The following is a 71,810-nucleotide window of genomic DNA, read 5'->3' on the forward strand; positions in this document are numbered from 1 at the left end:
AAATATTGATGATGGTAGGGGGCATTGGTTGATATGATGTTCCGTCATGATGATGGCGTCATGCTGATGCCAATGTTGAAAGGGTATCCATTCTGAGGTTTCTCGTGCACGCAAGGAATAAAATGGATTGGAAATAGTGTCAGCCGCAGTGTCTGGTCGGCCGCAGAGGGTTTGTTCTGTGAAACCTACCATCCCCACCAATGCCCAGTACCGAAGATGGCGACAGGCGATCTTCGTGAGCATGTGCTCGTAGAGCCGGTCATCCCTGGTTCTCTAGTAAAAAGAGCAAGGAACAACATCTCCTTATCAAAAGCCTTTTCAGTTCTGTTCTGATGAGCAGCAGTTGCGTAGTGGCAATTTTTTATACCGAGTGGTTACTGTTGAAAGTTGGTGGGACGTATCTCCATATACAAAGGAAGCCTTTTACATAGTGACCTCAGCATTGACATTTCGTGTCATTACTCCAGTTTCACGCGCAACACAAATCACCCGGGCAACATCTGACCATACAGACACGCAATATTTTGGATGTGTTAGTTCCGGAGGCTTTGAGGGTGCGTGAGAAAAGCAGTCCATGGCTTTGTGGATATCTTACTCTGTCTACTACTTTGTCTTATTGACAGCCACAATATGGTGAGTATATAACACATACGCAAACCCTAGCGAGCAATACAAGAAGTGAGAGTACGAGACTGACCTAAAGGCATCAGTGTTCAGCGAGTCCAGGATATAAATCAGACAAGAGAGAAAGAGAGAGAGAGAATAAACCTTATTTCGAGGAATATCAGTAATTTTGCATCATGAAAGCGATGCTGGTGGTTAGAACGCGTTGATGGCTGTCAGCGTGAACTGATAAGCGACCTAGACAGCCCTGGCGACCAAGCGGGCCTGTACGTCCAGGTCCGAGCTGCGCAGCGCGGCCTCCCACCATTCCTCGGAGGGTATTTCTGGAAAGGGATTTTTCGGGCAAGCCCAGATGATGTGGGATAGTTTGGCATGACCGCCACATAAGCAGCAGGCCGAAGTAGGGTAGAGAGTTGGGTGGATGTGCGTCAGGACGGCGGGATTTGGAAAGGTGCCTGTCTGAAGAAGTCGCCACGTGTGAGTCTTGGAACTGTCTAAAGTTTTGTTCGCCGGAGGATACGTCAAGCGGAAGAGGCGCTAGTCCATTGTGATGTCGTGAAAAGAGACCAGGTGATCCCGCGCAGATCGCGCCCCGTGGTAGGGATAGAGGCTGGGTCCAGCCCGGATCGTGAGTCCTCGGGCGTGTTCGTGGGCCGCTTCATTCCCTTCGAGGCCCGAGTGCGCGGGCGTCCATGTCAGATAAACTGGTTGTGTTAGTGGTCGGGCAGAGTTGGCTGCCAAAATTTTGACTGCCGGCTCTGAGATGCGTCCGGTGGAAAAATTTTGAATTGCAGTTTTAGAATCAGAAATGTTCGTGCTGGGAGTGGGGTCGAGTATTAGAGCGAGGGCTATGGCCGCCTCTTCCGCCGTCTCTGAGCGGGTGGACCGAACGGTGGCCGAATTGAGAAGTTCCTTGCTGTTGTTCATGGCTATAATCGTGTATGCGTCGTGGAATCTGTATTCTGCCGCGTCAACATACACAACTCGGGGATTGTTGCCGTATATCTTGTGGAGTGCTTCCGCTCGATTTAGTCTCCTCATGACGTGGTGCTCATGGTGCATATTAGGGGGAATGTTTTGACTATTAGTTGGGAGTGTATTGACGCGGGGATGGGATGTAGTTGCGCAAAGTTTGTATGGTGACCTATACCCAGTTCTTGAATGATGTTCCTCCCCGTGCTGGTTCGGGCCAGTTGCTCATACTGACTCGTTAAGTGGGCTTCTATTAGCTCTTGAGCTGTATTGTGTAGACCCACTCCGTCCAATCGGGTAGTGGAAGTGCCGAGAATGAGTCGAAGCGCTAATTTATAGGTTCGCCTAATTACCACGTCTATTTTATCGAGGTCGGCTTTAGTTAGGAGGAGATAACGGAGGGAGTAAACTAGACGGCTTATAACAAAGGTTTGGACAACGCGAACTTTCTCGCTTTCGGCCCTTATGGCTCATGGTGACCTTGCGGACAAGTCGGGCCGTCTGGTCCGCGGCTCGTTTCGTTAGGCTTATTAATCTGTCACTTTTGCGGTTGCTTTGTATTCTTAGTCCTAAGATCCGGATTATCGGGACCTCTGGGATCGGTTTGCCGTTTATGTGAAGACCGATGTTCGGTTTCTGAGGTGGTCTCTGAGCCGGCGACGGAAGTAAAAGCAGCTCGGATTTAGATGGAGAGCAAGAGAGTCCCGCTCCGCTAGCTTGCTCTGTGGCGATGTCGATGCCAATCTGCAGGATTTCCTCAATTTGGGCATCGCTACCTCTGTTGGCCCACATAGTGATGTCATCCGCGTAGAGGTTAGGATGGAGACCCGGAATTGTTTCTAGTCTCTTCGTGATTTGTAGGACGGCCAGATTAAACAGAAGTGGGGAAAGAACAGCTCCTTGACGAGTACCCCTTCCTCTAACCGAGAAAATGGGGGTTACGAGGTCACCCACATGTATGACAGCCGTCCTGTCTAAGTCTTTGATGTAGTTATAGGTGCGTACTCCAGGATTGATCGATTGCAGGCCTTTGAGAATTGCCTCGTGGTCAACGTTGTCGAAGGCATTGGTACGATCTAGTGATAGCACTGCCGATGAGTCTAACCTGTCAGGCGTACGTCGTATGACGTGATGAGGGAGTCTGATCATCACATCTTGTGTAGATAAACCGGCTCGGAAACCTATCATCGTATGGGGGAATTACTCCGTGTCTATGACGTGATTTGACAGTCGGGTGTCTATGATGTGCTCCACGAGGTACAGAGGCAGGATATAAGTGAAATAGGGCGTGATGTTTCAGTGCGAGAGGTTTGTTCGGCTTGGGAATCAGAAATACCTTGGCATGTTTCCACGACGGAGGTAGGGTGCCTGATTTCCATCACTCGTTCATGTAATGCGTTAGGGATGCAATCAATCTGTTTTCCAGATTGTGGAGTGCTTTATTAGTTACGCCATCGGGGCAAGAGCTGAGTTGGTGCGAAGTTTTGCGATGGCCGCCATGAGCTCCGCTTCCGAGATGTCTCGGTTTATTTTAGAATTAGGGAGGCCTGTGTAATTAGGGATCTTGGGACTAGGACTCGGGGGCAAATATGTGTCACGAATTTTGTCAAGGAGTTCGGTATCGCATCCTGGGTAATTATGCATGACCTGTTTTAGACGGTTTCTTTGCTCAGCTTTGCTGCGGTTAAGATCGATGAGGTGTCTGAGAAGCTGCCATGTTTTCTTCATCCCTAGATTTCCTTGAAGCTGGTCGCAAATTTGGTCCCACTGGTATCGCGCGAGTTCGGTGGCGTGTGCTGCTATTTCCCTTTCCAGTGAAGCCATGCGCAACGTAAGCTTGCGGTAGTGTTTTTGTCTGCGCGAGCGCTTCTTGGGTGCATTTGTAGGCCTCCCAGAGGTGTGCAAGCCTGGCATCAATGGTTAGGGATGGGATGTCCGTTCGTGGTGGTTTTGATGTCCATCAGGAGTTGTTCCGGCCACGTGTCTATGTTTGATATTGGAGCGTCATCTGCATTGCTGTTTCGAAGAAATCGAAATTCTTCCCACTCGACTAGTGTTGCCTGACTGGGAGTGTATTTGATTTTCGTCGTGTGCTTAATTACTGTCTCGATATAAAGCGATCACTGCCGAGGGTGTAACCAGTAACGTTCCACCCTTCGCATCTCGTATGTAGTGGGAAGGTAAGATATGGGGCAGTCTCAACTTACGCTGTTACCTATCCTGGTGGCTATTCCGGACTCAGTAAGAATGCTAAAGTGGTGTAGCTGTATTTGCTCCCAGAGGTCCGGTCCTTTTTTGTTACTGCATCTGTAGCCCCAGGTGGTAAAATCTCCTACCACCACTAGCGCGTGCGGTCCTACTTCCCTGTGTGTGTGAGAGAAAAGAAGGTTAAATCTATGGTCGCGGTTCCACGGTGTACATTAAGAATGAAGATTTTACTTGCTTTGGGAAAGATTGATACTGTCAAATTGTTGCCTGGTCGGCGGTAGGTTGCGCTTGACCAGGATGGCTGTGCGGGTATTTTCGGTGTTCCGAGAAGCTTTATAGCGTAGCAGTTTGACGTTAGTTACACTTTCTTGCAGTGCAATTACATCGGGAGGAAATTGAAGTGACTGGACAAGTAGCTGTAGTTCTGGCCGCTTCCGTTTAAATCTGCGTCAATTCCACTGCCAGATTTTAACTCTACGGTTTGCCTCTGTTTCTCTCAGTAGTATTAACTCTATGGTTTCTCTCGACATGGGGAGAGGAGGATTTCTGTGATGGGACTGTTAGCAGTTGGCTATGTGTTAGTATTACGATAGACTTCTGGTTGCTATTTTGCACTTCTAGAATACCTTGAAGGGTGCCTGCCATGTCGGTAAGTTTATCTTCGACTTCTTAAGGGAGGGAAGTTTCGACAGTGCGCTTTTTTTTTTTGGGGGGGGGGGGGCGAAATAACATCTGTCCCAGGGGGGTCTGCCGGGCGGGGGGGGGGTCAGTTCACGGAGGGCTTTGTTTTCGGCCCCGTAAGACTTCAATATCTTCTAACAGTTTCGCGATGCTCTGCGTAAGAGATCTAACTTCTGCTTCAAGACTAGCTAGTTCCAGCGGAAACTCTGCAGAGATTTGGTTAGTTGAGGAGGAGGGGTGTTGTTTGAGGAATAGTGGGATTCCCCGCTGCCCCAGCTCACCTGACAGCGGCATCTTGTCCCTCCCCTTGGAAGTTTGTCGCCTGCGGTTGTTGCCGGACCGCGATCGAGATTGGCTCCGCGGTGAGGACTTAAATGTGGCCCTATTGCCGGATGGAGATTGAGATTTTGAGCGACCTCTCTCTCGCTCCGGCAGGCGGGGCATTCTTGTGGGTTTTTCAGGATTGACTTTAACTTCTGCGTTGACCTCGATTGGTGTTCTTGTCGCTGTTGCTGTCTTCCGTCTTGCTACGATGGTGGGAGTCTCCGTCGGGGCAGGAATCTACGCGGGCAGTCTACTGCCCCGGTCAGGTGCTGTCCATTGCAGATCACACACTTGGGGGTGCACGCGTGTCCGTCGGGTTGACTATGCCGCAAGTATGGTAGTGAGGCTCAGCCTCTGGACACACGTCTGGTCGGTGGCCTACTGTCCAGCAGTGCAGGCAGGCCTCCGTTTTCCTGCGGAAGGGGTAGCATTTGTCGGTACCGGACACAGATATGGTACTACGGTGCCTTGAAAAAGAATTTGGATGGATTTGGAGGATCCCGTCCTCCTGGAACTTAGAATGTCGAAGTCAGGGTTGTGATCTTTAAATCCTGTCGTGATGTCGTCCGGAGACTCGTCCTCGGGAATGTTGAACACGACGCCGGTCACTGTGCGCGGCGGGGCGGCGACGTGACTCGACAGTTCGAAGGTCTGGTCCTTAATGCGGATAAACTTGACTGAGGAGAACAGAATCACTCTATCTTTGGAGGGGGTACTAATGACGAAGTAGTTCGAGATGGGCTGTGTGCGTACCTGCTCACCGCTTATGTAAGGAACTCCTGCGGCTGCGTAGATCGCATTTGAGATGGTAACGCTGCTGGTGGCTTTCAGAGCTAATCCACCCCTTAGGCGGAAGACGATTTTCTAGTCTCCTTCCGGTAGATTGGCTCTCGGTGGAGTCCGCTTCTTCGCTCGGCGCATCTTCGGCTGGTGCGCCGGCTGCTGCTTGCGGGGGGGCTTGGATGGCCCTGCTTTTTTCGATGTTTTCCTGGTAGGCGCGATGTATATGCTGCCAGTAGTCCTCGTGGAAGTCCTCATGCCATCCTCATATATGCCATCCACGAGGTCACAAGCTCAATCCATATATAGCCACATATAATATTAGGCCGCCATATATGGCTTACCCATGTATGGCCCACCCATTTATGGCCACGTCAGGAATTGGGCAAATAAGGCCATATATGGCCATATATGGAACACCCATATATGGCCACATATGCCCAATTCCTGACGTGGCCATATATGGCAATTTTTATATATGGACATATATGACATCTTCGTAAGGGGAAGTCCTCCCCTTCGACCACAACCTCTATGACTTGACCAAGGCGGGCGATCATCAAAGGGCGCGCTACCGTTACCAAGGCAACGCGGGTTCTCCGAAGCGCTGGTTAGGCCTAGCAGGCCGTGCAGGCGTGGTCGATTATTGGCACTTCACTCATAAACAAGCGGGGGCTCACCGGTTAAGGAAACTTGGTCAGGACGTCCCGGTGTGTTTCGGCGTCGGTGGCCGTGGCTGTATTGCTGCGGCAAGATGCGGTGGCGGTTGTAGGAGGGAAAACGCGGGAGCGTAGCTGAGCTGCGACCGCCGGCGTTCGAGCCACCACGTGATCTCTAAATCAGACAAGAGCAAGACCGAAGACAGAGCTAGCTGCAATTTAGGGTATTTAGCTTCTTTGCTAAATACCCTATCTTATCTTATGCATGTGCTACTTCGAATTCTTTCGTGTTGACTTTCTCAGAACTAATATTTTTAGCGATTGTTTCAAACGCAAACACTCATAACTTTTGCGTGATACTGATTTCTAGTAAAACTTCGCGCAATTTTTTCTTATTATTGGGTGTGCGACAAACCTGAACAAGTAAAATTACGCCTCAGCTTTTGATATGGTTCCCTTTCTCTCCAAGGTGCAGTCATGGTATCTTAGTAATGTGTGTCATTAATTCTGGTTCATTGTCAGGATTAAGGCCTACCCTTTTTCACTATCAAACGCTTTTTGTTGAGTCAACTTAAAATCGAGTGTTCTCGTGAGAATAACTTTAAAAACAATATTTAAACAAAACACACAAAAACCACATGTAGGGGTATTAGTAGAAGAAAACTTTATCATAAAGGGAGAATAATTAGCTATCAGAGGGTGGTGGCCTTAGTCCAGGGCCCATTTGCTGCTGCGATCCGTCTGGCTTGGTCGATCATTCGGCGCTGGTCGTCCAAGTTCGAGTTGGAAAGAGGGGCTTCCCATCCGGAGGAGGAGGGGTTGGGTATTGGCGGTGAGCGCGACCACGGGCGGCGCTGCGTAGCGCGCCTCTTCGGCGTCGGCTTAGGGATTCCCGCATTTGTCGTCTGCTTCACTCGGGCTCGCTCTCCCAGTTATCTCTTTTCGATCGGTTGAATTTTGATGCTTTTCTGCACGATATTTTGCGTATGTGCAACATTTTATCATAATAAAAGACTTACAGTCGCATACACTAGCTTAAGGCGTGATTTTAGTATCGTTTTTGAAACCGCTCCGGAAGAAACATTGCTGGCATCACCGCATTCCTGTGACGCCGGTCCTGTTCTGAGCGTGAAGAGTCGGTGCTAGACGTGAATTTTTGTGTTGACCAATCTTTCGAACAAATGCAACAGCCAGAGATCAATAACCCACAACAGCCAAAATGCAAGAGCAAAACAAATTCCAGGTTTTTGGCGCTATCGGTTTTGGCAGAAGGCGCCACTATTCCCGCTATCCGTATATTCAAGGTCTTTATATACGACTGTATAAACAGTCTTTGCAACTTTACGTTATCATGGCTTGAAAATATGTCGACATTCACTATGGGACACAAAAAATGTAGGTTGAGTTCCCAATAACCTTCTGTGTGTATAGGCGTGTGTTACCTGTATGCCGGGCTTCTAACCAGTATTGAGAGTTATTGACATAGAGATAATATACTGACTCGAGGGAAAGCGCGCCGCTGAGCCAATGCATTGGAACCGTATGACACACAGTGGCAGACATGATACAACGATTTGGAGGTTGCCAGCTGAGCTTTTGCTTACTAAAAACGGTGTTTCCGCGTCCGGCTAGCGAAACATGCCGGGAATAATTGTAACATGGCGGACCGCTGGCCAGGAGGATTTTATACGTCGACAGCATTGCGTAGTTTATCTCCTGTGGGTAGATAACCGACGTGTTCTCTGTGTAGCGTGTGAGTTAGATGTGCTGAGACTATTTGAGAAAGATGTGGCAACGCTCACTCAACACTTACGCGCAAGCTCGAATGCGACTGATCGCATGCGCGAGGACGTCAAAGAATCAGCTGATCCGTACTGGGGCGCACAGAAAAATGAATCTCCGTCATGATCTCCATGCATTTTTGCGCTGTGCCGCTTTATTTGCCATTCTGTTACCATTTGCGAGTCGCTCAACGCTTTTCAAACGAAGTGAAGTGAACTGTGGCTTTAGCTGAAAGTAAAACCTTTATTGACACACAAAAAAAAAAAGAAAACGTTATCGCATGGGCCAACGCTGATATTGCCGGTGAGTCGCGGCCCTTTGAAGCACAGGAACGAGAGAGCGCGGTCGATCGCAGGCCAACGGAGTGGCAGAATGCACGCCAAGGGAGTATGCGGGAGTATGCGAAATACAGTCAGCGGCGTGTCCCGTTTTTGTTTTTTTCTGTCTGTATTCGTCTAATTCTAGCTGCTTTCCACCACTTCAAAGAGAGAGCTTGCGGGACTTAATGGGCAGTAATTTGCCGCACAGAGCGCGCGAGGAGAGAACATTGACTTATTGACGTATTGTGAATGATTAAAAAAGAAACCGCACCGTTACCTATTTTTTCGTTCTACCGTCACGAACGCTTGCGCGAAAGTTCGAAGCACGGAGAGCTGTAAGAAGTTCCATGAATAAAACAACTGGAACCGAACGATTATAAAAGCTCCTTTCATTTCTATTCCAACGGGAACGATAGCTGGCTGCCGCTCCGTAGACTGTAGTGAACTTGCGGTAGTCAACGTCAGATCGGAATCGCTGTTCCGGCGTCAGTTCAGGGGCAATAGATAGGGTGCTTAACGTGAAGAAACGAATGACAGCCTCGCAAGCGCCCGGGGAGGCACTTGCTCAGCGCGTGCATCCGAGTTGTACCAGTTGTACACGTTTTGCACGCACGAATATCTGAGCTGGATTCTGTACAAACACACTGCGCAAGTCAGGCGAAAGGGCCTGGCCACTTCCTAACACACTTAAAGAAAATCGAAACCAAAACTGAACTACGCGCTTACTCTTTCTTCGCTAATTAGAGCCTGTATAATTACACTAAAATTTTTTATATAGCTAGTTTTAAAGGGGCCCTGAAAGGCATTTTGAGCACACTAAATGAACTAGCGCAACCGTTAGATTGGGTCGTCAACGTCCTCTGTGCCAAGTATTCCTCTTTTACGCGCAGCGAAAAGCTCACACTTTTGTTGCAAAGTTTGTCGCTTTTTCCTCACCCTTCCCTTCGTGTTTTTGGACGCCGCCATCTTCATATGTCTACGTCATCGATTCCCAGATGTTCGTCATGAGCTAGACATCGTGCTATTGGGCGGCTTTTTCACGCACTTCCGGCAAAGAGATGAGTCGTCTGCTCAGCGTCGCCTCGCCGGCTGATCTGCCAGCGGAGTGCCGGAGTGTTTGGGCATTTTACGACAAACGAAACAAGTGTAAACAAACGCTTAACCGTTTGTATTGAATGCATCACGGCCATAACACGACATGGATATTCTCTTACCTGAGTACATTCTATAAATGCATTGAAGACTCGTGGCACTTCTTTCGTGCAATCGCAGCGAACTCCCTGAGCCGAATGCCCCGGTCTGACGCACACATTTTATTCAACTTCAAAACAATCCAGAGATGCGTTTCGAACGAACACAACGTCACAACATGCGTTGCAAGTCTGAACCGCGATTGAGAGACGAGGGGTTGCCTCCTCCTGCCCGTCGTAAATTCGGCACTCACCTCGCGCGCGGTTTGCGGGGACGAACAGCAAGTCACTTAACTCTGGCGCACAAGCCGAGATGGCTTTTAGCCATGCACACTGCACATACTCCATGCGAGGTCGAGTCGTACGTCGCTCGAGAAAGATAATCCAGAAAATGGGAAGCACTATCCACCCGCAGAAGCACAACGTCGCATTTCACACACACACACACATCGCCTCCTGTAATGACAAACGCATCTCGCACTTCCCAATGGGAGTGAGTGGTACGCCTGCAGTGCCCACATGTCGCGAGGTGGGGCACCGAGCTAAACCGGGATCACGTAACCGTAACGGACTTCTAGAGTGGTTTGTGCCTTGTTGCCAAGGCAACCGATGTTTGAGATTGTCAAAGAAATGGCGCTCGCTCCAGCGCTATGAAGCTCAGAGCCGCGGCGGAGCATGTTTTGCCAACGTTGCCGCTCTCCACCACGCGTCGCCCCAAGCTGAACTGGTCACATGATTGAAGCGTTTTGTGCACGCGTTCTGTTACTTCTGTATCGGTTTAAAACGTCTTTTTCACATGCCGCCGGCAGGAATTACCACCGCCGCAAAATAAGACCCGGGACCAGCGGGGCCACATCTGATACGGCGCTTTTTGGATAAACAGTGCGCGGTGCATCAAAGAGAACGAGCGCACGATCCTCCCCGTGCGGCTGCGAGTTCACCACCGATAAAAAGTCACGTGCCGCCGATAGCAACTGCCCCAACGTACACCGCGAAAGGGCAAGGCCAGGCCGCCGCACACATGCGGCCAGATTTTTCGTTCGCTTTTCCAGCCTTGAGCGGCGTGCGGGATTCATGGTGACAACAAAGCTTGCCCGTAGCAGACGGCAGTGTGAGCAGCACAATAGCGGAAGTACGTCACCGCTGAGGAGCGCAGCATCATGGGAGGCAAGGCTCGCGCGCCGTCAACAGCGGAGAGTAAGTCGAAAGGAGGAGGAAACGCGGAGCGACGATAATGCGCGGTTTTTGATTTACGATTTCTCACCTAATACTCATCGCTTTAACAAAATTCTTGCGGAAGGACGTTGTTAATACATTGCTTTATTTGGTTACATGTACATCTATGCATCGGCGGAAGGTATTTCAGGACCCCTTTAATTACTGAAGCAATTATTTGTAACTATTTTGCTTTAGTTCTTTGTTTTAGTTAAATAATTACAGAACAACTTTTTAGAGGGATGAATACAATTGATCTTGCAACCATGGGAATTGTATAATGTCAGCGCCCACGATTCGTATGGTCTCGGAGCTCGCTTTACCCCCCTGGTTATTGAGGAAGACGAGTAACCTGGGCGGTTAACATGCAGTGATACTGTGTTTGTTTTGACCTAGAGGGATATTTCAGTACATTTCCCACAACCATATCTTCCCGATGTTCAGATATGCGGTATAGTAAAACTGCACTCAAGAGGAGGAGGGAGGTGAGGTAGAAGTAGAAAACTTTATCAGTAAAATCGAGATGGCCAGTGGGAGGGATCCTCACTCCAGGACATGAGTAAGAGTAATTTTCTTCAATTCATGGAACGTCATCCCGGGTAGGCCAGGATTTGTTCGTTACTCCTGATGGGGTGGAAAACAATAAAGAGCTGCTTGGAAATATTCGTCGGTTTTGATTCTCTTCATACTGAAAACCGGTTGTGCTGCTGAGCACGATGAAGAGGGTTCGATTCCCGGCCGCGGTGGCCGTTTTTCTGATGAAGGCGAAAAGCAAAAATGCCCGTGTGTACGAGATTTCGGTGCACACTAAAGGTCCCCAGGTGTCAAAATAAATCCGGAGCCCTCCATTGCCGAGCGCCTCATCGCCTGCGTTGCATCGGTGCGCTAAACCCTACAATCAATCATACTTAAAACCGGCACGTATACTATTTGTTGCGTTCGTTAGCGCGTATTTCAAGCCTTCAACACGAAATTCGGTGCAGAAAAGCTGCCTTTGACTACTGTGGACAATGTTGTCTGCGCCGTCTTGCAGTGGCGTAGCACAAACCTTGTCATTGCATTTGCACGCGAATAAACAACGCATGCTGCGCATATGAACCTTCTTGCACCCAGCCATAACGAAAGCCCATTTCTGAACAAGGTACTGTATACAGCCTTACAGCTTTAAGAGTATATCCACACGAACTTTGTGAGCCTCCCAAACATCCCCAGACCACCTAATAAGGCACTTGTGATGGTGCAGAAAAATTAATGCCTTGGACACAGAAAGAAACAATTATATGATGAAAGTGAACAACTTCGGAAGTAATAGAAGACAGCCGTTTTATTTCCTGCTGTGCGATGCGCGTGTAGGGACGTGCTGCTTAGTGCGTAGCATTGAAGACTGTTGAGTCTTACTAAAAGCATCTCAAAAATGCTTTAGGGAAGCCTACGCATGTTGAATACCTACGGAGAAGCTCTGAGTACTGAGCCTCGCAAATAAGCTAGAAAGGACGAGTTACACACGATCTTTTGGCCGATGAAAAGGTGTTCTCTCTCACCTTGTGTGTTGAAACTTGTGCGGAATACAGTTTTAAATTATAAAGACGGTTGAGAAGCTGACAAAACAACTGAATGACTGGAAATACGCTGTTGGTACTATAGCATCAAAGCGGGCGATTTCTAGCAGAGGCACTGCTGCCCCTCACAAATGGAGTGAGTGTTGCAGGCGACATCGGCGCGAGTCCCTAAGCTGACGTCAGAGCCAGGGGGCGCCACTGAAACATCTCACCGCCAATAGGTTCGGGGGTTTGGGGCATTTCCATGTGGAGTGATACAGGTTTGGGTTTCCTCCGCAGGATGGGCATCTGTTTCGCGACCCGGTTGGGTAGAACGTGCGCGGAGCGAGAGGCTAGGGAACGGGTTTGTCTGTGTCTGACACCATGCAGCGGCTTCTTCACGGGTGAGTTGAGCATGTAGCGGAGGAAGTGTCTTACGGGAGAGTCGGCAGTGTTGTAGGATGTGTGTGTGAGTGGAATGCTTTCTTTCTTGTCTGGTTTGGGTTGGTCTGGTGGAAATACATCTTGGGAGTCTGATATATTTATTGTGTTCCCTGAAGGGAGATTGGTGACAGTGACTGCTATTGCGCACTCTTCCGCTACCGTGCTGTTTCTGGTGTGTATGGTACTTTCTAAGGCTCCGACGGGTCTAAAGATGCGTTATAGTGTGCACCAACCATCTGCGATTATTTTTGCAAACGTTTTGCACTCTAGCTTAACCTCATACATTTAACTGAAAGCATACGATGACCAGCCTCAGCCGTGAAATACACGCTAGAAAAAGGAAAGAAAATGGACTACAACAGATACAACAGATATTGTGCATTTAGTCTCCAATTTGTTCCCACTTTAAACTTCTTATAACGTAGGAAGCCCAAAAGGCAAATATCTTGACCATATAGGCTCAGAGCTTCTTCAAGCCTTCGGTACCAAGTTTATCTGGTGCTCTTGATTGTGTATAATGCACATGTTTTACTAAAGGCGGATTTTTTTTTTGCAATTTACACTTCTGCGTAATCTAGAGGTATGAGCTTTAGGACATAAAAAAATCGTCCTACAGAGCTTACACGCGAAATTAAGCATTTACGCATCGGAAACGGAATTTTCAAAATGCAGATACGTTCAGCTTGTGTTCAGTCGACCAACGGAACCAAGAAACCAGTAGAAAGTTGTGCGCAAAGTGGAACCACTAAAAGGAAAGGGCAGCCTTTGCGCATATATACTCGGAATTTCCGCCTAACGCCACGTTTTCCTCGAATGGATCCCTGGCCACCAAGGCATAGAGGGTAATGAACGAGCTCACGCTCTGGCCCGCGACGCTCATTTCCCGGGCAGCCCTCAGCCGTGGCCTGAGGAATACAATCCAAAAGAGGATAGAGCAATGCACCATAAAAGGCGCCGCGAACATCTCGGCAACCTCCGCAAAGCAAGGATGGTACTTCCCTCCCCATCTAAATTCATGTCACGGAGACACGCTACATATATTACACAGGTGCAGACATTGTCCCTCCCCTGTGATCTGTTCTTCCACTACATACAAAAGTCACCAGGCCGTCCGCACTGTCAGGTATGCGGTGGCTATCCGGACAATGAACATACATATTGGCGCTGTGTACGGGCGACCTCGTCTTCCACATTTCTTTCCACCAACCCTTCCCCCCTGATATTCCCTATTCGTGGTCTAGCTGGGCCGCTCCCCCTGAAACCCTACGGGCAGCCCTGTGGACCCTCTTGGCTGCCCACATTAAAACTCTTTGTGCACCTCCGCCAAGCCCACCACCGCCGGAGGACCGTGAAACACCCCCTTCCTCCGTGGACGGATAACTCCGCGGCTGGGACTTGAGCTGCCTAATAAAGTTTCATCTCTCTCTCTCTATCTGCTGCCACGTCGTAATATTTTTCATTTTTGTTTCTTCGGGTCTTTATATGCCCATTTTTTTTAGAGGGGTGAAGAAGGCCAAATGCAATTTTGTATAATTTGAAGGAGCCAGACTTCGGTCACTCCCTCCACTCCATACCAGCCCTGGAAGACGATTTTTAACCGAAGAACAATACGAACTATTGAAAAACATTAAAATTTAAGCTACACGACGCCAGCGGTGATGTAATAGAGAAATACTCGGACACTCCGGTTCAAGAGAACCACAGTGATTATCTGCGCACATCTCCACAATGTTTAATTTACTAAGCACATCTCCACATTATGGTTAATTTACTGCAACTTATCGGCAGCTCAGTGACCAAGGTACTGACTGCGCTACTGAGCACGAAGTTGCGGTTGGTGACTGCGTAGGGTAACGTAGGAGACGCAAAAGCTTCAGTGTGTCTACATTTGAGTGCACGTTATAGATCATTAGGAGCCACCAATTATTCCGTAGCCCTCCACTATGCATGGTTGTCCGCGTTTTAACTCATGTTTCATATTTTCGTAATGTTTATCATTCTCCATCTTCTATATTCTCTGCCATCATACCAACAATTCCCTCTTGTGGATGACACACACCACCAGGGGTTGTCATGGCAAAGCCATTTCGAGTGATTCTGAGATTAGTTCCAACGTTACGCTTTCACGTATAATGAGGCTACAGGTACCTACAGCTTGATTTATGACGAGTTGTAATATCCCACATCCGAGAGTTTTCTGACATTAGGCCCAGACTTACGTTTTGGTATTAATAGGTACCGAAAACTTGACTGGTAAACGACGTTGCTTATCACGTCGTTTTACTAGATGTTAGGGCTACCAAATCGTGGAAAACACGCCTACCGGTACATATTTGCAGTGGTGTAGTGACAAAAACTAACAGCTAAATTTTCCGTTTCGTGCGAGTTTCAATACTCTGTAATGCATGCCAACACAACACACCATACCTACCTTTCCAGGAAGAGATTGATTTATTGTAGGGTTTAACGCACCGACGCAACGCAGGCGATGAGGCGCGCCGTAGTGGAAGGCTCCGGATTAATTTGGACCACCTGGGGATCTTTAATGTGCGCCGATATCTCGTACACACGGGCATTTTCGCTTTCCGCCTCCATCAGAAAATCCACCGCCGCGGCCGGGAATCGAGCCCGCGACCTCATGCTCAGCAGCGCAACGCCTTAGCCACTGAGCCACCGCGGCGGGTAAAGCGCAACAGCCACCAGCGACCCAGGCTGCTCTCTTCGTGGCAGTCCATCCATCCATCCATCCATCCATCCATCCATCCATCCATCCATCCATCCATCCATCCATCCATCCATCCATCCATCCATCCATCCATCCATCCATCCTCCCGTCCGTCCGTCCATCCATCCATCCATCCATCCATGATTGCAGACATGCATCCATGTCCATTTTCTGTTTAGTACTACTCGCTCCGCCCTCCGGAGCGTTAGCGATATTTTTCTCGTTACAATGCTTTAAAAAGGCCATAACCAGCTACGCCTCGGTTCGAAGGGTTCGTTGAAGCATGTTTGATTTTTTCTAGCCCCATAAAATCGCAAGAAGGAATGCGTTCAAAAGGAACAGTTGATGCATGTTTATCTGTTATATTTTAACCCTTGGTAAGCCTCCCGGGGATCTCATCGGGTCAGGTTATTCAAACCTCCAACCTCGTTTGCTCAGCCGATAGCGACCTGATGACCCCGACCTCAGCTCCAGGTGAAATCGTGCGGTCAATGTCAACTGAAGTAGAAGTCAACCTGCAAACGCAATACTGTCCAGGGGCTCTGGCATAGGCAGGCTTAAGGTAACAAGTCAGAAACCTCAGCTGACTCGTCTCAAACATCCTGTAGCAAAACCAGTGGGTCCTTAAAAATGTTCAATTAACTGTTTATTATTTACTTACACATAATTATTACCAGTCACAAAAGTTCACAGATTTGGACTACTATCAATTCAGGCTTAATTATTCAATAAACTCCATAACTGTCACAAATATGTACGACGTTAGCGCACTTTGCTGTGCAAGTGCAACCAGAGCCTATGCAAGTAACAGTCATTTCTCCAGTCTTCTGCTGCTCAAGTCATACGGATAAAAATAAGCGAAGCAGGGATAAGTCAATAAGTAGAGTAAGTAAAATGAAGTATAACTTTGCTAGTACTGTATCAAAAGAAACAGATAATAAAGTGGCTTTTGCAAGCAGGAAAACCGTCGGGGCGCAGTCGGCAGCCAGAAATCCAAGTTTCCAATCCAAGATTAAACTTGAGCACCTGAAAAAAAAAAGGACCGCTCAAAATACGTGCGGGAAATGAACATAGCACAACGCGGCGACCCGCATACAATATAGGACATTGAGGTGCAAGTTAATTGCAAAAAAGATTAGCACAGGTGAAGATAACAAACCTGAGGTGTATTTGTAAGCCCTGGTCAGGACTTCGGGACACCTCACTCCTGTTTCAGGTCACTTTACTACGACGTCAAAAAATGTAGTCGCCCATACACGGATGTATCGCTGAACTACGACAAAATTTGGCGCTTTGCAGGAGCTTGGATACACAAAGAATTACTGTCACCTTCGCAGGTGAGTCTGGGCACCAAAGAAAAGTTCCAGTTGAAGAGTGGGTTAACAGGACCATGAACGTACGGCTTGAGCATAAGATGCAACGGACAAAACCATGTCAAAATATCATGTCCGGCTTAGTGAGCTCCATATTTAGAAGAACTGCGAGCTGGGCTTGTTGGTGGGAAAAGCGCTACAATGACGAGGACAAAACCAAGCACAGGGGACAAAGCGCTACTAGCAACTGAAAATTTATTACGAAAAAAAAACATTATCTCTGAAAAAAAAAAAAAGCAGACCGGCCGCTGCCTGAACGTACGCCTTCGCGAACATCAGAGCTCGCTAAAAGGGTCACCGTATTCACATTTAGCCGTTCATTGCAGAGACTGTATGTAAGTGCAGCCCAAAAATGCGTGACACGTTAATTTTTGATAAACACAAAAAACGGTTAACAAGAGATATAATAGAAGCCTTCCGTATAAAGAAAGAAGGGAATGAATGTGTGAGCCAACCAGCGGTCTTGCTGTCTGACACTGAGTATGCCTTTTTGAATCAGGGTTGATAAAACGTGTTGCGTTTTGTTCTTGTCAGCACACGTGCGGTTTGAATATGCATAAAATGTTTGGTTGTTGGTGAGCCTTGATCTTTTCGGATAATAGATTGTAAATTTGAATGGTATGACGGTAGCATTTATTTCATGTATATACAGTAAAGCCCACTTATATCGAACACGGATATATCGAATTATTTCCTATATCGAACCCTTGTATAATTCTGGTGAAAATTACATGGGTTTGAAACTTTTTATATCGAACGTGATTTTGCTCACAATGGATATGTCGAAATCTCCATCGCGGGATTTTCCGCTGTCATTATGCATGCGGCAGGCTTTTCCGCAATACATCGGCGCGCAGCGGTGGCGCGGGTGTCGCTTTGGCGCGGGCGCGTACCGGCCGTGGCAGAGTGGACCAGCTCCACGCATGCATGCCGTTGGAGCCGAAAGCGCCACTTGCTGGCCGCACTTGCTCGGTTCGCTGGGTTCGCCGTTATTCGCTTGCATCCATGCTTGTTTCCGATCTGTTGAAGACGGTGAGGACTCCGTACCGCTTCCGAGCTCGAGCGAAGCCGTCGCTGCCGTGGCCCTGCTACGGCGATACTGCAGTGCCATTGAGGGCAGCGGTCTTGCGCTTGCCGACCAGCAACGCGTTGGGCTCCAAGAAGCAGGCTACACTCACGCAGTTCTTCCGCCCCAATAAACTAATGTTTTCTTCCCGATAAAGTGTCGTATCAATAGTGAACTGCGGGGTGGTAAGAGCTCAGCCTTAGCTCGTGACCCCTTCGGCAAGATTGCTCTCATATAGGTTTTTTTTTTCTTCACTTCCCAATCGAACTTTTGCTATATCGAACTATTTTACAATGGTGGCGCTGTTCGATATAAGCGGTCTTTACTTATGTATGTTTCTTCCCGTAATAAATTTTCAGTTGCTAGTAGCGCTTTAACCCTGTACTTGCTTGTCCCCGTCGTGGTGTTAGTAATTTGGGAGTGAATATACTTCCTAGCCAATTAGCTTGTTTGTAATTTGGGAGTGAATATACTTCCTCCGATTAGCTGAATAAAACTTGGAAGGTGTCGAGCTTTATCTAGCGGACAGCATGGAGCTGTCTGTTTCTCTCTCGCGTCAAAGGCATCTTATTGTGTGTAACAACCCAACCCACTTAGCCGGACCCCTGAGGGCATCGGACAGGCTTCATTGGGCCTTTTCACGTCCACGTTTAAACCTCCCTCCAGGACACTCCCATCGCGTGCACCCGTGAGCCGGATACGGTCATGTGCACGCGCATAGAAGTGAAAGACAACGTAGAAATAAACGCCGTGAAAGCCATTCAAGCTGAACAGGAAGTGTTGTCTCAGTTTGGTGCTCCAAGCTGGCTCGATGTTGTTCACACGAGAGCGATTCGCAGCTACTCGATGAGCAAGAACTTGTAACGGGGACGGTGGCGGCAGCGCCTTTCCGTTATTTCCGCATCCATTGCGCTTCTCTTTCGGCCGACACACCGTCCATTCCCGGTCTTCGTCCTCCGAGCGAACGACATACATCCGCCCTGCAGGGACTCGAGCTTTATTCTAGCCGACAAACATCTGGCCACCCGTTTCACTCCCGCATCGTAGGCATCTCACTGTCTGTGTAACACGCCGACCCAAACACGTGCTGCTCGACCCCGGAGGACATCTGACGGGTCACACTAAGCCGTGAGACTTCCGTGAGACTTCAATGTTCAAATTTCCCACCAGTACAACAGGCATGTGAATGGTCGCGTCATCAAGCCTAGCTGTACGTGCACGCCCCCATCCTTCTTCCCCGCAGCCCGTGCACGCATAAACTGGCAACCGGTAATGGGCGCGTGCTTGGGCGTGAACTACAAGGGCTAAAATGTCGCGCGAAAAGCCTTCCCAGCAGAAGAATTGGGCGTTCACATCGGCGTTCCGAGCGGACAGGTTTCTTTTCATCCGGGAGTGATTCGTAGCTACTCGACGAGGTAAAATTTCAGGTGGATATGGTGGCGGCTACATGTTCATTGGCAGCGGCTTTCCTTTGTTTTTCTTTCCTTCATTCGCTTTCTTTCCTTCATTTGTTTTTCTTTCCTTCATTCGCTTGGCAGCGGCTTTCCTTCATTCGCTTTTCTCTTGATTTCTTACCGTCAACAGATAACGGTACACTCCACGTTATCAGCTGATTGCGCAAATTGTGAAACAGGCTACTGCAGAATTCGCGCAGGGAATATCAGTCGTGAAAGTGAACTCGGTGGTGGGAAGGGGTAGCGCCAGGGCTGCGCCGAGTAAAGCGGCTTCAGCGAAATGAAAACTGTGTTGGGGGTGTAGGAAATACACTGCTTCGCGTTGGAAAGAGAACGCGCTCTTCGTTTCGAAAACGGACCAGAGAACGGGAGCAGCCAGTCGTTGGCAACAAAACAAATAGGTAAACAAGACATAAGGTATCGTTCGCTGATATGCGGACCATCACCTTATATTTTAACAGCGGAGCGATTTATCCCGGCCGCGAGATTCTTAACGCGGAAAGAAAACCTCTAATCGGAAAGAAAAAAATCTTCCCTTGGTGGGAGTCGAACCTGGGTCCCCCGCGTTTTGAAACCGGTGTGTATCCAATTGAGCTATCTTTTTTTGCTTTATTGGGTTCAGCTATCTCCACAAGCAGGGCGTAGAGCATTATATAAGGTGGGTTATTCGTAGCGTCGGCTTTGGACTTCACATGAACGTTCTCTTTTCTTTCTTTCTTTCGTTCGTTCTTTCTTTCACTCTTCCTATTTTTTTTTTCATTCGTTCGTTCGCTCGTTTGTTCCTTAGTTCGGTAAAAACTACGGAGTTGAAAATTCCTCCGGCGCGAGGAGCCAGGCACGACCTTCGCACAGCTGCAAAGGCGGAGCCAAGCCTCGCCTAGCTATGACGTCACTGCGCCGGCACACGACTTCGCAAAAGCGGAAGAAGAATATCCGCTGTTTCTCCCGCCTTGCACTAGCAGTGCAAGCTGCGCAAAATTTTTAGATTGCAGATGTTTCCCGTATATAATTGTCTCGCTCAAGACGTCTTTAAGCTTTGGCTGGGTGGCTGGATAAAGGAAGAGAAAGACGAACCAAACGTTTCGGACCCGAATAGCCCCAAAAAGACCGTCGTCTTTCAAATGCACGGTACCTTAGCCAAAAAGAGCCGCAGTTCGAAAGACGTCCAGTTAGCGCCATTCTGCAAGAACCTAATCCTAGTACCAAGAACGACGGTGAAAACAAACCTGGCAGGCGGAAATCAGCCCATCGATTGGTCTTCTTGGTCGGTGGCCTCGAACATCTTCAGTATGTCGTTTTGTTCGTTTTCAGCGCGCTGCGCCAGGATGTAGAGGCAGCAGCCGAACGAGATGAACACCACGATCACAGCGAGCATGATCGCGGAAAGCCACAGGATCAATCCCAGTACCGACCTCTCCTTGGGCAGCACGATTCCTGCGAGCCATTGAACAGTTGAGGAGCTCGGTACCCACCACAACAGCTATTTTTGCGGGTGCCGCTAGGTACAACGTTCTCTGGGAATTCAGTCAAGGCTACGGAGCCGAACCACGCTTGTTCACTGCGCACCTGCAAGTAGTTCAACAAAAACTGGCTGGCGGTAACCTCAGTAATCCAAGAATATATAGTTATGATTCAGAATTGGATGAATAATGCCACTAAATTACTAGCTAGTATAAAACAGAAAGCATAGTTTTTAATTATTCGATTTTTTCGGGTTGAAGCTGTCCCCGCTGTCGTGGCAATGGTTCCCTCCCGAATAAAAAAACAAACATGGCGTCTTGGTCGACCGCTTTCGGCAGCTGGCCACTTCATTCTCCGCATAGGATTTTCAAGAAGCTTCGCTATGCAAACAAACGAAGCGAGTGGTTTGCAGAGTGTACGGCCAAGTGTGAGCTGCTGATGCAACCGGGTCACTCCGCCGTTACCGCAATCCGTTCGGTTAGCCAGTTTGCCGGCTTATCGGTATACCGCGCCTGCGCAATGTATGTGCGCTATACATGTCGGTGATGCTGCCCAATTTTGAGCTCCAGAAGAGTTCACAAATCAGCGTATGCCGCCAGAACTGCCGCGCAGACAAAATTCACTTCCCTTCTGAACGATACAGTGATTGGCGGTAGTGTTTACAGTCGGTCTGAGTTCTCCAGTCAAAGCGTTGGCTTGTGTTTACGAACGAATGAAGCGCGGGGATGCAGACGCCAATATGCCTGCATGCTCGGTGACCGTGCTTCAGCGCACTCACCATGGATCTCATGCGAAGAAATGAACTGTATCAATTGCCTATCTCTCACGCCGAAACTGAAACCGAAACCAGTTTATTGGGAACTACTTTCGCGCAGTAACACAGAGCAGCTAGCTCCCTTTCCCCTTCCCCCATAGCTCTCGCTCCATTCCCACAGAAAGCTGTCCCCGAGTATATGTCACTAGTGGTGCTGTGCCGCGAAGTACATCTCTACAGCGTGGCGTCAGAGATGCCGAGGTAAAAGTTTCGGCGCAGGCAGCTTAAAAAATGCTAGGCACAGCGTATGTGAAGGCATTTCAACTCTTTCAGGGTGCACGCTAGATTATATTGGAACTAGAGCCCAGGAAAAAGATTTCTGCCTGGGCCCCTCCCCCCCCTCATCTATTCTGCAGTTTCTGGTGTCATCCGTTGCAGCTAACTTTCCAAAATCATTGCCTCATTTAAATACATAATAAAGAAGACGCCGACAACGTGAGAAAATAAAACGGGAGAGTGAACAAAGGTCCCGTTCGGGGTGCCGAAACGTCATTGTTTTATTTTCTCGTGTGGTCGGCGTCTTCCTTTTTTGTATTTCAATGTCATTGCCGACCAGACGGGCGTCCGTCGGAGCCTCGATTTCACCATCACCTCAGTTACTGCTGACATTTCGAGAATTCCTTTTACATTCTCCGGCAGCAGCGCGGCTTTTGTCATCAGTCGGTGGCTTATTCACCATATTACGAGCTCTGCTGAGGCATATATTGTACCTGTCTACGACGAAAGTTTGGAAAGGAGACTTACTGACGCACTTGAGACCCTTGAGCTCCGTGCCCTTGGGACACGTGCAGACATTATCATCACAAATCTCCCCAGGGAAGCAGTCGTCGGCGGTCTGGCAGGTACGCTCAACTTGTGTCAGATCTGCATACAGGAACGAGACCAAGATGTGAGAGTAGAAGGGCGATGTGCCGGGGCAATTGAGTCCAAATTAACTGTCATTTTGCGCTCTAAGGTTCCATTTCTTCACAGCTCGGATATCACCTGCTTCAGGTTTGACCCCGAGGAAACAAAATCTGGACATCTCGAGAAGGCCTTAACCACCTGAAAAATGCGAGCGCCGAAGGTGGTTTTCTGAATAATCCATTTCTTCTGCGACGTTCAGTACACAAGAATGCAATATTTATGAAGAAAGACGGATTGAAAATCGACTATTTTACCTACGTTCCGAGCTGTATACTTATGAAGTGTTTTTTTTATCATTATGTTATTTTAGTTTTATTCTTTTAACGGTTTCACACGGCGCTCGTGATTTCCCCCTACAAAATTTCTGTGTTTTTATGCTCTGTATCTCACCAAATAAGACGAGTTGGCAGGTTACTGTCCCCAACACAATCTGAGTTCTTTTGTTAAAGTCACATAATTTTCCGCTTAGGGTAACACAGGTCAGGAGCTTGAATTAGCGCTGACTATTCCTGCGTATTTATATAGCAGTGATAGGCATTGTTTCTATATTTGTTAGGGCCGCAATTCTTTTGAGAAAGAAATGACAAAGCGTTTAAAAAGCTAACCCTCTGATGCCGTCGCGTGCGTCGCCATTTTGTTTGTTTACGGTTGTATTTATCTTACGGGTCACCAAACGGCACTAAAATCTTTACGATTAGATGAAAAATACAAAATTACGCTAAACAAGCGAAAATTTCAGATTTGGTATTTCTTTTTGTAAGAAGCCGCAGGATTGAAATGTACACAGCTGCGTACATGGCGTCTGAAAGGGTTATGTATTTATGTTTCTGCCTGACCATACTAGAAAGCCTGAACTAAGCGCTGTCTCCATTTATACCGTCTCCTTATCTGTCGCCTTATCGTCACCTTAACGACAATACGTAATCGGTTCATCTGTAGCCGGCGTGCTAACTTTATAAAATATCGTACACAGTTACAAGGCGCGGCCCTTTGAGAGCATACTTTATTGGAGTGACTGCAAATAGCAGTAACTGAACTAATAAAAGCGATTGAAGAGAATCTACACGGCTCACGGGTTCTGTGCATACCTTCTGTGAGCAATAAAAAACACTTTGCGGAAAAGCCAACTTTCTGTGAGTGCTCAGAAAAACTCCCACCTCCCCTAGCGGGAACCCCTGTGTAGATGTGACGCATAGGCGGAGCGGCGAAGGGACCGCGTTTTATAGCGCGCATAACGTTTAGGGGACTGCGTAAGCCGGTCCCAGTCGATGACTGGCGTGGACTCTAGGAGTTTGAGCCAAGCGCGGATGTTGCTTCGCCGGAGAACGGCACACCGGTTATATGCGCAGCGCGCCCGAAGGAGAGGAAACCGCGGAAGAGAGAGTACTGCACATGCGCCGGCCCCAGCGCGTCTGCCGCGGCTATGACGCAACACAATCCAACACAATCCACTTTAATCCAATCCAATCCAAATCCAATCCAAGCCAAGCCAAGCCAAGCCAAGCCAATCGAATCCAATCCAATGCCCCTCGCGAGAGAGTGTTCGCTATCGGAGAGGAGAGGGGGTGAGCGGCGGAGAGCGCAGCTGGCGCGGCGAGGATAATGGGGGAGGGGTGGACAACGCCGACGACAACGACGACGACGCCGGAGGGACAGGGCGAGTGAATCAGATGCTCTGCATCTAAAAAGCGGCTGTCCCTCTTGTTAAGTGCAATGCACTTCTTAAGCGACCCTGAACCTGCGTCCACCGGCGATGTCCGCGCACGTGGAGATGGGCGCGCGCAGCCTGGCCGCTGACATAGCACATATCCACGTGGGGGATTGGCCAGGAATCTCCTCGTCTTCCTTGGCAACGGGGGGAGATGGGCGCGCGCTGCCTGGCCGCTGACATGGCACATACCCACGTGGGGGATTGGCCAAGAATCGGGCGTGAGAAGGGCTAATGCACCGGCTTAAAGGAGTACTGACACGAAATTTCAAAGCTGAGATCCCCTCTAGCAATCAAGTACAACGACAACACAAATAGGTGTCTGTGAATAAATGCATCTTTCTTTCTTTGTAGTTGTGTGTGTGTGTGTGTGTGATCTCTCTTTCGCGAACATTACCGAACCGCGCAAATTCAACTCGTGCATTCGCACTTTCACATTCTTCCCCTCGGGGAAATGCGGGGAATTTTTTTTGCCAAAACTTTGCGAAAAATGATTTTGTGACAGTTCACCGCTCAGTTCACCGTTTGGTTGTGCCTTGAAACCAAACTTCGATCGGCACAAGGGGTCATGGAACGCCGAATGCTAGGGGTCACTTTGAGGGACAGGACAAAAGTCGCATGGATTAGGGAACAGACCGAGGTGAAGGACATTCTAGTTCAAGCTAAGCGAAGGACATGGGCATGGACTGGTCACGTAATGCGAATGAAGGACAGCAGGTGGACCATCCGTTTGACAGACTGGCTGCCAGTAGACTGCAAACGCAGCAGGGGTCGGCCGAAAACTCGTTGTCGAAATGAGCCACGAAAATTTGGGGCGAAGACATGGACTCAACTGGCACTCGATATGCGTGGCTGGAAATCTTTGGGAGAGGCTTTCGTCCTGCAGTGGACACAAACAAGCTCACGATGATGATGATGATGATGATCACCGCTCACAAGAGTCTATCATTAGTGCGAGTTACATTTTCTTGTCAAATTTAACGGTGAAGTTGTAAACGTTACATACGTTCAGACTACCGCCGCAAAAGCCATATCGTGATCTATGGACGTAAAAGAACGGCGTGTCACGAAGTTGGGTTGGCTAAGCGTGAAATGACGTGATTGTTTAAAGTTATTACGGCAGTTGCGGCAACAGTCTGAACCAGGCCTAACTTTTCTCTGCTTTCTATACATGCACTTGAGGGAGGAGCATGGTTACAGAAAACGACAGCGACTAATTCAAATTCAAATTCAAATTCATTTTTATTTTGTACTCAAACATACAAACAAATAATACAGGCGAGGGTCTCAGGTTCTGACGAGCGTAACGGGAGCCACGATGAGAAATGTTCAACGCAAAATGTATAAGGCCGCAAAACAAAACAAATATACCTGACCATACCTAGTCAAGAAAAAGAAGTCCAAATATCAAGAGACAATTTTGAGAATCAGCAAACAATGAAGTAAACGAAAACAAAAACAGGAAGCGAAAATGAACTACAACATTACAAAATAAAGGCATACAAGAACAAACACTATTGCAGACAACCATGAAATATAGGTGTGGTTTTCCATGTTAACGACAACAAAAAATATTTGAGGAGTTTTTTTAAAGATCGTTATGAATGATGAAGACTTTATGTTGATAGGGAGGCCATTGCAAATTGAAATTGCCGCAAAGCAAGAAGTTTTTTTTTACCGTTATTAGTATGCACAGTAGGTAATAAAAAGTTGTTATTGGCGGCAAACCTGGTGAAATTTGTCTGTAAGCGAACAAGATCGATGGCATCGTATGAAACGTAACAGTGAAGTAACTTGTAAAAAAATATGCCTAAGTTATAGGTAAATAATTGATTCACTAGTGACATCTTGTTCTCACGCAAAAGAGGTGGAGCTGAGGAACGATATGAATTACGTGTAATAATGCGAATAGATTGATTCTGTATGTGTTGGACTGAAGAGAAGGGAAGAATATGCATTACCCCAAGAGGCGATGTCATAATTGATATGACTATGAATAAAAGAGAAATACAATGATAGCAGTGCATGATGAAAAAAAAACGGCCGTGCCTTCAATAATGCCCGGATGCCAAATGCAGTTTTATGCTTTAGTCGTGAAAAATGAAAACAAAACGTAAGGCTAGGGTCGAGTTTGATGCCGAGAAATGATGAATGTTCGTTCGGAAAAATGGTGGGTGATCCGAGGATTATGGCGGGGAGGATGCTGCTCTCCCTATTGGAAGTCCTGAAAATCATGAAGTTAGTTTTTTGTGGGTTAACAACTAAGTAATGGTCGCTAAATCAGCTAACGACGTTATTGAGCACAGTATTAAAATTCGAGGTAAGATAAGTTATCGATGTATCGCATAAAGATATTATGGTACCATCGGCTAATAGGAAGCAATAAAAGGAATGAAGTAAATTTGAAAGTTTATTAATATACAAAATAAAGAGCAGCGGACCCAAAAAGGAACCCTGGGGTACACCTTGGTTAAATGTTATAGTTTGAGAGAAGGCGTCAGCCACGTATACTGTGTACTGTCTGTTGAGGAAATAACTTTTTTATAACGTTAGAGGAGGCCCTGTTACGCCATATTATTGTGATTTCTGGAACAAAACAGCGTGGTCAATCGTATCAAATACTTTACTGAAACCTAAAAAAACTGAACCCACAAAATTTCCGGTGTTGATTGATTTTTTTATATAGTCTGTTAAGGAAAGTACGGCTTGGTTAGTAGAACGCCCCGATCGGAACGATACTGGCAATCACTCAGAAGATTTCATTCACATAAATAGCTTTTAAGGCACTTAGAAAATATGTGCTCTATTAATTTACTAATGGTGGGAGGAATAGAGATGGTGTGATAATTATAAAATAACATCCGGTCGCCTTTTTTAAAGATGGGTATGACCTTTGCTTTTTTTAGGGAGGAAGGAAAAACACTGCTTTTGAAGATAATGTTGATTACGTTACTAAGCGTGTCGAAAATGAGATGAGAAACCAATTTTAAATGACGCATGAAAATCTTATCAAGGCCAGCACTTGTATTTTTTAGAGACGAAAGAGTGGCACAATCTTCGTTTGCTGTAACAGGTGAAAGAAAAAAAATGTATGGCTAGCACGCTGGATGTTATGACGCATTTGTGTAACAAGGGGAAAAGTATTCACTGAAAGCAGAAGTAATGTGAATGGGTTGATGGAAGGTTATGCCATTATAGATAATTTTAGATATAGCAGTGCTAGTTGTGGATGTCAAGAAAGTTGTTCAGTAGATACCGCTGTTTTTTAGGATTGTTTTTATTTTCAGCGAATTCGGACTCAGAGTAACGCTTTTTTGCCTGTTTCCAAAAGCTTTCACAACCGTTACATGACAACTGGCCGCTAAGACGGTATATCATTGCGGGCAGTCATTAACTTTTCCTAATTCCTTCGTTTACAACAAATTTTTGCGCATCTTTTTTTTTCTAAATTCTGCTGTTTGACGCGCCGACGCTACTCCTGGGCTATGAAGCGGGGCGTAATGGAGGGCCCACAAAAATCTGCTCGTTTCGTTGCAAATGTCGACGAAAGACGATCGTAGGTCGGCACCGCTGCAAGTAAATGCCCCCTTCTCTTTCCCACTCACCTCCCATGCTGTTCCTCTCCCGTCTCATTGCTCATAATCGAACAGGCTAGAGGTTTGCTCAAATCAATTTAAATTTACACCGTCCCACTGCTCCAAGTCGACTGCCTCGATGCCAGCGCTGACGGCGGAGACGCGCGTGAATCGAGGCACCCTACTACAACATTTATAGAACCACGTTGCCCTACTTCCCGAGCGTTCCAAGCGGAACGCGGAATCTATCTAGTCTAGTGGAATCTTTCGTTGCTGTTTCCGTTTGATTTCTTAGATGCCGCCAGGAGCTAGAGTAACGCGGGCAACAGCAGGCAACGGTTTTCTGTAGTTGATGTAGTATTTCATTTGATGTCGCAAAAAACTGGCATCCATAATTTTTTAATAAAGGAACACCAATAGAAGTTATAGATAAGCCAACTCTCGAGGAACTCTCGAGGTATGACTACGCTGTTTGAAAAAAATGGCCGCGTATCTGCTCCTTTCGGTGCAAATGCCATCAAAAGACGATAGACTTTATCGGCTTTTGCGAAGTAAATGCCTCCCTTCACTTTCCCGCTCACCTCTCATGTTGTTCCTCTTGCGTCGCGCTCCTCCCAAGGTAAAGACGCCAAAGGTTACCTTAAATCATTTTAAATTTCCCGCTTTCCACTGCTCCAATCCGGGTGTCTCGATGCGAGCGCTGCCGTACGGCGAAGACGCGCGTGAATCGAGGCGGCCTAGTTCAGCATTTATACAACCGCGTTTCCCTACTGGTTGCAAGCAGAACGTGGAACCTATCTAGTGGAACCTTGCGTAACTATTGCCGGTTGATTTCTTAAAATGGCGCCAGAAGCTACAGTGGCGCGGGCGACAGCAGGCGACGGCGGAGTGAATTCTGTTTCTGCAGTTGACGAAGTATTTAATTTCGGAAAAGTCAAGCATGTTTGATTTTTTTACAAAGGAACACCGCAAATATCACTTTTGTATTGATCTGTTGTCTTATATTTGCGCAATGTCTTGTTCTTCTTCAACAATGTTGACGAGTATGAACATTACACCGGACATAGACGGGTAGATTTAGCTGTGACTATATAAGATTATTGCGCAGGCATTGTTTTGCTTTGGCTGGGTGGCTGAATCGAGTCACAGACAGACAGACGAACAGACAGACAGACCTACAGACAGACCAAAATTTCTGGGTTTAAGTAGCCCAAGAAAGACTATAGTCTTTAAAAACTGACCTTCCTTTTCGCACTTCCAGACCTTGCCGTATACATAAAGCTTGTATCCTTCCCTGCACACGCACAGCTCGCTGACGGGGTCGCACTCGGAGTACTCGGCTGCGCACCTGCCGTATGGACAAGGACCCAGGTTGTCTGCCAGAGGAAGAGAAAACAATACAGCACAGGATTTTCTGGAACCGTATGTCAGCTTGCGTGCTTATAACAAAGCAAAAACGTGGCTTGCAATTCTGAAGAGTACCTTCTATGTAAATGTCAAGCAGACATCGCAAGCCAACTAATTTTACGGCCCTTAACCCGCTTCAATTATTCTAAGCCCACCTTATTCCGAGTTATCTCTCTTAATCCCACATATTTTCCTCCTAAAATACTTTAACCTATCCTTGTCAACCTTATTCCCTCCTAAACCTAACCTCATGTAGTATCTCTAGTTCGTCTTTATATAATTTACTCTCAAAATCCATTGACCTGCTTTATTCCCACGTTAACTCACCTTGCAGTAACTCATCTTAACGACTTTTAGCCTGGCGTATGGTGCATTTGCGAACTCGCTGCGCTAAATTATTGCAACCCGCTGCGTAGGCACCGCGGGAGGTTTTGTAGAGCGTTTCGTCATCGTTTAGTCGCGACACGCTAACGCTTGCTGCTCCTCCTGTTGAGTATATTGCGAAGCGACTCGGGTATCGGCCAATCTGCCAGACGTGAGCCTAGAGATTATACGACTAACCAAACCAGTGCTGACAAACGTCTTCGCTTTAGTATGGGATGTAAAAGATGCATAACATGGTACAAATGTAATTTTATCTAACCACATACCCTAGTGGAAGCATCGAAGCCCAGTGGCAGCTGTTTTGCACCATTGCACACAGCGTTTTGAACCAAAAAAGCCGGTTTGACAACTATACATATTATTCGACTTCCAAAAAATGAATAAATGGGTTTCGAACAAACACGCCATGGGATTCGAAGCCAAAGCGCGAAATGAACAGGCGATTGATTGCGTCCCGCTCGTCGTAAGGATAAAAAATTGATAACGGGGCAAACAGTCCACCCTGAGATGCGCAACGTCCCGCGAGCACTCTACGCGCACAAACACACACACAGGCACACGTTAAAGATCCCCAAGTGGACAGAATTATTCCGGAGCCCTCCAATACGGTGCGCCTCGTCGCCTCTGTAGCATCGGCGCGTTGAACCTCACTCACTCACTCACTCACTCACTCACTCACTCACTCACTCACTCACTCACTCACTCACTCACTCACTCACTCACTCACTCGCTCACTCATTCACTCACTCACCACTCACTCACTCACTCACTCACTCACTCACTCACTCACTCATCACTCACTAAACACACTGACACACAACACCCAGGCACGCACGTATGCACGCTCATGCGCAGCTTCAGGTGCTAGCCTAGACTGATAGACAGGGGGACGAGGCCGAGCCCTGCGTGGCCGGACCGAGTCTCTTGCATGCCGGATGTGGTCAATAAAGTCTTTTCTCTCTCTCTCTCTCTCTCAGTTGCCGGCCTGCCTGCAAAGCTTTGTTGTGGAAGTTAGCTACGTCACGCCGATTGAGCGCACCGCGAGGGCGACGTTTTCACCACGCGACGTATTTAAAAACACAGAAGCAAAAAAACTGGTTCCGGCTTTGGTCAGCTAACCTTGGATATGCAAAGCAAAAGCTTGGCTTAGTCTGGTTGAGTCCTGGTTTCGCTTGGTTAACCTTCGATATAGCGGCATTGCCGACCACGGGTGAAGGTCGTTTCGTCCCGTGCAACGCTCACCGAAGTAGGCCCGGCCTCGCTTTCATTATCGGCGAACTCGGCGTTCCTCTTTCACGGCGAACGCAGCGCAAAACGAGTCACATAGCCCGAGACGACCCGGCGGCACATGCGTGGGAGGCTGCGGGTTTGGTCGGCTACCGATGAGCTGAGCGGGCGCTCCCGTCGCGGCCGCCGCCGATACGCGAGTAGGTCGACCCGAAAACGGGGACTTGTGCGTAGCACCGAGAGCGGGCCCGGCGCGAATCACGCGATGCGCTTCGAAGGGTGTGTCGACGGGGGAGTGTCTCCGGACAAAGGTTACCTTGGGCATCGTCCGCAAAACCGCTGGACGAATGTATTTAAGCTTTCTTTTAAAAGCTTGTTCCAGTAGTGACACATTACTGGCCACAGAAGAGCGGAAGTGCGGAGGACCGTTGTGCTACTGGACGCCATGTCGCAAACAAAAATATGCGCAAGCCGACTAGCGTACGTACGCTATTTTGATGAAAGAGCGCCAGTTCGTCTTACGACAGCTAAACGCGATACATGGGTAGCGTGCGGACCATCCTCAGTGCGAATGGCGCAAAGATATAGGGTGCGCTAACTATGCGTACGGCGTGCGCCGTTTTAAAACTCTCTAAGACAACCTTACAGATTGTTACTATCAATCCCCAAGCAATTATTGCGTCTCAACACACGCTAATCCCGCATTATTGAACTGAATTTTAGCGAATTACTGATAAATCAATTAACCTCGGTAATTAATATTCATCTGCTTTGGCTTACATCTAGCTTCCTTGGCATTTCTTTACCGTTCGTGTGGACGCCCGGGTCATTCGAGGTCTACCTTCAATGAGACATACAAAGTTTTCTCCTGAATAACTGCTTGCCCATGACATGCTCGGACCACCATTCCAGACAATGGTATGGATCAGTCAATAAACGCGCACACAATGTCACAATGACGTGGCAAAATTTTAATTTTTTGGCGTCGTATGGAAACAGGGGGCTGTGTATACCTGCGACAATTTTTGTGCCTGTAAGCAAAACACGCCGCTAGTTGCAAGCACGCAATACTCAGGTTCAGCTTACGCTTCCCAGACGAGGCAACTCGAGCGATGCCGAGTGAACCGTTATGATCGACCTGCATGTAGCTGTGGAATTTCTTTTTTCTCAGTTTGTTTTTCTCTGAACTGCTAGTCACTTTATTTTTAAATTGTTGCGGAACTGAATGCCCGGTGCGCATTCGGAAGCATTTTTGAGGGAGGATCTGGTTGAGTCGTTCATGAGTACACAGCCGAACCCACTTATAACGATGGCAGACATAACGATATACCGGTTGTAACGATCATATTTCGGTGCAGTTACGAGTTTTCAATGCTACCCATTGAAAATGCGTTCAGATATACCGAAAGGTTTTCAAAGCGTCCTACGTTTACAACAAACACTTCCGACACGGTCACAGTAAAATATCGCGCATACAAAGCCAGAAAAAAGTGGCCCCGTATCTGCTCCTTTCGTTGCAAATGTCGACGAAAGACGATAGTCGGCTGGCACTCCTGGCAAGTCTTCCTTCTCAAATTTCCCGCTCACCTCTCATACTGTTCCTCTCCCGTTTCGTTCCTGCAAGATAACACGCTAGAGGTTTGCTCAAGTCTGTTTAAATTTACCGCGTTCCACTGCTCCAAGTGGGGTGCCCCGATTCCAGCGCTGCCGTACGGCAAAGACGCTCGTGAATCGAGGCACCCTACTACAACGTTTTTAGAACCACGTTGCCCTACTCCACGAGCGTTCCGCGCGGAACGTGGAACCTATCAAGTGGAACATTTATTCGCAATGCTGTGGTGGTTTGATTTGTTAAAATGTCCCCAGGTAGCGCGGGCAACGGCAGGCAGCGGTTTTTTGCAGTTGATGCAGTTGATGTAGTATAGTATGTTATTTGCTATCGCAAAAACCAGGCATCCAGAATTTTTGATAAAGTAACACTGCAAATATTACTCATGTACAGATTTTCTGCCTTAAATTTGGTAAAGTTTTGTTCTTGTTGAACAATGTAGGCAAGTACGAATATTAACACCGGACTTAGACATTTAGATTTGGCTGAGGATATATAAGACTATTGCGCAGTTTCCGTTATCATTTGGCTGGGTGGCTGAATCGAGTCACTGACAGACAGACCAAAACTTTTTCGTTTAAGTAGCCCAAGAGAGACTATCGTCTTTAAAATTACAACAGTCCTGAAACACAGAGAGAGACAGCGTGCTGGTGCGTTGACCACATGTGACACGTTCACTACGCTCACCGCTGGTTCACGGATGTGACGCGTGAAACAATGCAAAACTGTTTCAAAAAGGCTGGGTTTGTCACTCATCGGCTTCACCAGCACCTGTCGAGGGCGTTGTCATTCCCAATGCCTGAAAGGATGTCCGGCAAGCATGTAAGGTAGCCGTTGAGCCTAGACTCGTGAGGGACGCAGACAGCCCCGATGACATTGTTGCTGCGGATGATGCTGTGTGGGTGACTGAAGAACTTGACGACAGCGCGATTGCCCGTGAAGTGCGAGCAGAATCCTGTCCTGATGCGCCATTATGAGCTCATTTTGTCTTTAGATGTCATTATATTTTAAATTGGTGTAATAGCAGGCCTAAATCGCACTCCGCGCTAAAGGTAATTAAGTGTGCCCAGTTTCGAATGTTAAGCATATGCAAGATTCTAATAATTAACATTATACACCACTCCCTATCAACTGCCGCTCGAGTGTTGCTATCGCCAGTGTCGACCTTCACACTGCCCGAGTTGACTCGAACGCGGCACCGTGCGCTGCAAAAAGCGCCGGTGCTAACTTCGCTTGCACAAAGAGATAGCGATTCGCCGAATCTTCGTTTGCACAATCCCTGCTAACCAATCGTGATGACATTCCAGCTTTAGAACTTTTCTCCTCTCAGGCCGAAGCGACGTAGCTCCCGCAACTCCCAGCCTGCAGTGCTGCTGATAGCTATCGAAGCCATTACAGCGAGTGGAGATCTTGAATACGTCCGAAAAAATTTCTTTGCGGGGCTTTGCCAGAAGCGGCAGACACGACGCAAACACAATTTCGTTCGTTCGTAAGCAAGGAGAGCGCGCCCTTTCATTAAGCCAAAAGTCTTAACTAGTAACCGTAGGGGGTGCTCACGAATTTGCGCGCATTTTAGAGGGCGAGTCCATATGCAACAAACTACTGATATAACGACAACTTTTCGCGGCACTTATGCGGGTTTGACTACTTCCACGGCTTCAACTCTTCCCGCATTAAGAATTCCTGTTTACGATGATCCGTTCCTCGCCCCTTTTTGAGAGCACAATCCGCTCGCATGCAACAATAAATGTTTTTAGCCTGTGGGCTGGGCTTCACCTCACTTTTAAGCGCAAGCTGATTGATTGATTGATTGATTTATTGTGGGGTTTAACGCGCCGACGCAACGCAGGCGATGAGGCGTGCCGTAGAGGAGGGCTCCGGATTAATTTTGACCACCTGGGGATCTTTAACGTGCGCCGAAATCTCGTACACACGGGCGTTTTTGCTTTTCGCCTCCATCAGAAAAGCGGCCGCCGCGGCCGGGAATCGAACCCGCGACCTTTAAGCGCAAGCTACGCTACGCACACTCCGGCAAGTTTTCGCGGGGTGACCAGTTTTTCCCTTGAGCGCAAGAAGTCAAACCGCAGCCCCTTCTGCAAGCGCCTGGCAGGGAGCAGCATTCTTGGAACAAAACCAGCACGAACTTAAACAAAGACAAAGGAAATGGAACACTAGGACAACCGCTGAGACACAAGGAACACAAGGACAAGGCAGCAGCCCGATGACGGGGGGAGATCGCCGGCAGGGGAGAGATTGGCGAGGAGGGAAAGGAGACGTGCGCGGGACCCGTGCGCGGACTTGGCGGAAGAAGGCACGGAGGCCGCCGCCGCAGCGATGAGCGTGCGCCACGAAGGAAGGCCACGAGGCCACGTGCAGCGCAGCAACGCGTGCGATAGAGGAAGAACATCCAGCCGGGGTCCCTCGTACAGCGGGGAGGCTTATACAACGCCGTGAGCCGAAAAAGAGGAAGACGCTACTGTTGCGTACAGCTTCGCTACCTACAAGTCTTACCGCATCAGTGTGAGCTTCCAGTTTCTGTCCCTCGCCCATCGCATTTAGTCGACCAGTGATTACGAGGTGCAAAGAAACGTTTGAGAGGCGCCGCATTTCAAGTCACGTTGTGCAACAGAGCGCGGCTTACCGGTCGGGTTGCAGCTCCCGTATAGCCTGGCGCTGCGATTGTTGCAGACACAGACTCTCTCCTGCGTTCCTGGGTGATACCTCGCGCAGTCCGTGTTCAGCCAGAAGCTGCAGTCGTCATCCCTAATGCAACCTGTAACAATAAAAAAATGTGGTTGCGTCCTCTGTCGTAGGAATTTGTAAAACACGAAAGTGAAATGTGCAGCGAAATCTGCAGCTGAGCATGATTTGCGGGTCGGCGGCTGTCTTGTGGGCGTGCTTGGCGAGCCATTCCCTGCTGGCGGGTCGCTTCGGCAAAGGTGTGCTGGCGTGATTTACGTGACGGATATGACGTCAGTAAAATGTTTTTTGTATCCCGGCATAAAACACTTTGTGTTAGAATTTAGAACCCGAAAACGAACAACTCTAATGATAACGTACGCTTTAGTACCAAAGGTTGCTTCCCCTGGAGAAGAAGACCTGGCCGCTTGCTTCGTTGTACTGGCGTCACTTCCGCGATGGATATGGCGTAAGTGAAATCTTCCATCCAAACGACAGCAATGGGGGTACGCGGAACTTTCCAAAATTAAGTCCGTCACGAAACGAGCCTGTTTCTTATCGGGACGGTTCACTGCGTAGCGATTCGTACTTTGCAGTAATTTACTGACACGGGCACTCCGTGTCTTTACCTGGTGCTCAACCATCACCGTCCTCAGACGGAGAGGTGCATTTTCTGCTTAATGTTGCACGCCCATGCACCCGTATCCAAATCCAAACTGCTTCAACCACGCGGAAATAGCGCAGTCGAATAGACGTCGGCATCACAGCGCGAGGGACGTAAGCTTTATTCTGACCGCGGGAAGCGTTTGATTAAAGCGAAGCTTATTTGCCCCGCTGATGTCGTCTGTGGTCCACACCGAAAACCCGGCCGAAAGCCAACTTCGCTGATACTCATGGTGCCGTGGGTGAAGGAAAAGACGGTTGAAGGCCGACGAATTCTCTTAGTGTTTTCAAAATCCAAAGCCAAAGTGCACAACCAAAATCGTCGCGCCCAAAAAGCAATACAGAAAAGCCAACTCACAGAATGGGCTTCCACAAAAGCACATCAATCGCCTCAAGCATAAAACGCTTTCCGTAATCGGAATGAAACCTGGGTGCCTCGTGTTAGGAAGCGGACGTTTATGCGGTTGCGCCATTCGACACGGTCGAACCAGTTCGGATTTGATTTGATTTGATTTGACTTCGGACTGTTCTCAAGAGAGAAAGCTTCGCGTTTTGACCATCGTTCTCTTGAAGGGGTGCTTGACTTTAACACGATAGTGTTTTATTCCGGGATACACAAATATTCCACCGACGTCATATCCGTCACGGAAATGACGTCACTACAACGAAGCAAGCGGCCTGTAAAGGGTGCACCCCTGCACACAGGGTCTTCGTGCGGGGAAGCAACCTTTAGAACTAAAGAGTACTTTATACTTGAATTGTTCGTTTTCGGGTTTTACATTTTAACACGACAGTGTTTTATGTAAGGGCACACCAAGATTTCACTGACGTCATATCCGTCACGGAAACGACGCCAGTACACCTTTGCCGAAGCGACCCGCCAGGAGTACGTCGCTCACTAAGCACACCCCCAAGACAGCCGCCGACCCGCAAATCATGCTCAGCTGCAGATTTCGCTCCACATTTCACTTTCGTGTTTTACCGATTCCTATGAAAGAGGAATCAATCACAGTTTTTATTTGCAAAAATCTTCAATCCAGTTTCAACCCCGTCAGTTATTTTCCTCCTGCACCCTACGAAAACACCACAGGTGTGCTTCACCCCAACGCTTCAAGAAGTACCAATCAGCGTGACCAAATTGGCGAGTACGGCGAATAACAAGGCCTAGCAGCAAGCGATCAGAGAGAAAGAAATTAAAGCCATTCCACTCAGTGTGGAAGCCATTGGAAGTTCACCATAATGGGCTGCAGCGCAGCTATCCGCTCACTGCTACCGCCCAATGCAATTCAAATTTACCGCCTTCGCAGTGCTCCCGCCCCCTGCCTGAAACAGCGTCTGCGGGAGTTCTGTTCTTTCAGATGCGAAGCATCTCTTGCTCTCGGCTCCATCGTCCATCGTCCGTCGCCCATCCATCCGCCGGCCCAGGAAGACACCGACAACACTGCCGCTCAAGGAGCCCTTTAAAGGGAAGCGTGCTCGTCTCCTGCCGGCCCAGGAAGACACCAGTAACACTGTCGCTCCAGCATCTCATGGTCGGGGCTCCCTCCCTTGTTGTGGCGCCGTCCACACCCCCACTGCGCATGCTCGGCTCATCTCGGGCCGACCCAGAAAGACACCGGCAACACTGTCGCTCCAGGACCCATTAAAGGGTAAGACACCAGCGGGCGTTCAGCAAGCCGAGCATGCGCAGTGGGGGTGTGGATGGCGCAACAACGACAAGGGAGGGACATAGCCCCGTCGCATCTAATAAAATTACCCAATCTTCCCGTAGGGGAACCCTGAGTAGTATGCGAAACAGCTATGGGCTCAACGCAATTTGCCATTTCGTAGTTCCGGTAAGTGAAAAGTGTGGTAGTTACCATGGAAACCAAACTGTAAATGTAACGGTAGCTACGTACCTCAACATAACGGAAACGACGAACTGAAAACTAATGGGCACTTGAATCGACCCCATGGCTGCTTTGCATACTACTCAGGGTTCCCCTACGGGAAGATGGTGTAATTTTTTTTGTGCTTGCTTTTCCTCCCGCACATGCCGGCGTTGCACTGCCGCTTTTTTTCGCTATCGTAAAAACCGACCCAACGTGCGTTCCGAACTAGATGAATGCGGGTGCTGCTGGTTAATTACATATATTTTGCCTCAAATGTACCGGAAGTTTTCTTTGCGCTAAACAGCGTGGAGATGTATGGCAAGCGCCAGCGTTTCACGAGTGATGACTATTTAAACCGCTCGGTTTTCTAAGCCTCTGCGGGACGCCCTACGACGTAACGCCGGGCTCTACTTGGGTCCGTTATATCGATGTGCCGCGTGATTCCGGCAGTCGCTGGACATCAAGCGTTACGGCGAGCTACGATGACAAGGCGAGCCCCTAAAGTGGTCCGCACTTCATAGAATCCGCGTTGGAACAACAGCTCAAGGCATGAATCTGTTGTCCCTGCGCCGATGCCATTTTTCGCGAAGAGTCTTCCTTAGGCTCCCTAAACGCGAAATGTTTTGTCTGTCCGCCCCTTGCTTGATTTAGCTTTCCGTCCAAGTTGAAAGGATACTTGAACGGCAGGGCTATAAAGACTAATCTTTTGTACGCAGCAATCTGAAAATACACTCGGTACTTGTTAACATTGTCGAGTAAAAACAAAACATTAGTAATGTTGAAGCCGTACGTCCATATACAAGTGGTAATCGCATTGTACATTTTTTTAGATATACATGGCTGCTAGTTTTGTGGGGTAAGAATTAATTCCGAAAATACACTCGTGCGAGCCCGGACCTCGTTGCAGTGTTCAAAGGACAACCGTAAAGAGATGTTACAGTAAATGGCACCAGCAGTGGAACGCGGGTAAATTAAATTTATCTTAGCAAATCTCCTGCGTGCTTATTGTGGGAGGAGAAAATGGGGGAGGGTGGGGGGGAAGATCAGATATGGGAGGGGGAGAGAAGAGGGGCACTTCCGCGGCAGGGGCGGCAAAAGACTAGGCCCGCTTCCGCGACAGGGGCGGCAAAAGACTAGGGGCACTTCCGCGGCAGGGGCGGCAAAAGACTAGGGGCACTTCCGTGGCAGGGGCGGCAAACTTCCGCTGTAGGGGTGGCAAACGGCTAGTTAATTTCCGTGACAGGGGCGACAAAAGACTAGGGGAATTTTTGTGGCAGGGGCGGCAATAGAATGGCGGCATTTCCGCGTGCAGGGGCGGCAAAAGACTAGGGGCATTTCCGCGTGCAGGGGAGGCAAAAGACTAGGGGTATTTCCGCGTGCAGGGGCGGCAAAAGACTAGGGCATTTCCGCGTGCAGGGGCGGCAAACGATTACGGGTATTTCCGCGGCAGGGGCGGCAAAAGACTATTGTCTCTCGACATTTGCAGCGGAGTGAGCAGATACACGGGTGATTTTGTAGTGCCAGCTACACTGGCCGAGGTTGAGCCGTTTCGCCTGGCTCCTGGAGGGCCGTGCTGCGCTTGCGCGAGGAGCAGTGACGTCACACGGTGCACAGCCCTTTGCTCGCTGCCCGGCGTTTTACGCACCCCACGCACCCAGGGTCTTCGCCATCTCGGTTCCACACGTGGCGGCCCGGTCCACTTGATGATCATGCAAGGGGTGGCCAGGTGTGCATCGTGTATCACAGCGACACGGTGTGCGCGTGTGGAACCAGCTTAGCTCTGGGTCGGTTGGTGACGCTGCGCCGGAGCCGCTCGATGAATATACATGTGTCACATGATGCGTATACCGTGTGTGTTTCATTGAAGCAGCAGTAAGCATGATAATCAGGCTAATCCTAGACAACCAGGAAAGCTAAGAATAACCAGCTTAACCTTAGCGTACGGTACGTATATCCTGGCTTAGCCGAGCTAAGCCAGTGCTAATTTTTTCACTCTGATCGCAAGCTGGGTGTAGTTATCGGCCAAATTCGCTCGTTTCGCAACGCTGATTGGTCCTCATACGGCGATTCCTTAGTGTGTGTAAACCATCGTCCCTTTGAAGTTGGCGTCACTGCGGGGGCACATTTTTTGAGAGGTGTCGAGGCTCTTGGACTGCTGCCTGCTCTCTTCGGTGAGGTGGAGTTGTGCCCATGCTTACTGTGCCGTACGCAGGCTGGTGTGGTCATGGCACTTGTGTCCCAGTAGCCGGATGGGCACATGCAGACGCCGTTGTGGCACACGCCCCCTACGCAGTGGTCGTCCGTGAAGCAATCTGCACGAAAGTGGGTCGCCAGCCATCGTGTTTACTTTTAAAGATGGTATTCTTTCTTGGGCTTCTTAAACCGAAAAATTTTGGTTTGTCTGTCTGTCTGTATGTATGTATGTATGTATGTATGTATGTATGTATGTATGTATGTATGTATGTATGTATGTATGTATGTATGTATGTATGTATGTATGTATGTATGTGTTTGTCGGTCGGTCTGTCTGTCTCCCTCAGTTCAGTGATATTATTCTGAAATGGAGGTTTGTGCGGGCAAAACCTTCTTGAACCACTATATCTTATGCCACACGTCACACTTATCGAAATTGTTGAGCAAAAACAAAACTTTGAGCAAATTTGTGTCAATGCAGAAACACTCTGCTGGTTTTTCAATTAAAAATATGAGTGATTCTTGCGGTAGCAAATAAAATAAAAACACTCGTAAACAATTTTTTGACCAAGAGTACACAGTATTTGCGCATCTTGCACTAGTGGTGCAAAGGTGGAGAAACAGATCAGTAGACTTTAAAGCGGCCGGGGTAAGCTTGGTCTCTGTAGGTTGGCTTTCTCACATGCTCTGTCGCACAGTGAAGCATAGCCATCTGCGAGCGGAGAATGATTAGCGCCTCTCTTTATACTCTCCACCGCAGATGCCCCTTTCCGTAGACTTGAATAGTCCTCGCCACGCACGGCGTCTCGCTTCCCCCTTACATTGCGAAACAGGGGACCGGTAAACAGCGCAAAGGCTCATGGGTACATCGTCTGCTCCCTCCCCCCCACTTCCGGTTCGAGAGCTCAGCTCGCCTCCATACCACCGGCGTCTTTCACGCGCGTGGACGCATGTTTATTCATCACAGCGGGCTTACGTTTCAGACAAGCCCCTAGTAGGATTAATTGTTGTCTTTCATTGAATGCGCGATGCATGAGCATTTTTTCTGGGTGGAAACAGATAACACGCACACACGCACGTGAAAGCCGCCGGCGTACGGCAGGTCGGGAGAGATCTCGAACCGGAAGTGACGCGAGCAGACATTTACTCACGAGCCTTTGCACTTTTTACCGGACACCTATTCGCCCCGAGGTCGAACCCAGTCGGCCCCTGGCGGCGGGACGAACCGCTCCTTGTTTGAATGGCGCTCTCGCGTCGTCTGCTCGTTCACATTGCGCGCGGCGCAAGACTCGTGCTGCACGCGATAAAACAAAAATTATGTACTTGTTTGGCAGTAAGCGATGACAGTCACCTCTGCTTGCGCATTTCCTCTAGAGACGCAATAATCAGCGGCCGTTGAGGGTTGATGCGCTGGTTTAATTCCACGACACATCTTCGCCGTAGTGAAACTTCTTATTTGTGTGAAACGTGTAATAAACATTGCTTCGACACATTGCACTTTTCGTATTGATGAGTTCAGTCTGCCGTTTCGGGAATGTCAAAGGGTGCTTTTTGAAGTTGGCGGGGTGGTTGTTTAAAAGACAAAAGTTTAGTACGCGAAACGGGCAAGAAGTGACAAGACCTGTGCATACAAGTGCATTTGCCACACCCTTGTAAAATTGCGCTGTAAGCTTATAGAACGAAGAAACAAGCAAAAACAATTACACTGCACACCACCCGTGCGTTATCGCCCATACATTACCGGGAAGGTATTTTACACCCGTAAGCGCCTGTGTGATCGAATGCTCCCTGTACCTTTTTAAAAATAAATACCATTTCTAGACATTAATTGCTTCCACTGTGTTGCTAATTTTCCGTAATAATTGGAATACGTTTCTCTCGATGCGGAAGAGTATTTCGTGGGAATATCTCGGTAAAATTAAACAGTTGTGAGTTTGCGCCTGTCCTGTGGCATTTCGTGTGTCATCATTTTCATATATCCAATTTTCAAATTCCGCCATGAATCACCTCGTCCAGAAATGTGTTTTACTTAGCATAACCAAATGCCTAATATGGTCACGTCCTAGCCTCTTAAGGTGGACATAAGTTTAAAGAAAGAGAGAAAACCACGCAATATAATGCACGTTGTTGTCCACATGTGTGGAGGGTGTGTGCCGTCACTCCCTCGATTTTTTTATTCTTCCCACAATGCTCGCTTTCAATACAAGTTTGAAAAAGGCGAGCCACAATTCCTGGACAATTGTTGAGGAACGACAATGATGATGGCAATAAAGAGGCCGCTGCACGGGAACGTGGACAGGGGCCTAGCTCGCTCCTGGCGCTCTTGCAGTTCTGCGTGACGATCCCATCGAACAGGCGACCGGCTGACGGGCTCCTTTCTTATGTCGCGATCCGCGACAACAATCTCGGGCCAAAACGGGGGTTCATTAATTTTGAAAATACTGGCGTCTACTCGCTGAAGTAGCTGCTTTTTCACCGCTACGGAACACGACGCCTAGAGTACATTCTATTGCAAGTAATACTGATAACCAATGTTAGGCTTTTCGCGTTGCATGCGTTCTCTTCTCGCTGCGCTTGGAACGTTGGCAACCCCCCCCCCCCCCGAAAAAAAAAACCGAAATGCGCAGAAAAATTTTTCTCGTGCATTTTTAGCCAATGCTCAAGAATTAAATGCCAAGACAAAAGCGAGGTTCAGTTTACAACGGATGGTAACCCGTTGCGCTGTTTTGTAACGAGAAATAAAAAGGGACGTTTTACTACATCTGCAACAGGACAACTTCATTTGCCATCTTTATGGTTCGTAAGCGGCATTACACAAGAATGCAGGCACATCTCGCTCTTCTAGCCAACTGTTAGATTTTAAAAGGAACGCAAATGTTCAACAGTGCACTTGTAACAGAAAATCTGTGCTCACTGTGAGGTCCCAGAAGCTCGGTTTACCCACTGTAAACCTGCTTGTCACTTCGCAAGTCTAGCTAAAGATGAGATGTTGCTTTACTGCGCTCGTTAGCAATTTAATTGGCAAGTTCACTTGCGACGAAAGCCTTATATAAGTGAACCGTCCCCATTATTCATCAAACCTGCCTTCAGACTCGCTAAAATTTCCTTTTACTAAAGCTGCGTGCAAAAGACCTGTTAGAATGGTTGCATTTATATCTCTGCACTGGTTAAAATTCAGTAATTTTATGTTGCCTTTAGAACACACAAAAAATATTGTAAGCTTTTAGGAAAAACGCCGGGGCAGTTAAGTGGTGTTATCATTTCAGGGAATCCCACAAATGCAAGAATGCGCCATGCTACCAGTGAAAGCGATGGAAACTGCTGTTGTAAACTGAATTCCGGAGGTCGAGGCTTCCTGATATGTTTCTATTTATGGTTTTATTGAAGACTCAAAGCCATAGTCTGGAAATATCAACCTTGCTACGAGCCATGGCGTACAAGTTCATTGTCATTATTGCGGCCGTTCTTAGATTCACGATGGGTCGCCGCTTTTTTGGCTTGATAATGAAAACTACTTGCCGCTTCCATGCTATGCAGTGAACGTTGAGGAACCGAACGACAACATACTGTCACGAGGAGACGAAGAAGCGCACAGTAGGGTATGTGCCGCTGTGGACCCGATGAAGAACGACGAAGAAGAGCTGTGTGTGGGGCGTGCAGCCTGGGCGAACGCTCTGCAACAGCTGCCTTGTAAATAATGTAAATAGGTCATCTCGTACTGTAAATAGACCGCATGGTCATTCCTTCTGCCGCCACGTAACATTTCGGTGGAGCGGCCGGGTCTCGATCCCCCATCGCGGTCTCAGCCTCGCCCGCTCTCGTCTCCCGACAAGCCTCTTGGATCCCGTCGGCCTGCCCCAGCCCCGTGAGACATGAACATGACCATTCCCAGCACCGTTTCCCCAGCCAATGACCCGCCGTGACCAGCCGCGACCCAACGATACGACGACGCCGACCCCCTGCCCAGTTCTCCGGCGGGAGCTCCAAGGGCTTTGGCAGCTGCTTCGCTCAATCGGCGGGAAACGCTGTTTAGGGGCCGCAGCTCATCGAACCATCGTAATCCGTGGCGGTCAGAACATTTCCCCTCTCTTCTCCTTTCGTTCGCATCCTCACCGCATCAGAACATTTCTTATGATCTCGACCGGGACGGTCGCCTTCGACGCGGGGGCTATGTCACGAGGAGACGAAGAAGGGCGCAGTAGGGTATGTGCCGCTGTGGACCCGATGAAGAACGACGAAGAAGAGCTGTGTGTGGGGCGTGAAGTCTGGGTGAACGCTCTGCAACAGCTGCCTTGTAAATAATGCAAATAGGTCATCTCGTACTGTAAATAGATCGCGTCGTCATCCTCCATGGTTAGGCCCCCACACAGCTCTTCTTCGTCGTTCTTCATCGGGTCCACAGCGGCGCATACCCTACTGCGCCCTTCTTCGTCTCCTCGGGACAATACCACACTTGTATGCGCCTTCCGTGCGCACATACGGCGCGAGAAGGGCACCAAGCGCGCCCACAGTGTTAATTCTCCCGGGTCGCTCAGCGGAGCATCCACACTAGCAGCGCGACGCTCTCGCCACCTACATGTCGATCTCGCGGCGAATACTGCTCGTTCTTCGGCGGCCCCCTGCGCCTCGCACGAGAGCCTGCGCCTTGATAGGCGGGGCCGCGCTGTAAAGCGTCATTGTCTCTACCCACCAATCGTATGTGTCCTTAGTTTGTGACGAGGAGATCGCGCCACTGTCTCAATTGAACCTAACAAATACCCAATATAGCTGAACTCAAACACATTAAATTCCACCATACAGCAGCTTCGCTGGCTTTACCTCTTCCAAGGAAGGAAGGACTCTGATTTTGACGCCGCATATAAGTAAATCACTGTGTGCGCTCACTTTTGCATACCTGTGTTGGGGAACGCTCTGTTGAACCGTTTGGGTAAAATACTTCTTTTTAAATGCTCGTCGATTCAGTATCGTTGACAGGTACACTAACCTTTCTGTTTGGATGAACTCTTCGGTCCCAAGTAAAATCTTGGTCGTGTACGTCCACCACCCCCGGATAACAGATAAGAAAAAAAATTACACCATCTCCCCGAAGGGAACTATGTGGTGATGCAAAGCAGCTCGGAGTTCCCAACCCCCCCCCCGTCGCGCGCTCGGTTGACGAGCGACATCCGGATCCGCTTGGCGACGCTGGCGTTTCGAAGCGGCTTCACTTTCTCCAGTTCGCTGACAGAATTGTTGGCGTCCATTCAGTTCATCGGACAAGCAGCAACTGAGGGAGCGGAGCGCGGAGAGGAGGAGAGCGGCGTTATCGCACAGCTGGTGGGGAGAGCGGGAGAGGAGGAACAGAGCGCGCGCTATCGCACAGCTGGCGTGGAGAGAAGGAGGGGTGCGGACGGACGCCGATGGACGGACATAGCCCCGAGCAAGAGATGCTTTGCATCTAAAAGTGCACATGATTATGTTTTATGGAGAACTGGATTACAATTGGCGTACGTGATGCTTGAGAAAAGCAGGAATAAACACCATTGCCTCTCATGAAAAAAAAACCCTCAATGATGCATTCCTGGCAGGAGCTAGGCGAAGCCCAATGTCCCTAACCATTATCGGCAGTGGGGTATTCACAGGAACGGACTGTAACTGTAACCGGGTTGACACTGCCGCGATAACGAGCACAAGCTGTCGCTCCAACGTGAGGGTGACGTCACTCGCCCAGCCCCTCGTTATCGGCAATAACGCGTTGTTCGACCCCTGCCGTCTGCTTGTTCACAGTAACCGGGGATTTTTACACTACCCGGAGAATACACACCAGCGGGTAGAGCAAGAAGCGGCGGGGGCCGGCTGGGCCTACTCTCAACCCCGGAGCCCTGCCGAGTGCTAACAGCACACTGGCACGAGGGTAACTACAAGAATGGAGATAACGCTAAAACGACATTTCCTATGCCAGCTGCTTTATTCGAATGAGGTTAAAGGGGTCATGCAGACAAAATACAAGCTTACTTTATTCGAAAGATATCGTGTTTGATAGTGCCCCCAGTGCTTGTCCGGAAGCAAACGATGCTTTATTCACTGAATCCAGTAAAGTTAAAATTTTGATTCTCCCACCAAATCTGTTTTCGCGACGTCTGCGACGACATCACAAGAATCGCTCTGCCGCCGATTGCAGGGCCTTAGTTACCGCTAGTCAACCTAGTTTGCGCCACCATACCGCGGAAGGGCCTTTTAAAGCAAAGCTTCTTACCCCTACCCCCCAAGGGTTCTTCCGCGACCGTTGGTGTCACCAGAAAACTCCAGCGAACAAATAAAAGAATTTACTGGCACCGCCAGGAATCGAACCTGGAACTAATAGACTAACAAAGCGAGAGCCCGTTGTCTTACCGATTTAGCTACGAGCCCACGCGAAGATTGGGAAGACAGGTGGTGTACTCACCAATCACATCTACGGGTTTGCCCCCTGCGTTCTCGCTGAATGCCACGTGAAAGCGTCACGCGACCACTCACGCCCGTCTACGGCCCTGTGCGCACCTTGCTCATGTGCTAAGAGTTACAAAAATTAAAGTAAGCTCACACCAATGCATGGCATCTCACTTCTAGTACGCCAATGTGCGAAAGCCTGTGGCCTACAGTGCTCACGTAAACAATCACAGCTCCTTGTCGTACGCCCTCACGCCAAACCAAGGAATACATTCAAATATTCCTTGATGGCCAGGCCATCACTCCAAGCCCCATCATCAAGATCCTGGGCCTACATCTCGAGGCTAACACCAAGAGTGACGTCTCCTTGCAGCGCCTCAAAAACAGCATTAATCAAATCATACACATGATCAGCGAGTTGCCACCAATAAGCGAGGCCTAAAGGAATCCGGTACCTTTCGAATAATTGAAGCTTTTGTCCTCTCGATTGTCACGTCAACCCCCTGTCCTCTTCTCGACAAGGAAGACATAGAGATGCTTTATATAATGATTAGAAAAGCGGTCGAGCAGGCACCACAACACGGTGAAAGAGCTGATAAAAGGCCATCTTTCTAACCAGAAGGTCCTACTCAGAACTGCGATGGGTAGGCGCATGCTTCACCAGATTGGCTGGGCAGCCCAGAATGTCACTCCGCTTGACGTACTCCCAGACTCTTGGCGACTAAAACTAAAGATGCTCCCTTTGCTTAGAAATATGAACCCCTCACATGACGAGGGTCACCGAAAAGCACGGGCTCAAGCACTAAACACCACCTTCGGTGGGGATCATGCAGTTATCTACGCAGACGTTTCCGAACATCGAGGGCAGCAATACTCCATCATCGTGGCTACCTCCAGAACCAACCTCCTTGCGTGTACCTCGCTTAGGACCCAAGAAATGACGGCAGCAGAAGAGGCAGCCATCACCTTGGCTCTCGCTCAACCAGGGGTTCGGAGGGTACTCATCGATTCCCAGCAAGCCTACTGTAATTACCAGTAGGGTTGGGTGTCCTGACCTGCAGTGCGCGTGCTAAAAAAACACTCCCCAAACGGTTCCATTCAGCTCATCTGGACACCCCCTCACGCTCAATGGAGGGCAACAAATACGCCCACCCAACAAGCCTGTGCTTTTACCTCCCGTGCTATGGAGCTGCACGAGGACAGTCACCCGCTTGTCACGTTAATTCAGGGAGATAACCCAGCATTATCGCCTTCTGAGACAGACCGTACCTTCGCCTCACCCTGACATTTCCAGAGAACAACAAACTACCCTATGGCTCATACAATCCGGGCTCCTTCCCACAGCCTACGCGTCTTCACTTAATGTATCCGAATCTCTACGACACTGAATGTAAATTTTGCTCAGAAGTAGGAACACTCCGCCCCGTAATCGGGGTGTGCGACTTTAGCCCTGAGCACCCTCCTCTCTTTCCGTCAACTACCCAACAAGAGCAATAGGAGATGCTGCTGTCCAGGCCCTCTCTACCTACTCAGCTTCAGCGGGTGGACAGAACACAGGCCGCGCGGACTGCATATGGGCCCCACAGAAGAAGGAATCCCTCCCCAGGGCTGCACTCTGGGCCATTCAGAAATCTGAACAGAAGTATTTCTTTCTCCTCCTCCTTCTCTGCCGCAAATCTCGTCGCCTCCGTCCGTGGCGCAGATACGGAGAAGACAGATCGTCTAACACCGGGTTGGAGCTGACTTTAATTTTATAAAAAAGTTTCCACTCTTGTGCTACACCAATACAACTCAAGCAAACACCATTCAAGCATCATGCATTGATTTAACCTTACCAAGAATATCTCTTTGAAGTAATAAATGGTGTGGTTAAGTGCATTTCACTTCTCTCTGGTTGTGCTATTTGTAGAGCGATGTGAGTTAATTTAAATGACGTCGCATGGGTAATCGTTAGGGGGGCCGTTTACAGCTTTGCTTTCCAACCACATTCACGGGGTGGATTGGCGCGATTTTTTTTTATTCCTTTGCTTTGTTTTTGGCCATATTTCTACCTGGCTTATTCTTGTAAGGTAGAAAATAATCGTATCCCTGAAACACGGTGTTCACTCGACAAATATGGTCATGCAAAACACCGTCGCTTACCCCATTCGGGCAGTGTCGTCTGAGACAACCCCAAAGCGCTGCAGTGCTATGCAGCTAAAACAACCACACTGCTCGCCGTACCAACAGCAGTACGCATCGGTACTTCTCATTGGTGACTTCCACTGTTTACACCATCATTCCTTGATGTAAAAAGATTATGCCCTTAAATTATGCGCAAAAAACTCGGTAGGCGAGCTTGTAAGCCCTCCCTCCCTAATTTGGGTTTGGCGGCCTCAACCAATCGCAGAGCTGCCACATATGACATCACAGGTTCTGCTGCGGGAAATGAGCTCTTGGTTGGCGTGGCCATTCCATTTTTTCCTAATTATTCAGCTTATTTGCGCAAATTTTACGTCAAAAGGGATTTGAGTATGACTATAACGAGGCAATCTTTCGAAGGAACCAAAGTTTTTTGTCTGCATGGCCCCTTAAAACAGCTGCAAAGAAAGGGCAACCATTGTCATGTGCTTGTTAGAAGCAACGAATGTAGAACGGTCACTCGAAGCAGGGTATTAGCAAGGGAAAGAAACTGCTATCTTTTTCGCGTGCTTTCGCGGTTCAAAGTTCGTTGCGTTGCCGCCAAAAAGCAGTGCCGCAATGGCGAAAACGTATCGCGGCGCAAGGTTTTTTCGTGAAGAATGGCGCGGAAACCCCGTACGGCTGGCACCACAAACATAGACAAGTATTAGAACCTAGATTGAGCTGATTACTGTTTGAAAAGCCCATTTGGAAAGCGAATTCCGCTCTAAGTACGACGGTTCCGAGCCGGTGGCTCTTAATGTTGTCCTACAGCAATAATCAGCGATGCGCGAAGCGCACAGTAAAAACCACGGGTAGCTGCTGTATGTTGTCTGGCTGTTGGGAGTGATAGAAATAGGCAATTAAGCATCAAACATCGTTTTACTGAAGCCCTCGTTACGGAAAACTGATTTCAACAGAAGTTGTATTTCGCTAAAAGCGCCGATTATACCTGCCCCGTTAACAGTACGTAAAAAGCTTCCAATATAGCAATTAGATTCCGATGAGGGCGTACTGTGCTTACACCACGAAACCTGATGAACCGATGCATATTAGGCACCGCTTAATCTACTGCCAGAGGCTTTTCTTGTGCGTTTTAGCACTGCATGCCTGGCAATTTCTTATTGAGCTTGTAGGATTTCAGTACACTGCATTACTTGGGTACGTGCACCGATCGTGGACGATCTCTCGGCCCTTCGTGCAGTCGCATGTGCCTTTTCCGCAGGAACTGTCCACACCCAGGTAGCGGCAGTCGGCGTTGCTTGTGCAAGCTGGGAAACGGGACAAAAAAGGAAGGAACACAACAGGCGGTAAGGACTTCATATTTACCATTGCTATTCGTAGTCTGTGGCTGCAAGGAATCATCGCCAACTAGAAACGCACGACGAGGCAGGAAACCGGTCAATTCAAAGCCTAAGTTAGCTTTTGATGGGAAGGGTCAAACACATGTACGGAGAGCGACGCGTTTCCGGGCGCATTTTACTCCTCCCAAAACCGGCCCTGTGCCGTTCATTCGCGTTCCCGGCCCCTGCGGCATGGGTTTCAAGGAAGGAAAAAACCCCTCCGGAAACGCGTTGCTTTCCGCACATGTGCTTGGCCCCTTTTCAAGGGTCACTGAAGTGATTTGTAAACAATGCGGGATTACGAGCGCAAACTGTAGTCCGGAGTCCCTGGGCCCTGTTTCGACCACTCTGTGCGCGTTTACGCGAATTTATTTAGTAGGAAAATCAATTCGAAAATGCTGTCCTCCTCTCTTTACGCTCGCCCATTTTCTGTGGCGTTTTCGTGTGACGTCAGCAGGAGAGGAGCTGGCAATTGGCTGCGCTACTGCACGGCTCGCCGACCTTTCGCGACCGAGTCAGTCGGTCCAGCGTTTAGTCCGCCGGCCGCCGACGGGTCATGCCAATTCGCTCGATCAGTTGAAACTAAGCCACAAAACGTTTGGGAATGGAAGAATGCGCCTTTATTTACTTCGTTAGTTTGTACACTGTATCTAGCTCCAAGTCAAGGTCGCTTCACACAAGCGCTGCACAAGCGCACATGCGACGCTTCGCTGATTGGTACGCCAGTAGGAAAATATAAGGCCTCTTGAAGGGGGAGAAGGGTGAGCGAAGTCAATATAGGTACTAAGGAAATAAAATCAACTGATATTTTTACCGTACAGCGTAAAACAAGGGCGCGGGAAGCACTTTTTTGCGCTGGGGGAACAAGCAGAGCGGTCAGCAGCACGACTACGCATCTGCAAACGCTTTCCCGTCTACGAAATGCAATTGCTAGACGTGAGCTATTGTGGAAACTCGGGGGACGCTTACTGTACGAGCGCAATACAACAAATAGTCACCTAAGCTGCTTGAAATACTAAAACTAAATAAAAGTGTAAACTGGTTATACAGTATATACCTTATATTTTCCATTGCCGCCGGCGGCCGCCTGTGGCCTAGTCGTTTGGGGTGCTAGGTATGTCATCGCAATAGTTTTGCCAGTCACAAGTTCGAATCGCTGCGGGTAGATGCTTTTTTTTTATGAGTTAACTTTTTTGTTTTTCGCCGATGTTTTCTATACTGAGTTCACCTTTTTTTGGGCCGCAACGTTCATTGCTCCACGAACTAGTCCACAGAACTCACGCAGGCTGGCACTGCCGCGCTAGCGAGTTCTCGTTGGCGTGCTGTTGCCATAAGCACCGACTGCTTGCGGGCAGTGGGCACAGGCCAGAATCAACAGACCCTTGGCCTGGTGCGAACTCGCTTTTTACGATACAGGCATGAGCGAGGCAAGCTCCAAATATGGGGGAAAAGCGCATGCATTTGAGCGTCTGCTGGGACGCGGAGGGCGTTCATGCACTGCGTAGGCCTCAGATAGTGAATGCTACGATTCCAAGCCGTCCTGGGAGGCTTATATTATGCATTTTACAGCCGCCAACATGGCAGAAGCGCGGTACTACGATAACTGGGATATTGAGAATGCCCATCCAACGACGCCATCGAATGTCAAACATGTTTTATAGAACGAAACCGAAACCGAAACTTGTTTGATTGCTAACCTCGGGCATCGTCCAATCACGGCGCCCCCTCCTCCCAACGTCACAGCTTAGTTTGTGCGGCCGCCGCAAACCGCGCATGGTAGTTTTTCTTTCGCGCTTTGTAAAATAATTAACGATTTGTCAACGGGATAAACGATGAAAAGTGTGCTAATTTGAGCCAGTCTACACAGTGCAAGCAAAAACGGGAGCTTGACAAATTCACTTCAGTGTCCCTTTCAGTGTAGCGGCATCATCATCACCACCACAGCACTGCCCATCCTCAACATCGCCTACGCTTCATCGTCGTCGTCATCAGCGTCATCCTCATCATCATAATCATCATCTGCTGCGGGTGCTTGCACGAGCAGTCCTACCACGCGCAGGGAAACAAAATCGGGCACCGGTTGGGGCAAGATGTCTGGTGCCGTTTTTCTCGCCTGATCGGCGCTCTACAACAGGTAGACTCTACAATTGGTGGTGGAAGCCATAAACTCGGTGACGCTGTGGCTCTCCTACATTTATTAAAGACGATAGTCTTTCTTGGGTTACTTAAACCCAGAAATTTTGGTCTGTGTGTGTCTGTCTGTCCGTCTGTCTGTCTGTAACTCGATTCAGCCACCCGGCCAAAGTAAATAAAAATCTCCCACCTCCCCTCGCGGGAACCCCTGTGTAGATGCGACGCATAGGGGGTTCACGTTGCAGCGTTGGACAGCGGAGGAATGGCTCTGGAACAATGGAGCGGAGCGGCGCAGGCACCGCGTTTTATAGCGCGCATAACGGTGAGGGGACGCGCCGGCGCCAGTGCGTCTGCCGCGACTATGACGCAACACAATCCAACACAATCCACTTTAATCCAATCCAATCCAAATCCAATTCAAGCCAAGCCAAGCCAAGCCATTCGAATCCAATCCAATGCCCCTCGCAAGAGATTGTTCGCTATCGAAGAGGAGAGGGGGTGAGCGGCGGAGAGCGCAGCTCACGCGGCGAGGAGAATGGGGGAGGGGTGGACGCCGACAACAACGCCGACTTTTTGTTTTATTGCCTGGTTTGTGTCAATACATACCTGCAAATCATCAACAAAATTACACCACGTGAAAAAACACTAGCACATACCTTGCTAGAGAGAGAGAGAGAGAAAGGACTTTATTGAGATTCCTGCAGTCGGGGACGGATCAGGCCGCGCAGGGCTTCACCGTCCCGTAGTCTTCTCCGCTCACCGCGGCGTCGGGCCGACCCCGAGGACTGCGTCCGGTCGGCGCGGGCTACTCGGAGTGCCACCGCGATCGCCCCTAGCCCTCGCTCCCGCGGGGGGAGGCCGAGAGGAGTGCGGGTTCCCTTTTCGCCGTTGCTTGCCCAGGGCAGCCTCGAGCCGCTGGATGGCCCTCAGCTGGCTTTCGCGCTCCGAGGAGCGGATCGAGTTCGTAACGTCCGGAGGGAGGATCGGCCTCCCGTCACTCGGGTCGTGCTCGTCGCATCCCCACATCAAGTGGGCCAAGTCCGCATTCACACGCGCACAAACACTGCACACCGCGTCTTCGTACATGTCCGGGCACACGTGGCGCGCGAGCGCCGGCGTTAGCACCGTCCCGGTTTGCAACTGTCGTAGAAGCACTGCCTCCCTCCTCACGAGCCCCGGGTGGGGCAGAGGGTAGGCCTGCCTCTCTGTCCTGTACCAGCACAGCGTCGCACCGTACGTAGTCAGGGGTTCTGCGTCGTTGTCCTCTTCGTCGTTGCTCGAGTCTTCGTCGTCGTCGGCGTCCGTCGCTGGCGCGGCCCGGCACGCGGCGAGATCACGGGCCGCAGCGTCGGCTGCCTCCTTGACGTTTCGGTGGCCGTTGCGGAGCTCCCGTCCCATGTGGGCCGGGAACCACCGTACGGTCGTTGCGATGTTCGTGCGAGCTCCCTCCTCGATGCCGGAAAGGATGCGCATCGTCGTCCTGCACACCGTGCCCCTGGCAAAGTTGGCGATGGCCGACTTGGAGTCGCTGAACACCGTCCTCGTCCCGGGGTGGAGCAGGGCCAGCGCGATCGCCGCCTCCTCCGCCTGTCTGGCGGACTTGGCGCGCACGCTGCCCGAGCTCAGCAGTTCTCCCGTGGCGGCACGCACCGCCACCACCGCGTAGGCGTCTTCCTTGTCGCGACGTTTGGAAGCGTCCACGTACACGGCGTCGCTCCTCTCGTTGTACTCTTTGGCGAGCGCGCACGCCCGCGCCATTCTCCGTTCCGGGTTCCGTCCCGGCGCGACGTTCTTCGGGAGCGGCGGCACCACCAAGCTGTTGGCGATATCGTCGCGCAGCGGGACCAGCTCGTCCTCCTCGTCGAAGGGGCAGCTCAGTCCCACGCGCTGCAGCAGCCTTCTGCCCGTCCGGGTCGACCCCAGGCGTTCCAGTTGCGACGTTCTCTGCGCCTCGCTGATCTCCGAGAGCGTGTTGTGCCCTCCCAGAGACGCGAGGGCCGCGTTGCTCGTGCTGTTGAGTAGGCCCAGGGCCGCCCGGTACGACTTGCGGATCGCCGCGTCGATCTTGGCTCGCTCCTGGGTCCGCCAGTCGTGGAATGCTCCCACGTAGGCCACCTGGCTTACCACGAACGCCTGCAGCAGGCGCAGCAGGCTCGCCTCTCTCATGCCGCGCGCGCGCGTTGCGAGTCGCTTGACGAGGCGCGTGGCGATGCCCTTCTTCGTTACCAGTCGTTCTACCGTGGTGTTGTTGAAGCGGCGGCTCGCGTCGACGTGCATGCCGAACACGCGGATGCTCGTCGCTTCGGGAATCGCCGTGCCGACGCTCCCGCGCACCACGATGCTGCGCTCCGCTTCGGCCGACGTCTTCTTGCGGCAACGTCCCGTTGGGGGCAGGATCAGGAGCTGCGACTTTTGCGGGGCGCACCGGAGACCCGTGCCGCGCAGGCTCTCCTCAATGCCGTCCACCGCCTCCTGCAGCGCCGACTCGATGCGGCCGTGGCTGCCGCCCGGCACCCACAGCGTGATGTCGTCGGCGCAGACGGTGTAGCGCACATCGGGCAGCTCGTCCAGGCGACGGGCCACGCCGATCATTACCAAGTTGAATAGCAGCGGCGAGATCACCGAGCCCTGCGGCGTGCCGACGCTGCCCAGCTCTCGCTCCTCGAGTTGAGTTCGGCCCACCTCCAGCCGGGCCGTGCGACCGGTCAGGAAGGTCCGGATGTAATTGTAGGAACGCTGTCCCAGGCCGAGCCGGGACACCTGGGCCAGGATCGCCGAGTGCTTCACCTTGTCGAAGGCGCTCTGCAGGTCCAGGCCCAGGATGGCGCGGTTGTCCGAGGTCGGTCTCGTCGGCGGAGCCAGCACCTCGCGCTGCAGCAGCAACATCGCGTCCTGCGTTCCCAGCCGCGAGCGGAAGCCCAGCATCGGGTCGGGGTACAGGCCGTTGGTCTCGAGATACCGCTGCCACCGGTCGTTGAGGACGTGCTCCAGCACCTTCCCCACGCACGACGTGAGGGAGATGGGGCGCAGGCTCTCTATGCCCGGCGGCTTGTTGGGCTTGGGTATGAGTATTGTCTTGGCCGTCTTCCACTGCCGCGGGAGGCTGCCGGCTCGCCAGTGCTCGTTGAAGTACTTCGTGAGCGATGTTATGTCCGCGTCGCTCAGGTTGCGCAGCGCCTTGTTCGTGACGCGGTCCGGGCCCGCCGCCGACCGGCAGTTGAGGGCCTGGGTGGCGCGCCGGACCTCCCACTCCTCGATGTCGCGGTCGAGCGAGGGGTTGGGCGGGCCGGCGTACTCTCCGTGCTGTTCTCTCGCGGTCTCGGGAAGGTAGCGCTCGTTGAAGCGTTTGTGCACTTCCCGCTGCCCGAGCTCTTTCGTCGCCGCGTACATGATCTGCGCGAGCCGGTGTCGTTGGTATTCCTTGCTTTGGCTTTCGTCCATCAGGTGGCGGAGGAGTTTCCACGTGCCACCTCGGTGGAGCTGGCCGTCGGCCTCGTTGCACAGCTCGAACCACTGCTGTGCGCACAGCTGGCGGCTGTACTTCTCGATCTCTCGGCCGAGCGTAGCGATTCGCTTGCGGAGGGCGCGGTTGTGCCGCTGCCGCTTCCACCGTCGCTGTAGCGAGCTTCGAGCCTCCAGCATGTGCGCGAGCCGGGGGTCCATGCGCGTGGTCTCCTCGGACGTCTCCGTAAAGGACGTCGCCTTCTCCGCGGCCGCGACGATATTGCGCGACCACTCCTCGATGTCCTTAATCTCGCCCAGGTCTTCGGTGCGAAACTCGTGCCAATTCGTGAGTCGGTGCTTGATGCGCCCGTCTCCGGCGTCGCCGCCGTCCCTGCCGTTGGGTCGGAGCGGGACGACTACTTCGACGATGTAGTGGTCGCTACCCAGGTTCACTCCCGTGTTCATCCAGCTCGCCGACCGGTCGTCGGGCAGGTGAAGAAACGCCAGGTCCGGAGTGGTGTCTTTGACGACGGACGTGCCGATGCACGTGGGATGTGCCGGGTCCGTTAGGAGAACGTAGTCCGCCTCGGCGGCGTCCTCCAGCAGTTCTCGGCCCTTGACCGTCGTGGCGGCGTGGCCGAGTTCCTTGTGTCGTGCGTTGAAGTCCCCGCACGCGACGACGATGGCGCCGTCGCATGCGGAGACCGCCCCGCGTGCTCTGTGCAGTAACGTCTTGAACCTTTGTTGGTTGTGCTGCGGATTACTGTACACGTTGACCACCATCACGGTCGTGCTCGTGCTCTTGTCCTTGTGCTTGCCCGTGGCCACGGTCAGCTCGGTCGCGCACAGTTCGATCGCGCTGCCGCGGCTGCCCATGAGCGAGTCGTGTTTGATGAACGCGATGCCCTTCCGGACGAAGGTGCACACGCCCTGCGCCGCTCCGCGCCCGCAGGTGCGAGCGCTCGGCGGGCTGGCGTGCGACCTGTAGCCCGGCAGGGACACCGCACCGGCGTCTTCGGCGGGGGTCTCCTGCACCATGATGACGTCGGGTTGTTCTGCCGGCGTCAGGGTGCGAAGGTGTTGCTGCAGGACCGCCCTCCGGCACCGAAAGCCGTTGGCGTTCCAGTGCCAGATGCGTAGCGAAGTGCGGTGGCGGGTCGTCGTCATCATGGTGGCGATACAGTGACGGTGACTTGGCTGCCGTGCTCTTGTACGACTCCTCTCGCGGGCGCCGTCAGTTGACTGAGTTGTTGTATGGCTTGTTGGAAGACTTGCTGCTGCTGCTGCTGGAAGGCTTGCACCTGCCGCTGCATGACTTGCATCAGCCTGTTAGTGAGTCGTTTCTCCAGGACCTCGAGGTCTCTCCCCCAACGGTTCATCTGGCTTTCGAGTTTGCAGTAGCGGTTGTTCAGGCCGGCGTAGCCCACCGACTTGCTGCGGTCGCCGTCGATGTCCTCGTCGCACTCGTCTTCGGCGTCGTGTTCGTGTGCCGGGGATTCCCGGCGCTCCGCCACCTGCTTCGGCGGCGGTGCTGGGCGTTCCGTCGGTTTGACGGTGGCCGTCTCTGCGGGCGCAGGCTTGGACCACATGGTCGCTCTCGGTCCCCACAGTTCTTCGAGCTTTAGGGTTAGCTGTTCGATGGTTACTCGCTGAGCCTGCACGGTGGCCTGCAGCTCTTTCACCATTTTCCTCAGTTGCACGGTCTCCGGGGAGGCACTCGCTTGCTTCGTGTCGTTGTTGCTGCGTCGCGGCGGCGGGCGGCTCGCGCTTCTCCGGCTGGATTCCGAGCGCTCGCGGCGAGCGGACTTTGAGCGCCGGCGACTCGGCGCGGCAGCTGCTTCGCCAACTGCGCCGGTCGTGATCGCCGCCCAGGAGGCAGGGCCTCTCGACGTGGCGCGACGACCGCGCGATGCGCTCCTGCTCTGCGCGTCCCCTCGCGACACACTCCTCCGCGCCGCGCTCCGGCGCGACGCGCTCCTGCCGCGGCTGCTGCCGCGTGGCGAGGCGAGTTTGGGGAATTCGTCTCTTCGAGAAAGTCGGATCTTGGGCGCCGGCGTGGCCGTTCGCGCTCGTTCCTCTTCTAGCTTCCGTTCCCACTGCCGCTTGCGGACTTGATACGGGGTCTTGAACTTATGTTTGCACAAGCCCTCGCCCGTGGGGTGCGGGCCGCCGCACAGGCGACACCGCGGCTTGCACTGGCTCTCGTGCCCGTCGCCGGGGTTCTTCAGTCCGCACGCGAAGCACACGCGAGCGTTCGGCGTGGGGCACACGTCTTTCCTGTGGCCGATTTGTCCGCAGATCTTACAGACTTCCTTGTGCTGCCGGTATAGGTAGCACCGCGTGACTACGCCGCCGTACCACACGTAGGACGGCACCTTGCTACCGTGAAACAGGATGACGACCGCCGTCGACTGGCCGAGGCGGTGTGCGTCACCGGCGGTGGGGTTATGCTTGTTTACCACGTGGCGATAGATGTCGTCCGCGGTGTCTTCTAAGCCTACTCCACGTATCACGCCGCGAGAGGTGTCCTCCGGCGCCGCGCGGTACGCGTAGGTCTCGTATTTCCTGCCGCCAATGGCGATCCTCTTCACGATTTCGTACTGTAGCATTCTTTCCCAGCTCGGGGTACTGATGACCAGAATATTGTGAGCGAGGTTCGGGAGCATGGTGTCTTCGCGCCCGGCTTCCTCGCCCGCCTTGGCCGCCTCGAATACGGCTCGGCGCAGGTCGGTTATCGGCGTTTTGCCTATCTCTAGGCCGCCACGTGGCCGCACGACCACACGGAATTCGTCTCTCGGCGCAAAGTTGGGCATGCGCGCCGTCTTCGCCATGCCGGCGTTGACTTTACTCGCGATCTGGGCTCGCGTGAGGGTGACGTGGCGTTGTGAAGCGTTAGGCTTACCGGCGTGTGGCGAGGCTCGCTGCGTGGAAGCTTCCAGAACACTCACTGTCTTCTTGCGACGACGCTGATGGGATACGCGGGTCCACCCGGTGTGGTCACCGTCTTCCTCCGGCTCGTCGTCGGCGCGCGGACGCTCGTTGCCGTCGACTACGTGGCCGTCGATGCCGGAGCACGTGGAAACAGTTCTTACCGTCGCACAGTCTAACACAGTCTGCACTCGCTGAGAAGAGTCCGCAGTAGACACATCCATCTCGCAGGATTCGTGGAAGAATTCCTCACCGGAGCGCCGAAGATCCGCCCGCTGGGCAGGTCCGGGCACGCCCGCGGCGGCGGCGCCGGCCGTCGACGTGGCCGACGCCATGCCCGTACTCGTCGGTTCCCTCGTTAGGCTTAGCTGGGCCGCCTCGCCTCGCCGAAGGAAAATGCTCGTAAAATCGCCAAAAATGGGCTAATCGGCCCAAATTTGGTACCTACGTGATCCTCTCGACGTTAGGAAACTCGTACGTACGATTTGGACATCAGGGGCGGGATGTTCCTCCCAAAAATCGTGGCGACGACGGAGCCGACGTGGAGTGCGTCCGCTCTGCTCGGCGATCGCAGCGCCCCCTCGAGTATCGGTCAGAAGATCGTGCGTAACTCGTCCTTTCTTGCTTATTCGCGAGGATCAGCGATCAGAGCTTCTCGATAAATATTCAAAATGCGTAGGCTTCCCTGCAGTATTTTTGAGATGCTCCTATGAAGACTCAACAGTCTAATACTACGTACCAAACAGCGGCCTCTACACGCTCATCGCACAACAGGAAATAAAGCGGCTTTCTTGTGTTTCTTTCGTTGTTGTCTTGTATCGGATTAATGTTTCTTAATTTTTTTTCTGCCCAATGCATTAATTTTTCTGCGCCGTCACCAACTTCTTATTAGGAGGTTTCGGGATGTTTGGGAGCCTCACAAATGTCGTGTGGATATTTCCTTCATTTTGTATGGCAGACATTCCCTTCTTCACAAATTGGCTTTCATTACGGCTGCGTGCAAGAAGGTGCATATCCGCAGCGTGCTTTGTTTATTCACACGCAAATACAATGAGAAGGTTTGTGCTACGCCACCGCGATCGCGCCCTAAACAACGTGGTCCACAGTACTCGAAGGCGGCTCTTGGGCTCCGAATTTCTATCGCAATTATATCGTTATAATAACGAACTGACTCTCAACTCGAACAATGATGATATGATTACGGTGTTAAAGGTATGATATACTCGCTAACTAACGTAATAAATAGTATACCTGCACATATTACAAGACTCGAAACCGAAGAACAATTCCAAGTAGCTCTTTATTGCTTTTCAACCCTTCCAGGCGCGAAGAACAAATCCTATTCTACTCGGGATGGCGTTCTATGATTTGAAGAAAATGACTTTTACTCTCTTGTCCTGGACTGAGGACCCGGCCCACTTACCAGATCGATTTAATTGTTAAACAAAGTTTTCCCCTCCTCCTCTTACTCCTCCTCCTCCTCTTGAGTGCAGTTCTCCTATAACGCTTATCCGAATATCGGGAAGATATGGCTGTGCAAAATGTTCCGAAATATCCCTCCAGGTCTTAACAAACATATATATGTTACTATAAATTTAACGAAGACGTGACTCGTTTTGCTCAATAAACCTCCATACTGGTTCGAATCAGCACGCGCGTATATACACACTGGGTTATTTGGAACTCAACCTACAGTTTTTGCAGTCTATAGTGCATGTCGGCAAACTTCCATGCCTTGACAACGTAAAGTGTTGTGACAAAACGCGTTCCAGCGTTCGGCAAGGTTGCAAAAACTGTTTTACCTTACATATGATTACCGGGAATCGTGATGACTTCTGCCAAAGCCGACAGCCCTGAAGGCCTAGAATTTGTTTTGGTCTTCCATTTTCGCTGTTGTCAGTTATTAGCAGCTGACTGTTCCTTTTGTTCGAATGCTTACATGAGAAGCTGACGCCTAGCTCCGACTCTTCGCGCTCCGCACAGGACCGGCTTCGCAAGGAATGGGGTGGCGCCGGCAATGTTTCTCCCGTAGCGGTATCCAAAACTATACTTTAATTGACACCATGAGCTAGTGTATGCGATTTTAAGCATATTATGATGATAAAAAGTTACCCACACACCAATTCTGATGCGGACAAGCATCAGAAGTTGACCGAGCGCAAAAAAACAGCAGGGAGAGCGATCCTAATTGAAGCAGACGACAAATGCGAGAATCCCTAAGCTGACGTCACGGAGGCGCGCTTCGCAGCGCCGCCTGTGTTCGCGCTCACCGCCAATAGGAGGCCATGCTGCGGCGGCGGCGTCCTCGCCTTCCTACGCCAGGTGGCGTCACGGGTCCCGCGCGCATCTCAGTTCCCTCGCCTATCTCTCAGCGCCATCGGGCGCTGCTCCAGTCCGGGCGCTTGCGGGAGGGGGTGTAGCTCTACCTCTAGCTCTCAAGGTCAAACTGGTCACGCCGGGAAGGCTGCCCGAGGTAGCGTACTGTAGCTTTCGCTACAAAACGAGGTTCAGCACACTGGGCTCCGACAGTACGAGAACTCAAGCCTGCAAAGTAGCGCTTGTAAAACGGCTCCGAAAAGCACTGGAACCACACCCACAGGAGAAAAATGGGGCATGAAAGTCTAATCGTCAGACGTTTCACAGGACACAACCCCAGATAAAAATGGTAGCTGGTAGTAGATGGTGTACAGGTAAATGCCGAGCTGGTCCCTGCTGGGTCCACCGTTTTTTACTTCCATAACACGACTACAACAGCGCTCAGATAAAATAATTCGAAAGTTCGCCTTTCCGACGAATTGCGTGACCAAAATAAATCTGTCTCCCCGCAATCGTATTAAGTGCGTCTAACTTGGTCGGAAATCTGTTTCGAACAACATATCACCAAAACCAACGTTTTAGACATTTTATGCTACCTGGGTAAGGGTACAAAAAAAGGGGGGGTAATAGTAAATTCCAACAAGCCTATGTAAGGGCTCGAAAATGGCACAAACATTGAAGGAAGGCTTTTGCATTGAGGAATGCTATTAACTCTATGGTGAAAGAGTCATAGTTAATGAGGGCGACGATGTTACCTGGGAGCTCATTCCAGTGAAGAATATCAAGTAAGAGTGGCGAGAAGAAAATAGGTTTAGTACGTGCGAATAATGGCTAGAATTTCAATGCAGGTTCTAAACGAGAACAAAACGTGATTAGCGGGTTTACTGTTCGAGACAGTGAAAGAAGACCGGCTGTGGTACAGCCTATGAAAAACCGATAAGAGTATGAAGCCGGCGTTGTTATAGAAGAGGTATAGTTCAAGATAATGAAACGGGGAGCTTTATTTTAGAGTGCTTCAAGCTGGGTTTGGGTTGGCAAAGGGTGGGTTCAATAGCTGCAAACCGTTTAATTAGTCTAGGGCCTGCAATAACACAGGAGCAGGAGGAAGCAAAACGTTTATTTAGCAAAGAATATCAGGGGGGATTGCCTGATCAGTCCAGGAGGCCGCGCGCCGCTGCTTGCTGCTCGTGTGGCCCGGTGAATCAGCTGCGCTGCTCGTGCAGGTCTGAACTGGTCAACGCGCATTTTCACTGATCAGGGGTTGGGGAAGAGAGGGGAACAGGGTATTGAGGGAACAGGAAGGCGAAGTGGGAAGTGGTGGCAGGAACGTGATCGTCTGGGCAGCTATACTCGACGCCTGAGGTGTAAATGGAAGAGAGGATGGTGGCGTTATAGTACGTACCGGTCGGCACGTACTATAACGCCACCATCGGCTGCCATCGGATTCTTGATTCTTCGACGGAGAGGGTAGGGTGTGGCGGGGGATAGCTTCGGCGAGTGTGATGGTAGTGCGGTCGGTGAAGGAGGGGGCATGAGGGCGGAGAGTGGGCGTCGTAGAGGCCGAGCAGCCTGGCCCAGTAGGGAACACCCGGAAGTGAAGGTCGCGGACCGCAGCATGTGCTGCTTCATTCCCAGAAAGGGCGGCATGTCCCCGGGTCCATGATTGTAGTGAAGGTACGGAATGGCTTTGACATTATCGAGCGCTTCTTGGGCTACTCTCCTCAGTAGGTAATGTGGGCAGGCTTGTTGAGAATAGGCGATTGTGGTTATGTGGGTGGCGGTTCTGTGAGTGGCCACCGCGAAGGCTATGGCGGTGGCTTCAACAGCGGTAGGAGAAAGATGATTGAAGTTATCTGCGTTGAGAACGGTTTCGTCGGTGTCAAGCGGGGGTATAACGGGGTTTGGGCTGTGTCGGTACTTGTCGTGGAGTACTTCCGTCGAAGGTGCTGCACTCTGGTTTTGCGTCGGCCGGGCTTGTACACGCGTGAAGCATGTGACGTTGAATCGGTGCCCTTTTATATTGTTCCGGATGTGCGGAGTGAGCCGGTGAAGCGCGTTATGGAGGCCACAAAGCCAAGTGATCCTGCCAGTTTTTGTTGTCGGTACGGGAACTCATGGCAGTAGGTATGTTTTTTTGGTGGCGCTTCCTTTCCTCTACTTATTGCCTATTTCTCTGATGGAGCATCCACTTTTCTTCCTCTAAGCAAAGCAGCATAGCTATACTCGTTGACAACTTAAGAACGGCACCGGAAGTTGCCGCTGTGCCTTATCACTGTAGCCGGATGTTTCTCCGCGCGGCGCAAGTAGGGCGTTACTGGGAATATTTTGAACCTGGAGTAAGCCGTTCCCGTGATTTTTTGGACTTAATATGCTTATGAGCGACTCCAGTGACGACAAACAAACTGCGTGAGACAAGGCAGACGATATCACGCATTCATAGCAAGCCCCTTTCAAAAAGCACGCGCACTGACGTCACGGGTCCGGGGCTTTGACGGAGTGATACACTACATGAGGTGGTGCCGTTCTTAAGTTGTAACCGAGTATACCGAGGATTACTATTCGCACCATTGGGACTTTAAGACAGACACTTGTAATTGGCGCTTGATAGATTGGAAAGAACAAAATAATTTAATACGGTTCCACTCAGGTATCGCCACGTTTTTCTCGGAAACAAACGCGTTCAGTATTAGACCTAATGTTCGCAAACGGTGGGTTAGTTTCTCATTGCAATACAGTATATTTTCCGGCAAGTGGTGACCATATACCGATAGTTTTGTGTATGGCGGTTTTCCCAAGCACGCCGAAATGCGGAGTGCAGACCTTTATTATAAAATTATGGAAACAAAAATATGCTGGTCGCACACCTCTCTGCCCCATGATTCTACCCTGAGCACTAAGAGAGAGCACCCACCTCGGGATCCGACGACCACCTTTGGCTGTGAAGAGATCCGAAGAAGCCGAACGGTCACAAGAGGTTCTGGAATGAATGAGGACGCTTTCTCAAGGCTAACTGCTTTGCAAATACGTTTATTCCTCCTCCTCTATAAAGATCACCGCCCTAAATGTAACAATCCTGATTGAAATATTACTAAAAAATTCTGCGGAAATTCAGAGAATTACCTACTAATCCGTAGCATTCTTATGATGGCTTTCTTGAGTTCCAGCCAAATTTTTTGCTTTTTTCTAAATCCTGTCCGACCAAATATCTCCAATTACACTATTATAACTATTACTCGTGGAGCTGAGGCTATATCTTCAAAATCTTGGAAATGCCATGCGTTATACGCTTTGGCATTTTCCGTAATTTTTAATATTTTTCTTATTTTTTTTAAATTTTTCAAAATTTCATCCCACCAATTATCTCCATTTACGGTATTACAACGACTGCTTGTGGAAGTTTCCCGAAATTTGCTTTATTCTGGAAATGCAGGGCGTTACACGGTTCGTGATTTTCCGTAATTGTTTTATATTTTCCTTATTTTTTTACTTTTTCAAAATTTCGTTCGACTAGTTATGTTTATTTACGCTATTAAAATTATTACAGGTGAAACCGTCCCGAAATCTACATTATTGTGGAAATTCTATGCTGTATACTATTTTAACATTTTCGGAATTTTTTAAAATTTTTGTTATTTTTTAGGTTTTAAAATTTAGTTCGACCAATTATCTCCATTTACTCTATTCTAACGACTACACTTGAAACGTTCGCGAAATCTGCATTATTGTGTAAATGCAGGTCGTTACACGCTCCGGTCTGTGGGGTACTCAGAAAAGAATGCTACGCATTTAAAAAGCGCAGTTTGTTGTTTAATCAACCAAGAGAGACGGTATGAGACCTTGGTGGAGTCATGTCGGCAGTAGTATCGGCGAAGGAAAGCGTCGTGAAAGTTTACCCATTTATTTGCTCAGTAGGGCATGGCTACTGAGGCAATCTTTATCAGTCATGGTGGCTCGGTCGGCATAATTTTTTACACGCCGTGGACGCGGTGCTGCCGCCCTCAAAGCCCAAACCGTACCTCCCCTCCCACTACGTTTAATTTTGTCAATGTCCTGTTGATCCATCCCCCCAGTTCCTTTACCCTGTATAACGTTTTTTTTTCTAATACCAAATTGCTGCCTGCATGATTGCTGACGGGTTTCTTGAACGATCATTTGGCTAGTTTGAATTCCCACGTTGTAATATCGACTCAAGCGTCACAATGCGCGCACACAGAGGCTGTGGCAATTTAGCCCTCACCGCAACTGTTCCCGTCAATTTGCTTACGTCTGTATACCCCAAATTTCCATGCCGAGTTCCTTGCAATACTCCTATCACTTCCTCGCACCGTCGATTTTCTGGCACCTTCCCATTTATGAGACCTCGACCTCGTATGCGTCCCTGTTCACATAGGATTACGGCTGAACGAAGCGGCGACTGCCAATTTGCGTTTTTAGGTCCGTTATCAACGCGCGGCGAGGTTGCAGGAAGGTGTTATGTATGCATTTTTTTAAGACTATGCACATTTAGCAACAAGCGTATGTTGTCAAGTTCCACAGCTCATTATTTATATTGTCACGAAGCCAAGGACGACGCAGTTGTCTTGAAGGAGAAACAAGTTTATTGGAGCGAACTTGTGCTCCCCTAACAACTCAAAAGAATACAGAGGCGGCGAAGCAGCGGTCAACAAATTGACTTGCGCAGGCGAGTGTCGTCGAATCAAATGCCGCGGCGTCTGCTCTGCAGGCTTTTGGCGCGAGTGTTTCTGGAACCGTTGATTCACACCGAGAATATTGTAGATCACGGAAGATTATTCTGGGCTAGCGACGTTAGGGCGAAACAGTCTGCTTATCTGAATGTGATAGCCCATGCGGCATAAAAATAAAGAATGAAGACGCGCTTTGCTTGGAACGCAGATAACACAGCCGGGCGTGGCCCGGCAGTAAAAACAAACAATAAGTAAGCAAACCCATATACGGTTTTTTTATTATTTATTCGATACTGCCAGCCGCCCTTTGGCAGCCAACGCAGTAGTGGTACAATGCAGAGTACGAATACAGAGTTTACACGCGACCAGTAACACGGCCCGCGGTTCACAGGGAAGCAATAATGCAGTAAGCTTACAGAGTGTTAGACACACAAGAACACGCAATCAGTACACGGCCCACACTTCGCAAAGAAGCAGTAATTCTCGTTACAAATGAGATGCCTACATGAGTATACAATAAAACCGGCAATGCTAGTCTAATGCAAAACACAGCAAAGTACACTACGCGCATTGCCCAGGATGTGCGAAAAAAAAAAATCTGACGTTGCCATGTAAAGATAGGAAAACCTTGCGAAAAAATTACGCCCATCTTCCCCCGAGGGAACCCTGATGTGAAGCGACGCATCGGGGGGTTCAATTGGCGTTTCCGTTGGGTTGATTCTCTAAATCGCGTGAAACGTTCAGCGTCACGTGCCCGTCGCTTCGCAGCCTTGTCTTCAGTTGAAGTAACGTTGCCATCAGCGTTTGGATTGACGCTGGTACTCGATTTTGTCAAACCACTCGTCATCGTCGTCAAGCGAAGCACAAGCAAAGTCAAGCGCAGTCAAGCGAACGCACTTGACTGAACCGGTGCAGCGCGCTCACCGCTTTATATTCAGCACTTAAAGGAGAGGAGACGAACGGAGGAGAGTTGCGCATGCGTAGCGAGAGCAAATGCGAGAGAGAAGCGTCAGCGAAGCGCACGCAGCTGTTATGATAATGAGACAGAGAGAGCGCGTTGCACACAGCTGTCGGAGAGAAGAACGGGGGACAGTTGCACATGCGCAGGTGGTGTACGGACGCCGACGCCGACAACGACGCAGGAGGGACATGCCACAGAGCAAGAGATGCGTCACATCTAAAAAAATCACGCCATATCCACGGAATGAATGTTGATAAGTGGGGCGAAGCTCGAGAGGGGGAGATCATCGGTAACCGTAACTCTCCCGTGAAAGTTCGCCCATTACATCATTAAGAAAGACTTAAGACTGTGTGCGTACATTGTACAAATCAACTTTTATTTTGTTCTTCTATTTTGTTCTTGTTCGTTTGTTGTTTCGTTTCTTCATTTGTTATTTTCATTTCGTCGTTGTCATGACTGGATTGCGAGGTCCCTTCATTACGACGGCTTTATGATCTGTGAAATGACGCGAGAGAGGTTCTTGTACTGGCTGCAATGGGAAGTTTGCAAACACTAAGTCTATACACGTTCCTCGGATCGTGGTAGGGTTCATATGGATACATCTGAGTGCGTAGTTGAAGAAAGAACTTTTATTTAGGGCGAACTTGTGCCCGAACAAGACGAGAGGAAACGAGCAAAGGTCCTTGCGTCTCCTTCGATCTCCGAGAACGACTGCCTGCGTTCGTGGCGTGATCTCTTGCGTGATCTCCCCCTCGCAGTGCACGTGCGCTCGCGCCTCCGTTGGCGAACACAGACAAGCTCGCGCTCCCAGTGCCGAGTTTGCGCTGCCGGTTGCAGCCGGTTCTTGCGCGTGCAACGCGGCCCACTTTGCGACATCTCCGAAAGCATGCGGCGGTCACGTACCACGAGACACAAGGGATGGACAGACCCATGGCTTTAGGAGCTTCGCCCCTAAAACAAGCGCAGCAGCTGTTGTTATGATAATGAGCTGGAGTGAGAGTTGCACACAGCTGTTCGAGCGATCGCAGAGAAGAACGGAGGAGAGATGCGGACGGACGGCGCGACGACGATGCAGGAGGGACATGTTTCAGAGCAAGAGATGCGTCGCATCTAAAAAAAGACGAGCAGTGTGCGTGAGTGCATGGTTGCAAGCTAACACGTGAAATACATTAGTTCAACAGAACAGAAGGGGAACGAGACTAGCACTTCAATCATAAACTATTTTGAACAGCTGTTGAAAATAAAATTTTTGATTAGTGAAGTAAGTAACGTCGCGTGGCAAAGTGTTCCATTCTGCTAACGTTCTCAGGAAAAAAGATAGAAGGTGAGCGTTTGTTCTCGTGAAAGGCATTAGGATTGTTTTGTTGTGCTTGTTCCGGGATTATGCAGCATTATGTTCGCGGCATTATGCACTGGGCATGTCCTCAGGTAGGTGCGTCTTTGTGGTGAACATGGAGATATAGCATATTCGTTACAATGACACGGTTTGTCACCAATGAGAAGGTACCTTGTCGAGCCAATACACCAACTTCAATGCCGCGTACTTCATTTACCCCTTCATTTACCCTTCAATGCCGGTCTTATACCCCTGCTACAAGGGCATTTTCAATCGCGATTGAAGTGCATCGCGATCGAGTTTTCGAGCGCGCTCGACGCACTGCCGCCGATACACGGCCCGTTTCAATCGTGATCGAGAAGTTGCCCCGGTTGCACTCGTGTACGCTAGATGGCACTAACAATGTACTTGCGGCCGGCGTCTGGCAACTTCGCGCGGTCGTAGGTATACGTAACAATGTAAATGTTACCGCACGCTTACTTGGGTCAAGTTATTTGACACAATTTGTGGCATTCGTTGAAGTTGTCACCTTCTGTGCCCTTACTGAGCGGGGACGAGAGTATCGCCGCTTTCGTTCGATCGCGCTTGAAAAACCAGGAGCGCTATTCTCGAGTTTTGTCCCTTTTGCGTCTCTTTCAAAAGTGTCCCTTTTGGCAAGCCCTGATTGGCTAAAAGCAAACAACCGGAAGTGAAGTAACGCAAGCGCGGCAAACCTACTGCCAACTCTCATTGCTTAACCGGAAGTACGTCACGAGGAAGGGGCGCAAAAGGGACGTTTTCGAAAGGGACAGTTACGAGAATACCACCCCGGGATTGAGTTCGAGCGGGATCGAGCTCGATCGCGATTGAAACTGCCGTGTAGCAGCGCCCCATCCGGATTGAGCTCGATCCGGATCGACTCAATCGCGATTGGAAGTGCCCGTGTGACAGGGGTATTACTATCGTTTGGTGCCATATCGCTGGGTTTCACTCCCAGACGGGGTTAATCGTCGACGCATACGATTCTACGAACAGATGCCCCAACTGTCAGCTGTCATTTACAAGCAAAGGCTTTGCTTTTTAAAGCGAAGCTTTCCAGTGATATTTGATGACGGTCGATGTCACTAACAGCACACTGTGGGAAAGCCAACTTTACACAAAACGTTGATGATGATGATAAGCAAAGGCACATCAAGCACTTCAAGAAAAAATACCGCTTCCCTATGTTGGAATCTAACCGTAGTCCTTCGTGTCATGAAACCAATGTCTACCCGAATATTCTACCATTCCGACATGGTCAGAAAAGTTTAGGTTTTGGACTTTTACTTGACTCAGGTTGCATGGGAGAAGCCTTTGAGTTTTAAATCTTTCTCCGAAGAAAGGGCATTTGATTTTTCTTGCAATTTCTCGAGTCTGGCAACATTTTCTTCTGCCAGTTCTAAGTACTGATTGGGCGCTTTTCTTCAGTAATTGTTTTGAAATCGCGGCTTTGCGAATAAAAAACACTACCCTCTCAAAGCGTCTGGCCAATCCCCAAAGAACAAAAGGAACCGCAGCTGCATAATCACGTGGAATTATGATGATGATGATGTTGATTAGGAGCCGTTTTGCTGGTACAGACGCCAGCTGCCTAGCGCCACGTACGATTTATTGCTTTCGCATTAAAAGGACATCGCGGTGGTTTTCTTCGAAGACGTATGACATAAAAAATGCTACAAGCAATTCAACCCTTCCTTCTCTGTCATCCGTTACTGTCTTTCTCAGATTTAAATTGCTAGAAAGATTTTTTTTTTGAAAATATATTTCTTAGCGTTCTTCATCGCAGCCCAAAGGCTTGAGTAAAAGCCTCCGAATTTTGATGAATGTCGTCGATTCTTCTGCAGCTTTACTTAATCTCGGAAGTGTCTTTCTTTTAAGGGGGGGGGGGGCTTTGCATTGGATTTATTAACTTAATCCCGCAGAACAATGGCGTTACATGCGACTGGATTTTAATATAATCTTACTTTATCTTTATTTCTGTTTCTTCAGTCGGCCATGTGTCGTTCCTGAGCTTGTTTTACGTGATTATCTTCTGATGATCCCTTGCAAAAACGCCGGCTGCCATAAAAGCTAATTCTGGAGAGGCCAGCGATGCTACTAGAAGACGAAGGCGGTGATTAGAAATCCAGGCACCATACCTAGAATTCCAATTGTATTACGACCTGCGCTAGGTTTATATTCACACGTGTGACGTTTCCACTCTATACGCCACCGCTTTATCGTTGCGGCCAACCCATGGCTTTACCATATTAGTAAGCACGCGTTATTGTACGCTTTGCACCCAGAAAACACCGTTTAACGGGCTTTTGACTCGTGGCTCTACAAAGAGTGAAACCAGAGATCCACAAATTCAGACACGTGGCGATACAAAGAGTGAAACCAGGGATTCTGCCAGCCGTTACTTGGAGTTCGCAGAGGCGGCGTTCCGAACGCAGCAGTAGCGTCGGCCACGGCCGGGTTAGAGCGGCGGACGACGCCGCTGTAGCCCGGACGTGAGTCGGGAGAAATAAATTGGGCCCATCTCCCCGCGAGGGGGACTCGAGTAAATGCGTCGCATAGGGGGTGGGTGTATTGCGTTAACGTTTAGTGTTTGGGGAGTTGGTGGTAGTGAATGCGTTGTATCAGCAGCTTCTTGGCGTAGTTTGAATGAGTCAAGAATATAAGGCGCCTTCGTAGCCTCCCATTCTGTGTCGGCTTTGTGGAGCAGTGGGTAGAGCACCATGTACATTGCGTTCCGCCCGCAGGGTCGAGGGATCGAAACCAGGCGCCGGACAGTATTTTTTTTATATAGTGTAGGGGGAGGGGTGCGGACTACGACTACGGACGTCAACGCGGGTGACATCGTGAGTCACTGAAATGCTCTGCATTTAAAACGGAGAGGAGCGTCTTTCTCAGAGAAGGTCAAGTGCCAGCAGATCAAATTTCACTGATATGGTGCCCGGCCCACCAGGTTCTGCGGGGAAACGAGAAGGCGCATGAGACCGCCCGAGGTCTCGCTTACCGGTCGATCGCAGCTGACTCACCGCCTCCACGCGAGGAACCCCTTCTTTCATGTGACGAACTAAGGACATTCCAAGAAATAACTTCTCATTATAAGCTCGGTCTGCAAGACCTATACAGCGGCGGATAAACAGCTCAGCAAAAAAGAGGAAGTTATGTGGAGGAAATTGCAAACCGGGGTGTTTTCGAACCCTCCAGCAAATGGCATCCGGAGGTCTTTACTCTTAAGTGCACTCACTGCAATAGCATTGCGGACCTAGTCCACATGGTCTGGACAAGCCCATTCTATAACGACCCGAACAGAAATGTGGAATCCTGGGAGATCTTACTACTCAACGATAAAGCAGAAGAGCAACGCAAAGTCATCGGTCTGGCCCTGACCGCCGGCGAATCCCAAGGGATTCCGGCCGACGGTTAGGGTGTGAACGGGGGTCTCGGCCAATGCCCTCTCCCTCGCCATTTTAGAAGGGTGCAAATAAAAGTTCATTCTCTCTCTCTCTCTCTCTCTCTTTCTCTCTCTCAGGGTGAGACAGCAGAACCTAGCCATCCTGATGTGCTAGCTTGGGGCAACACCACCGCGCGACACAAGCGCAGACAACGAAACAATTTGGCATGTGAGCTTAGCGATTCCCATTTACCCCGAATTAACAGAGTTAAAGTGGTTAGTTTAGTAAGTTTGAGAATTGCAACAAAGCTGAGGGAACTTTTATAATCGCTATTTATCAGAACCAGTTCCTAGTTTCGCCTTTTGTAATACGTCTTAAAACACAACCGAATCGGTATTCACCAATTTAGAAAACGGACTCCCATTCGTGGCAAGCAGTGCGCGAAAGGTAGCGTTTCTCTAGCGGCCAGATGTCTGTATGTGGTCTCTACATATTGTTTTCCCGCCCTGCAAACCAATCATTACGTACGTTTGCCGTACGACCACTTAATTCCGTCGGGTGCGGTTTATCCTGGAGGTGCGTCGAGCAAGTTTACCAAGTCACGCGAAGGCACCGTGCAACGTACACGAAGCTGCGCCGAAACAAGCCTAAAACAACCGTCGCTAAAGCAGACGACGAAGTCGTACCGCCGACGCTGCCGCTAGCGAGCAATCACTTACGCGCGGGGAACGCTGGGTAAATTCGCCGAGCCATCTCTAGTGTGCTCAGTGAGTGAAACCCTCCGCCGCTCCCCCCTCTCCCTCCGCCGTGTTGGGGGATTGTTGTCCCGCACGCCACCAC

General features: G+C 50.0%; 1 protein-coding gene across 1 annotated transcript; it reads right to left on the reverse strand.

The window, feature by feature from the left end:
• Positions 1-16,113: 16,113 nt before the first annotated feature.
• On the reverse strand, positions 16,114-54,488 carry LOC144139673 (uncharacterized). Its single transcript, XM_077671962.1, has 10 exons — positions 54,411-54,488; positions 54,123-54,305; positions 53,316-53,391; positions 49,578-49,691; positions 39,858-39,971; positions 35,088-35,219; positions 29,061-29,195; positions 22,375-22,494; positions 20,582-20,789; positions 16,114-16,488 (listed from the first exon to the last, which is right to left on the reverse strand). Exons 1-9 carry the CDS (start codon positions 54,486-54,488, stop codon positions 20,596-20,598), a joined length of 1,146 nt encoding a protein of 381 aa, XP_077528088.1. The 3' UTR covers positions 16,114-16,488; positions 20,582-20,595.
• Between the last annotated feature and the right edge of the window lie 17,322 nt (positions 54,489-71,810).

The sequence above is a fragment of the Haemaphysalis longicornis genome, unplaced genomic scaffold (genome assembly GCF_048455015.1).
Source record: "Haemaphysalis longicornis isolate Haplotype H1 unplaced genomic scaffold, Haemaphysalis longicornis Haplotype H1 scaffold_5, whole genome shotgun sequence".
Classification (NCBI taxonomy): Eukaryota; Metazoa; Arthropoda; class Arachnida; order Ixodida; family Ixodidae; genus Haemaphysalis; species Haemaphysalis longicornis.

Excerpts from the sequence above, each read along its gene's own strand:
- LOC144139673 (XM_077671962.1), bottom strand. The coding sequence starts at position 54,488 with ATGATCGGCGTGGCCCGTCGCCTGGACGAGCTGCCCGATGTGCGCTAC. Across the intron at positions 35,220-39,857 it reads ACCAGCCTGCGTACGGCACA|GTTGCATTAGGGATGACGAC; the intron begins GTAAGCATGGGC and ends TTATTGTTACAG. Across the intron at positions 20,790-22,374 it reads CAAGGGTCTCAAGTGCGTCA|GAATCGTGCTGCCCAAGGAG; the intron begins GTAAGTCTCCTT and ends AATGGCTCGCAG.